The sequence below is a fragment of the Nicotiana tabacum genome, chromosome 19 (genome assembly GCF_000715075.1).
Source record: "Nicotiana tabacum cultivar K326 chromosome 19, ASM71507v2, whole genome shotgun sequence".
NCBI classification, from domain to species: Eukaryota; Viridiplantae; Streptophyta; class Magnoliopsida; order Solanales; family Solanaceae; genus Nicotiana; species Nicotiana tabacum.
The window spans coordinates 8,565,908-8,637,996 of NC_134098.1; the positions used below are offsets into that span (position 1 = coordinate 8,565,908).

The 72,089-nt window shown below is 38.1% G+C and overlaps 1 protein-coding gene across 2 annotated transcripts; it reads left to right on the top strand.

The window, feature by feature from the left end:
- The first annotated feature begins 26,851 nt into the window (after positions 1–26,851).
- Positions 26,852–38,606, top strand: LOC107787491 (putative NAD kinase 1). 2 transcript variants are annotated; one of them, XM_016609073.2, is made up of 11 exons: positions 26,852–27,252; positions 28,571–28,718; positions 28,811–28,930; positions 30,050–30,240; positions 30,337–30,450; positions 30,682–30,776; positions 33,924–34,030; positions 35,057–35,130; positions 35,249–35,327; positions 35,570–35,877; positions 37,866–38,606. In XM_016609073.2, the coding sequence occupies exons 1-11, from the start codon at positions 27,211–27,213 to the stop codon at positions 38,172–38,174; spliced, it is 1,587 nt and encodes a 528-aa protein (XP_016464559.1). In that variant the 5' UTR covers positions 26,852–27,210; the 3' UTR covers positions 38,175–38,606. The 2 variants fall into 2 exon arrangements, with proteins under 2 accessions (XP_016464559.1, XP_075095730.1); XM_075239629.1 differs by having other exon boundaries at positions 27,073–27,252; positions 30,034–30,240.
- The last annotated feature ends 33,483 nt before the right edge of the window (positions 38,607–72,089 follow it).

A 72,089-nucleotide genomic window follows, 5' to 3' on the forward strand; every position in this document is an offset into this window, starting at 1 on the left:
AAATTAACTTTATGGAATTTCTTATGGAGATTTCGTTACTGCCGATCTTTATGGACTTTCCATAAAGTCCAATACCAAATTAGATTATAAGTCTTATTAGTATTTTAGTACAAAACAATACAAATCCCATTCTTAATGGGTTTAAGTAGCCGACTCGTCCTGTTACGACATAATTTCCTATAGGTCATGATGGCGCCCAATATCACAGCTAGGCAAGCCAACTAGTGATTTAAACATATATTTAATTCTTTTAAAAAAATTATCCGAGTAATAAAATTCTTCGTACTTGCAAAAATTAAGAAGATATGAAAGATCTGATAAATTATAAACCAAGAAAAATAATTAAGTCCAAAATTCTACTAGTGTATATGTCAAGACCTGGTGTCACAAGTGTAAGAGCATCTAGTAGATTATACAAAAATTTCTAAATACTGTCTGAAATAAAATAGACAGAGTACAAATACAAAAAGAGGCACTAGTTGCTGCAGAACGGCTCAGAAAGGCAGCTCACCACTAAGCCTCTGGGTAACGTGGGTACGCGCTGGTAAGTCCTCCTATAGCACATGTCTCAGGTCCTGCACAAAAAGTGCAGCAAGCGTAGCATGAGCACGTACACAACGTATACCCAGTAAGTATCAAGCCTAATCTCGAAGAAGTAGTGACGAGAGGTCGACTTTGACACTCACTATGGGTTAATAGATTTTAAAAATAAGAAAAAACATTTAATTAAACATGATTTATATGAACAACAATAATTTCCTTAACAAACAGAATCAAATAAATTCTCAAATTTCAATAATTTCCAAATTTATCAATTAGCTTCACAAGTTGTAATAAAATATCAAGGTATCATGTAATTTTTATTATTAGGCATGATTTCATGCCGAGGTCGTTCGGCCCGATCCAGAATGTCATGTACACTGCCGAGGGACGTGCGACATGATCCATAGATGCATCTATATTGCCGAGGCATTCGGCCCGCTCTACAAGAAAGGAAAAAATTTTCTTATGATCCTTCGGAATGAGAAGCTATTATAATATTAACACATAGGATGTTCAATTTCTATTAAAAATTAAATAATTTACACACAATTCAAGCATATGAAGTTTCGATCTTTTACTAATTCCTCTAACAATTTACAATATAATTCCAGTAATTTAATTAAATAAAATATGCAATTATAGCAAGTAATTCATGATTTGAGTCCTAAACTACCCGGACATAGCAAAATTAGTAGCTACGCACAGACACTCGTCACCTCGTGTGTACGTAGCCCCCCACAATTAGCAACAATTATTAATTTAGATCACTTATGGGGTAAATTCCCTCTTACAAGGTTAGACAAGAGACTTACCTTGTCTCAAGCCCACTTCCGATCATGATGTTGCATAAAAATCACAATTCGGTGCCGAAAAATCTGAAACTAACCAAATGTTATATAAAATAATTAATACATGCTCAATCTTTCGAAATTAGACTATTAAATTAATTACCCAACCCAAAATGGTAAAATTCTTAAAATTCACCCCGGGCCCACATGCCGGATTCCAGAAAATTTCGGAGGAAATCGTTACCCATAATCTCAAGAACTCAAATATACAATTTCCATCCAATTCCATAACCATTTTCGTGGTTAAAATCTCATTTTTATACAAATCTAGGTTTTTCCTCTAACCCTTGATTTCCACAATTTACAGGTTATAATCTACCAATAATCTATGTATTTAACTCAAAGTGTGTAGAATTAACTTACCTTCAAGTTGCTAGTTGAAATTCCCTCTTAAAAAGCTCCAAAATCACCCAAGATGGAGAGAAATGAGCAAAAATTGTTGTTTTCCCATTCTTTAAGGGTTCTGCCAAACAACCCTTTCGCATCTGCGGGTCGCAAGCCGCTTCTGCGGCTCCGCATCTGCGGAAAATGCATCGCAAATGCGGCTTCCCTCTAAGCCGGCCCCGTCCACTTCTGTGGCTTGTAAATCGAATCTGCGATGCGCTTCTGTAGTTTGTACCTGCGCATCTACGCCCAGTCCGCTTCTGCGGTATTTTTCACACACCAGCGGGCTCGCACCTGCGGCTGGCCAAGTACAGGAGCGGTTGCAGCAGAAGCTGGAAGCTTCAGCTGCTGCTCCAAGGTCCAAAAATTGATCTGAGCCTCGTCCGGTTAACACCCGAGGCCCCCGGGGACCCGCCTAAACATACCAACAAGTTTGAAATCAGAAAACGGACTCGCTCGAATCCTCGGAACGTGAAAAACAACATCAAAACTAAGAATCATACCTCAAACCAAATTGATTCAACTTAGAAATTTCAAATTCTTCAAATTTACTCTAAACACGCCGAAATATACTTATACTACTCGGAATGACACCAATTTTTTGCGTGCAAGTCTTAAATCACCATACGGATCTATTCTCGGGCTCGGAATTCCAAACCTACTCCAAACCAAATTTAAAGAACATTAAATCTTCAAATAGTTGATTTTCACTATTAAGCGCAGAAACGCTCCCAGGTTGTCCTAAACTCGATTCGAACATACGTGACACGACCCAATTTCTCTTCCGTATGACGTCGTGACGGCACGACTAGGTAAGCCTAACATTTGCGTAATAATGAAATGAAAATATAAATTTAACAACTAACTATAGCAATAGCAACATAACAGGGCACCATGCCGTTTGGCATATACAATAACCAACTATTCAAAAATACACAGAAAAATTCCAAAACCCGGATCATCGTGAATCACAAACTCCAGAAGGAAAATCTAGTGTCTCTATACATCCGAGTCTAACAAAAGAAACATACATAAGATAATAGACATGGGAAAGAGTAGAAGGGGACTCCGAGGTTTACGGACGCGGCAGATATACCTTAAAGTCTCCAAACCTGTCCCGGCTCACTGATAGTACGGCTGATAAGGAGCACCTGGATCTGCACATGAAAACATGTGCAGAAGAGTAGCATGAGTACACCACAATTGGTACCCAGTAAGTGACAAGCCTAACCTCGGTCGAGTAGTGACGAGGTCAGGTCAGGACCCTACTGGTATAAATAATAATAAAGCAAGGCAAGAATGAAATATCGCAGTAAAATAAAGACTGAAATTTAACAAGAAAGAATTCATAGAAGGTAACAGCTCAATACACAGAAATACAACAGAGGATCTCCCAAGATACCGTCTCATAGTCCCAAACATAAATGTACAGGGGGATCTCCCGGAATACCGTTCCGTAGTCCCAAAGTAAATATGCAAGACAGGGGGATCTCCCGGAATACCGTTCCGTAGTCCCAAAGTAAATATGTAAGACAGAGGGATCTCCCAGAATACCGTTCCGTAGTCCCAAATTAAATATGCAAGACTGGGGGATCTCCCGGAATATCGTTCCATAGTCCCTAAATAAATATGCAACTCAAACAATAAAACTCGACAACTACAACACGAAATCTTACAATTAGACTAAGTACAAGTCAAGGAAAAATAGGAAAATCCAATAAACATGTTGCACGGAATTCAGATAAACAATTAAGGCAAGTAGGCATGCGATTTTAGTCTAGCGGGATACTACACATGTTGATAAGACTAAATTAAGAAGGAAAAACAGGTTATTACTTAGTAGAAATCTGGTTTTTACAAAAATTAGCCCATGTACGTACTTGTCACCTCACGTACACGGCGCTCACATATCAAAGAGTACCAAATCCTAAGGGAATTTTCCCCCATACAAGGTTAGGCAAGCCACTTACCTCGAACCAAGCTCAAATCAATCCGTAACAATGCTTTTTCCACGAATATCCGACTCTGAATGTCCCAAATCTAGCCAAAATCAATTACATATCATAAATATAACTATAAGAAACTAATCTAATTAATGAAATTAAAGTTAAGGCAAGAAATTAGAAAATTGCCCCAAAAGGTCTCCCCGGGCCCATGTCTCGGAATCGGGTAAAAGTCATAAAATATAAACACCCGTTCACTCACGAGTCTAACCATACCAAAATTAGTCAATTTTGATCACAACTCGACCTTCAAATCTCCAATTTATAGTTTATGAAGTTTCTACAATTGTTTTCCCAAATTTCCATCTCAAAGTACTAATTGAATGATAAAATCAGTGGTATATTCATGTATATTAACCAAATCCGAGTTAGAATCACTTACCCCGATGAATTTCTTGAAAAACCCACGAAACATCATCTCAAACCGAGCTCCTAATGTCAAAAAATGAAATAACACCCTAAACCTCGGTTATATAGTACCCAATCTTACCTCACCATGTGCGGTGCGCACAATTCCAAGTGCGGTCGCACATTCTAGCTTCTGCAATCGTACAAAAATTGTGCGGCCGCACTTCACAGCCTCTCCACTACTAGGTTTTAGTAAATCGGCTGTAACTTTTGTTTTTGAATCATCTCCAAATTCCTTGTAGATCAAAAGATATAAGCTTCCGAAGTTGGACAAGCGAACCTGCGGAAATCACCAGAAGAGCGGCCGCAGACAAAATTGTGGTCCGCACTTTTCCTTTGCGGTCCGCACATTTTTGTCTGCTATAGAACTTTTTCATCTACTACAGTACTCAAAAATGTGCCTCAGCACATGGAATTGTGCGGTCCGCACTTCCAACGTTATAGAACAACATCAGAGTGCCGAAATGACCGGACTCGCTCAAAACTAACCCCGAAACACACCCGAGGCCCTAAAGATCTCAACCAAACATACCAGCAAGTCCTACAACACCATAAAAACTTAGTCGAGCCTTCAAACCATACCAAACAACGCTAAAAACACGAATCACCCTCCAATCAAACTTTAATGAGCTTGAAACTTCAAATTTCTACAACCGATGCCGAAACCTATCAAACCACGTCCGATTGACCTCAAATTTTGCACACAAGTCATAATTGACATTACAGACCTACGCCAACTCCCGGAATTGTAATCCGACCCCGATATCAAAAAGTCCACTACCGGTCAAAATCTCCAAAAATTTAACTTTCGTCATTTCAAGCCTAAATCACCTACATACCTCAAATGCACAGTCCGGACACGCTCCTAAGTCCAAAATCACCTAACGGAGCTAATGCAACCGACGGAATTCCATTCCGGAGTCGTCTTCATGCAGTTCTGACTACGGTCAAAATCCTAAGACTCAAGCATCCATTTTAGGGACTAAGTGTCCCAAATCACTCCGAAACCAAAAACACGACCTCCCGGCAAGTCACATAAGCAGAGAAAAATACGGGGGAAACAGTAAATAGGGGATCGGGGTTAATACCTTAAAAATGACCGGCCAGGTCATTATATCCTTCACCTCTTAAAGCAATCATTCGTCCTCGAACGAGTATAGAGCCATACCTGAAGTGGTGAAAAGATAAGGATAACGGTTACGCATATCCTGCTCGGTCTCCCAAGTCGCCTCCTCGACCGGCTGTCCCCTCCGCTGAACCTTCATGGAAGCAATGTTCTTCGACCTTAGCTTTCTGACATGCCTGTCTAAAATAGCCACTGGCTACTCAACATAAGATAGATCCTTGTCCAATTGGATTGAGCAGAAATCCAACATATGACACGGATCTCCATGATACTTCCGGAGCATCAAAACATGAAATACTGGATGAACTCTTGCTTGGCTGGGAGGTAAGGCAAGCTCGTAAGCAACTTCCCCAACTCGTCGCAACACTTCAAAGGGACCAATAAACCTTGGGCTCAACTTGCCCCTTTTTTCGAACCCCATAACTCCCTTCATAGGCGAAACCCGGAGCAAGACCCGTCCTCCAACCATGAATGCAACATCGCGAACCTTCCGATCCGCATAACTCTTCTGTCTGGATTGGGCTGTGCGAAGTCTATCCCGAATCACCTTAGCCCTCTCCAAGGCATCCTGAACCAAGTCCGTACCCAATAATCTGGCCTCGCCCAGCTCGAACCAACCCACTGGGGACCGATACCGCCTACCATACAGAGTCTCATACAGTGCCATCTGAATGTTGGACTGATAATTATTGTTGTAAGCAAACTCCGCAAGTGGCAAAAACTGGTCCCAAGAACCCCCAACATCTATCACACAAGTGTGGAACATATCCTCCAGTATCTGAGTAGTGCTTTCAGACTATCCGTCCGTCTGAGGGTGAACTGTTGTGCTCAGCTCCACTCTAGTACCCAACTCCTGTTGTACGGCTCTCCAGAATCGTGATGTAAACTGCATACCCCGGTCAAAGATAATAGATACTGGTATGCCATGAAGCCTTATGATCTCACGGATGTAGATTCGAGCTAGCTGGTCGGAAGAATAGGTAGTCATCACAGGAATGAAATGAGCCGACTTGGTCAGCCTATCCACAATCACCCAAACTGCATCAAACCTCCGCTGAGTCTATGGGAGTCCAACAACGAAATCCATAGTGATCCTCTCCCATTTCCACTCCAGAATATCCAACTTCTGAAGCAACCTACCTGGCCGCTGATACTCATACTTCACCTGCTGGCAATTTAGACATCGGTCCACATACTCTACTATGTCCTTCTTCATCCTCCTCCACCGGTAATGTTGTCTCAAGTCCTGATACATCTTTGCGGCACCCGGATGAATAGAGTACCGCGAACTGTGAGCCTCCTGTAGAATCAACTCACGCAAACCATCTATATTGGGCACACATAGCTTGCCTTGCATCCTCAATGCACTATCTTTAATAGTAACCTCCTTAGCATCACCGTTCTGGACCGTGTCCTTAAGGACAAACAGATGGGGGTCATCATACTGACGCTCCCTGATACAATCATAAAGAGAAGACCGAGAGACCACACAAGCCAATACTCGGCTCGGCTCAGAAATATCCAATCTCACAAACTGACTGGCTAAGGCCTGAACATCCAATGTCATGGGCCTCTCTGCTGCTGGTAAATATGCTAAGCTCCCCAAACTCTCTGCCCGGCGACTCAAAGTATCGGCCACCATATTGGCCTTCCCAGGGTGGTACAAAATAATGATATCATAATCCTTAAGCAGCTACAACCACCTCCTCTGACGCAAATTAAGATCCTTCTGCTTGAACAGATGGTGCAAACTCCGATGATCGGTGTAATGCCGCCAAATCTTCAAGGCATGAACAATTGCTGCTAACTCAAGGTCGTGGACATGATAGTTCGTTTCATGCACTTTCAGCTATCTGGACGCGTAGGCAATCACCCTACTGTCCTGCATCAACACCACGCCGAGACCAATCTGTGATGCATCATAATATACAGTATAAGGCCTTGAACCTATAGGCAATACCAATACTAGAGCTGTAGTCAAAACTGTCTTGAGCTTCTGAAGGCTCTCCTCATATTCCTCTGTCCACCTGAATGGAGCATCCTTCTAGGTCAGCCTGGTCATAGGTGCTGCAATAGATGAGAAACCCTCTACAAATCGACGGTAATACCCTGCCAAATCAAGAAAACTCTGGATCTCTGTAGCTGAGGACAGTCTGGGCCAACTCTAAACTGCTTCAATCTTCTTTGGATCCACCTGGATCCCATCACTCGATACTATATGACCCAAGAATGCCACTGAGTCTAGCCTAAACTCACACTTAGAAAATTTTGCATATAACTTCTTTTCTCTCAAGGTCTGAAGCGTAGTCCTCAGGTGTTGCTCATGATCCTTCCGACTCTGGGAGTATACCAGAATGTCGTCAATAAATACAATGACGAATGAGCCAAGATAAGGCCGGAACACACTGTGCATCAAGTGCATAAAAGTTGATGGGGCATTGGTCAGCCCAAAAGACATAACAAAAAACTCATAGTGACCATATTTGGTCCAGAAAGCAGTCTTCGGGACATCTAGCTCCCAAATCTTCAACTGATGATATCCTGAATGTAAGTCAATCTTGGAAAACACTCTAGCACCCTGTAACTGATCAAATAAGTCATCAATACGAGGAAATGGATACCTGTTCTTCACTGTGACTTTGTTCAACTGGCGATAATGAATACACATCCGCATAGAACCATCCTTCTTCTTCACAAATAAGACAGGAGCACCCCAAGGTGACACACTGGGCCAAATGAAGCCCTTCTTATCAAGAAACTCCTGTAACTGCTCCTTCAACTCCTTCAATTCAGGAGGAGCCATACGGTACGAAGGAATAGAGATGGGCTAAGCGCCTGGCAACAAATCAATGCCAAAATCAATATCTCTATCGGGCGGCATGCCCGGAAGATCAGCTGCAAACACATCTGGAAAGTCCCTCACTACTAGAAATGACTCAACTGTAGGGGTATCAATACTGACATCTCTCACATAAGCTAGATACGCGTCACACCCTTTCTCAACCATTTATTGAGCTTTAAGAAATGAAATAACTATGTTGGGTGTATACTCTAAGGTACCTCTCCATTCTAATCGCGGAAATCCTGGCATAGCGAGCGTCATAGTCTTAGCGTGACAATCAAGAATAGCATAATGGGGCGACAACCAGTCCATGCCCAAGATAACATCAAAATCTACCATGCTGAGTAATAATAAATCGGCTCTGGTCTCAAAACCACTAAGAGCAATCAAACACGACCGATACACGCGGTCCACAACAAGAGAATCTCCCACATGAGTAGACACATAAACAGGGGAACTCAAAGAATCCCGAGATACGCCCAAATACGGGGCAAAATAAGAGGACACATAGAAATATGTAGAGCCTGGGTCAAATAATACCGACGCATCTCTATGACAGACCAGGACAATACCTGTAATGACAGAATCAGAAGCAATTTTCTCTGTACGAGCGATAAAGGCATAATATTTGGCTTGGCCTCCCCCTCTAGGGCGACCTCTACCTCCCTGACCTCCACCTCGAGCTGTTGAGCAGGTGGGGTAGTAGCTGGTGTTGTAATCATAGCCTGAGGACCCGGTGGAGCACGCTGTGCCTGATAAGTCTGTGGAGGTGCACCCCTCATAAATTTGGGGCAATCCCTCACCATATGGTGAGTGTTGCCACACTCAAAACAAGCTTTGGGAGGGCGTGGCTGTTGTGGCTGGCTCGGGCCAAATCTGCTGGACTGGCCACTAGGAACACCCAGTGCAGGAGGCACACTAGATACTGGCGGTGCATAATAAGACTTCTGGGGCCTAGAAGGGGCTGGAACACCACTGGCAGCTGGAAGAGCTGAATGAACGGGGCGACTCATATAACCCCCACCATGGTGAGCTGCTGGGGCACGAGCACCAGAATAAAAACCAGTCTCTCGAGACCTCTTGGCCTCTCTCTGCTCTCTATCCCACGCAAGCATGCCCTCCAATCTCCTAGCAATACTCATAACCTACTGATAAGAAATATCCATCTCCAACTCTCTGGCCATACTAATTCGGATGCTGGGGTGGAGTCCCTCAATAAACCGTCGAACCCTCTCTTGAACTGTGGCAACCAAGGTCGATGCATGACGGGCCAAATCACTGAAGTGGACTGCATACTCTGACACAGTCATAGCACTCTGGCGCAGCTGCTCAAACTCTGCGCGCCATGCATCCCTGAGGCTCTGAGGGACATACTCTATCAAAAACATATCCGAGAACTGAGTTCATGTAAGTGAAACTACCTCATCCGGACTACTCAGCTCATAAGCATGCCACCACTGATAGGCTGATCCTCTAATCTGGAAGGTGGTAAAAGAAACCCCACTCGTCTCCGCTACGCCTATAGTACGGAGAATATGATGACACTCCTCCAGAAAAACCTGAGCATCATCTGTAGCCAATTCGCTGAAGGTAGGTGGGTGGTAATTCTTGTACCTCTCAAGTCTGGGCTGCTCCACCTCAGAAGCTGCTGCCCTAACCTTGGGCTGAGCTGGAGCTACCAGTTTCATTGGTAAAATCTCTGGAACCTGGTCTACCTGGGCCCGCTGCTCTGGAGTACCTGCGACGGGAGCCTGTGCTCCTTCCCCTGCCTGAGATGTGGCAGGGGTAAGTGGAATCAATCCAGCCTTAGCTAAGGTATTGAACATGCTCAGAAACTGGGCTAGAATCTCCTGGAGGGCTGGCGCAGAAACAGGTACCTCAGGTGTCTGCCCTCCAGCTGAAGCTACTGGGGGCTCCTCTGTAGCAGCTCGTGCGGGTGCTCTGGCTACACCACGTGGACATCCTCGACCTCTACCCCAGCTCCGGCCTCTCGCGGCTCTAGCAGGGGGCGCAGGTGCCTGGTCATCAGATACGCCTGTACGGGTCCTCACCATCTGTGAGAAAGAATAGAATACAAAAGTTTAGAATTTTTTGATGTCAACAAATTTTGCACGACAAGAAATGAAAGAAGTATAATTTTTCCTAACAGTTCCATAGCCTCCTGAAGATAAGTACAGACGTCTCCGTACCAATCCGCGAGACTCTAATAAACCGGCTTGTGACTCACGACACCTATGAACCTAGAGCTCTGATACCAACTTGTCACGACCTAATCTCCCTCCATATGATGTCGTGACGGCACCTAGTCTCTACGACTACGTAAGCCTAACATTTGCGGAATAATAAAATAAAAACATAAATTTAACAACTAACTGTAACAATAGCAACATAACTGGGTACCATGCCGCTTGGAATGTACAATAATCAACTATACAAAAACACACAGAAAAATCCCAAAACCCGGAACATCGTGAATCACAAACTCCAGAAGGAAAATCTAGTGTCTCTATACATCAGAGTCTAACAAAAGAAAAATACAGAAGATAATGGACATGGGAAAGAGTAGAAGGGGACTCTGAGGTCTGCGGACGCGGCAGATATATCTTGAAGTCTCCACACCTGTCCCAGCTCACTAATAGTGCGGCTGATAAGGAGCGCCTGGATCTGCACACGAAAACATGTGCAGAAGAGTAGCATGAATACACCATAATCGGTACCCAGTTAGTGCCAAGCCTAACCTCGGTCGAGTAGTGATGAGGTCAGGTCAGGACCCTACTGGTATAAATAATAATAAAGCAAGGCAAGAATGACATATCACAATAAAATAAGACTGAAATTTAACAAGGAAGAATTCATAGAAGGTAACAGCTCAGTACACAGAAATACAACAGGGGATCTCCTGAGATACCGTCTCGTAGTCCTAAACGTAAATGTACGGGGGGATCTCCCGGAATACCATTCCATAGTCCCAAAGTAAATATGCAAGACAGGGGGATCTCCCAGAATACAAGACAGGGGGATCTCTCGGAATACCGTTCCGTAGTCCCAAAATAAATATGCAGCTCAAACAATAGAACTCGACAGCTACAACACAAAATCTTACAATTAGACTAAGTACAAGTCAAGGAAATATAGGAAAATCCACTAAACATGCTGCAAGGAATTCAGATAAACAATTAAGGCAAGTAAGGATGCTATTTTAGTCTAGCAGGATACTACATATGTTGATAAGACTAAATTAAGAAGGAAAAACAGGTTACTACTTAGTAGAAATCGGGTTTTTACAAAAATTAGCCCGTGTACGTACTCGTCACCTCACGTACACGGTGCTCACATATCAAACAGTACCAAATCCTAAGGGGATTTCACCTACACAAGCTTAGGCAAGCCATTTACCTCGAACCAAGCTCAAATCAATCTGTAACAATGCTTTTTCTACGAATATCCGACTCTGAATGGCCCAAATCTAGCCAAAATCAATTATATATCATAAATATAACTATAAGGAACTAATCTAATTAATGAAATCAAAGTTAAGGCAAGAAATTAGAAAATTTCCCCAAAAGGTCTCCCCGGGCTCACGTCTCGGAATCGGGTAAAAGTCACAAAATATGAACACTCATTCACTCACGAGTTTAACCATACCAAAATTAGTCAATTTTGATCACAACTCGACCTTCAAATCCCCAATTTATAGTTTATGAAGTTTCTACAATTATTTTGCCAAATTTCCATCTCAAAGTACTAATTAAATGTTGAAATCAGTGGTATATTCATGTATATTAACCAAATCCGAGTTAGAATCACTTACCCCGATGAATTTCTTGAAAACCCCACGAACAATCGTCTCAAACCGAGCTCCCAAAGTTAGAAAATGAAATAATACCCTAAACCTCGGTTATATAGTACCCAATCTGACCTCACCATGTACGGCCTGCACAATTCCAAGTGCGGTCGCACATCCTAGCTTCTGCAGTCGCACAAAAATTGTGCGGCCGCACTTCACAGCCTCTCCACTACTAGGATTCAGTAAATTGGCCATAGCTTTCTCTACAGAAGTTTGAATTATAATTTCTTTCCCTTTCTGGAAACTAGACACGAAGAGCTACAACTTTTGATTTTGAATCATCTCCAAATTCTTTGTAGATCAAAAGATATAAGCTTCCGAATTCGGACAAGCGAACCTGCGGAAATCACCAGAAGTGCGGCCGTAGACAAAATTGTGCGGTCCGCACTTTTCCTCTGCCGTCCGCACATTTTCATCTGCTACAGCACTTTTTCATCTGCTACAGCACTCAAAAATGTGCCTCAGCACATGGAATTGTGCGGTCCGCACTTCCTACGTTCCAGAACAACATCAGAGTGCTTAAATGCCCGGACTCGCTCAAAACTCACTCTGAAACACACTCGAGGCTCCCGGGACCTCAACCAAACATACCAACAAGTCCTAAAACATCATACAAACTTAGTCGAGCCTTCAAATCACACCAAACAACGCTAAAAATACGAATCACCCTCCAATCTAAACTTAATGAACTTGAAACTTCAAATTTCTACAACCGATGTCGAAACCTATCAAACCACGTCCGATTGACCTCAAATTTTGCACACAAATCATAATTGACATTACATACCTATTCCAACTTCTGGAATCGAAATCCGACCCCGATATCAAAAAGTCAACTATCGGTCAAAATCTCCAAAATATCGACTTTCGTCATTCCAAGCCTAAATCAGCTACATACCTCAAATTCACAGTCCGAACACGCTCCTAAGTCCAAAATCATCTAACGAAGCTAACGGAACCGACGAAACTCCATTCCGGAGTCGTCTTCACACAATTCCGACTACAGTCAAAATCCTAAGACTCAAGCTTCCGTTTTAGGGACTAAGTGTCCCAAATCACTCCGAAATGAAAAACAAGACCTCCCGGCAAGTCACATAAGCAGAGAAAGATACGGAAGAGATAATAAATAGGGGATCGGGGCTATTACTTTTAAAATGACCGACCAGGTCGTTACAATACGCCCAAGTCCAAAATCATCATACGAACCTATTGGAACTGTCAAATCTCGATTCCAGGGTCGTTTTCTTAAAATGTTGACCGAAGTCAAACTTGGGCCTTTAAAGCCAAACTAAGGAACCAAGTGTTCCGATTTCAACCCGAACACTTCCAAATCCCGAACCAACCATCCTCGCAAGTCATAAATTAATAAAAGCACATACGAGGAGTTTTATTTAGGGGAACAGGATTCCAAAAGTCAAAATGACCGGGTGGGTCATTACACGTCCAATTATGGACTTTAACGTAATGTCCTTACGGACTTTCAGTTAATCCAATTTCAAAGACAAATCTTTATGAATATTTTATATAACATATTTTTTTATAAAATAAGTGTTAATTATATATATTACATATATATTTTAACTAAGAGATATAATTTAATTTTCTATTCAAAATAAAAAAATTAAATTTGTTTCAATATTAATTATATCCTCTGTGCTAGGAAAGAATATAATAATATTTTATTTGGACTAATAACTAAGTTTATTTGACTAATTAAATTTTTTAATTTAATTATCAAATAATAAAGTAATTAATATTTTAGTAAAGATCAGAATACTCGTTAGTGTGCGACCCCATAGGTTCAATATCACATCAATATACTAATCAAGGGTGGCGTCTAGCAACACTCCTTAACGATCGGATAGAATAAAGTATACAATTTACTCTCAAGAACCAGTAAAATATTAATGCAGTATTTCTTTCTGTCCTTATAGCTCTAGGTCACCCTAGGATATGGTTCAACTGTCAAATCCTAATAGGCGACCAACTATGTGTCCATGTCAAATATATTCGACCATTGAATGACCTAAGAAACTCTTTTCTTCTTTCATTCAATTGCCCTGGCCAAGGTCTTAGTTTGGTCGTTTATAATTCATGACAACATGGAGCTTAAACTCATTACCAAGAGTTGACAGATTCCATCTTGATCAATCACTAATTCTATAAGCATTTAATCATACCCAATATCCTTTCAACTATCGCCCTGGGGCCATAGGTGTCTAGTATCAAAGCACAATAAATAACTTGTCAATTACTATGACGATCTCAGGTCAAAGAAAATTCTTACATCACATTCTTCAAGAGAATATCCTATTGACAGTTTATGGTAATTCTAACCATTAGGAATTATCCAATGAGTCAGTTCAATGATCATATCTCTATATGCATCATCTATCTATGTGATTTAGTTAATGAGATCAACTAATCTTTATCCCATAAAGACGATCACATAAATATTGATCTAACCGGATTACTAATGTCCAAATTAATAATCCTACGATCAAGAACAAATTTAGATTAAATTGTAAGAGACTTTGCTCTCATTATCATGATCTCCATCACGATGACAAATCTCAAAATTTAATCAAGGACTTTATTAAATTAATCAAGCAATTAATAATAAATATGATAAAAGAATATCAAATACCATATATTTTTATATCAAGTAACATTCACAAAATATGTTCAAATCATCAAATATGAGATTGGATCTAGGGCATATCCATTATATCCCTAACAGAAGCAGCTGCAGTTCCCAACAACTTTTTGTAAAACCAGTCACCTCTCTCTTTTAATGTATGATTGCACTGCATTTCCCATCAAATTCTTATCGTTTAGAGAAATCTACTTCTTAAATAATTTGATTTTATAATAATTTTTATCATCAATGCATATAACATATACTATATTTCTTGAGTTTGAAACAATATGCAATTAGAAACAATGGAAAATGAAATAGCATATTATATTAAACATAATTTAGATCCAAAAAAAAGTTACTCAATTCTGTTATTTGCACCAAACCAAACAACTTAAAGAGTAACAATTTAAAAAGAATAATACATGTCATTGTGGTTTTTAGTGGTGTAAATGTCAGATGTGAATAAGTGAAAATATCAAATCAAATCATGCCATGTTGAGTTTCATGTGAGAGGAGCATGGTCGATTTGATCTAAAGGATATTATTATTTATTGGTCTAACTGTGAATACTAATGAAATTAAGAGCCCGTTTGGCCATGAAATGTTTTTTATTTTTTTTCAAAATCAGTGTTTGGCCATAAAATTTTTAATTTTCACTTGAAGATGCATTTTGAGATTTTTTAAAATTTGAAAAACTTCAAAAACCTATTTTTCAAAATTTTCATTCAGATCACTCACAAAAATTCAAAAACAACCCAAAATTATATTTATATCCAAATACAACTCTAATTTTCAAATATCATTTTCACTTAAAAAATAAAATTAATTTTTTTCGACATTTTACAATTCTTATGTCCAAACGCCCACTAAATTTGCAATTCGAGACTCGGGCTTTTGTTTTTTGCTTATCTCTTTTCTTTTTGGGGCTATTAATTGATAGCAAAATAACCATAACTCCAAATTCAGTATTTTATGTATGTTTTTTGAAAAAGAAGTCACTGTAATCAAGCCAAAAACGAAAAGGTCCAAAGTTTAAAAGTAGACCTTGAAAGTCAACAAAAGAGACGGTACACGAAATCAATTTATATCAAGTAAGAGAATAATTCATATTTGAATTATTCAACTTACAATTATTTTTATATTTTCTTGGTGGCAATAATATTTTTATTTATTTATTATAGAGGGTGTTTGGTCATTGATATTATTAATTGGCATTGTTAAAGCAGCATAGTGTACAATTATGTTGTTAATTTATAATTTTAGAAAGACTTGCAATTAAGTCATTTTATTTTGGTAGTTATTTATTCATTTGCTTGATATTTAAGTAGATTATACTCTCGTCATAATCTTCTTTGTTTATGTCAAATATTAGAAGAAGGGAGATATGATTATATGAACTATGGATCTTCCATTTAGTTAATGTTGAGGGATACCACTAAGCCACAAGTTTAAGGTGAAAGCACACCCCCTCCCCCTCTTCCCTTCTCTCTCCATTTTTTGTTAACTGTAATATTCGGGCTCGCTTGCATGCACTTTAACTATTCCATAAATACTTACTATCTCCTATTAGTAAAGGTATTGAGTAACTTTGTCAACCAAAATTTGAGCAGATGAGAAAAATCACCTAATAGTTTTTCGTCTCGACTAAAATTTGAACACGCACTCTTTCTCTTGTCCTTGTTCTACTTCCTTGGATTTTCCTTTAAATGTTCCTACAACATGATTTCACATTTTATTCAGTGTATTTTGCAAAAACATTACAATTTGATATTTACCAACTTTTGTGCCTAATACCAATAAACGGATTTGGATAATCCGGTGCACAAGATATTTCACGTTTACGAAGGATCCGGGGAAGAGGTCGCACCCCAAGAGCTGTGATGTAGACAGTCTACCTTAATGCAAGCATTAGTAGCTGCTTCCACGGCTCAAACCCGTAACATACAGGTCACACGAAGATAATTTTACCATTACTCTAGGGCTCCTCTTTGCGAAAAAAAAAAACGGATTTATTTGAGAAAAAAACTATGCCCTTTAAAGTTGTTAAGTGTTTTTAAACACCCAATACAAAACTCTCTATTTCTTATAAATGATTCAAGATTTGGGAATCTTTGAATTGGATACAAAAATAAGTAGAAAGGATCCCAATTTAAGTGGGATCCTTCCTCTACAGATCTTCAATTTCACGTGGAGACAATTTTTTTAATGTGAAAGGATTTCAAAAGTAAAGATTAAATTTCAAAGGCCATTAATTGCATGGTGCAGCTACACTAAATAGGGAGACCAAAGGTAACCTTCAATCAAGTGGCAAAAATCAAAATCCAAAATAGAAGGAAGAACATGACAAAACTAAATCCACGGTCAAGTTTGAAGGCCATATTTATAAACTGTTAGTTAGAACTTATTAATTTTCCCGAATTTTCACCTTGACTTATATTTTTGTATAATTGATTTTGCTCTACCTTCTCAGCATGAATAATGGTGCCTAATCATTCATCCTACTCCAATTAAAGTGATGTTTGGACTTGTAATACGAAGAAATTTTGTGAACATGTTAATATGGTTAGAGGTAGATCAGAATTTAAATTTTATGAGTTTAGAATTCTAATCATTTTAAGTTATTAAGTTTTATATTAATAATTATATATATTAAATAAATTTTTTAAGACAAAAATGAAATTTGAAGCAAAGTTACGAAAGCAGACAGAACCCCTACCTTAGTCTCTGGCTTCGCCCATAAATATGGCTATCTTTATTATTAAAACTTCGGAAAAGAAACCTTTCTCACAAGTCACAACTATAATATTTTCAACAGTTTACATCATTATCTTTTGGTCCTTTCGTGATACTATTAATCTTAGTCAAGTATATGACACTTTTGATTATAGCAAGTGAATCAACCTCCCACACTTAATAAAGCCGTCAAAATGGACTTGACTTATAAGGTCAATCCAGTCCAGTTTATACTATAATAAAAATTTATTTATCATTTTTATTTAGGTTCGTACTTAATTATATTTTATATTTATATTTATTATTTATGTACAAAATCATAAAATAAATAAAAAAATAGAAGATTTCTTAAATTTAGCATCTCATTCTCTCTCCTTCACCAACCCCCTCCTAAAAATTAGAATTTCATCTATTTTCAAAAAAATTCACATCTCATTCTCCCCCTCTCATACTTATCATCCAAAATCGATACGTAAACGAAAATGGCGAAAATTTTGTCTCTAAAATTCAACAGCAGAGGGTTCTCTATCAATATCCATTAAAAAGTTTTTGACACTTTGAATTCAATATTCGAATTTTACGAATTTGTGATTTGTTTGGATTGGGTGTTTTTGCAAATGATAGAGAATATACCTTATAGTTTATATCTCAACTTTGAGTGAAATTGGTTAAGTTTAGAGTTGATTTTGCGTAAATTTCAGATTGAAACTCGAAGAACACGAAGTTGCAGGAATTGTATGATAATTGTTCACAATTATTTTAGAATTGTGTCACAATTGTATTAAAATTGTATGTTACTTGTATCCGATACATTAATACTTAAAATAATATCTTATATAATACTAATATAATTATAATACAATATTATATCAGATTTTAAGTTTAGAGTTGTGATTGAAACTTGAAGAAGATGAAAGTCACAATTATATCATAATTTTTCAGAAATGTGCCACAGTTTGTATCACAAATGTATGAGAATTGTGTTAGTATTGTCTCAAATATTATTTTAGGTATTAATGTATCAAATACAAGTTAGATACAATTGTGATACAAGTATGATACATTTATGATACAATTAAATTTTAGGTAATAATGCATCACATACAATTACGATATAATTATTATACAATTATCATACAATTCCTACAACTTCCTCTTCTTCTAGTTTCAATCTGAATTTTTACCTAAAACCAACTCTATACGTAACCAATATCCCTCAAAATTGAGATATAAACTCCAAAGGATATTTTCAATCACTTGCAAGAACATCCAATTCACACAAATCACAAAATTTTAAAACCCGAAATTGTGTATATGTATGCTCGAGAATCATATATATTTTTGATCTTCGAATGGACCAATTTGTGGATGTGTGTGTTAGGCAAACAAGCTGAAAAAATTAGGGAAAGGAAAAAAATGGAGAGAGGAGGGGGGGGGGGGGAATGAAAGAGAATTGATTGAATGTCATAATTGAAGGCACTAATAATAGGGTGAGAGCCTTTTAAGGGAGGGAATACATAAAATTTGTAAAAATATCTAGATACTTATTGAAAATTATAAAAGATCAATTTTAACTTAGTCTATTATATATATATATATATATATATATATATATATATATATATATATATATAGAAAAACTTTCATTTAAAATTGAGGCTTATAGGCTCGGCTCAAGTCAATCTGCCGGTCCTTAAGGCTCGACCGAGGCTAGCTGAAGCCGGCCCATGGGCCAAAAGGAATTTAATTTAAACTAGAAATCAAAATAATTAATAAAGAGTAAAAAAAAGACAAGTCTTATGCAAAGATAACAGCTAACCCAATAAGTCGTTTGAGTTGAGTTGTTGGGACATGGTTTCTTGAAATGAATCTGCTTGATTTTTATATTTTTTTTATCTCGTAGTTCAAATTAGTTATTGCATTGATGCAACGAAACTTACTTCAATAAAATAGAGAATTTCATTCATGTTGGTTTATTGGAAACCCTTTAGTTTACATTTTTTATTTTATTTTAACCATATTCTATATGTATGTGACTATTGGGTAGGTATATTTGATTTGTATCTGTCCATAATTTGGCTTAAGACTTTTCTTTTTGCGATGTGTCTTTTTCTTTATTTCGATTATTATTGGTAATTCCTTTAAATTTAGCTGATAGCTTTGAAGTTCTATTAACAACTAAACCCTTATATTTGCAAATAAAATTGACTTATCTCAATACTATGAGTTTTTATGAAATATTGACATATTATCTTATAAAAAATTAGGTTTTTATAATTTTTACTTACTTACACATCATCATATATTAAAAATGTTATCCAGCATTTGAAAAGCTCGATTTAATTTCTATAATTTCTTTTTAGGTGAAACCGTCCCAAACTCGAACCTTGAACACTACAACTACCATTGATTTATTTATAATTATTTGTTGTCGTGTGTGAAGTGCACCAGTAGCCACTTTTAAGCTTTCTATTTAAAATATATCCATAATTTATAATGTATTTAAAGATTAGTCAATTCGTCCAAACTTCAGGACTAAATATCCTAAATTTTTGAGCTTTTAATTTGAAATTCAGGACTTATGTGATACATTTCTGAATTGCTGATTTGGAAATTCAAGACTAAGTATCCTGAATTTTTAAATTGCTAATATTAATAATAAGAAACTGTAATAGTCTGAAATAGATATGATAAATACCATATAGCGTAGTCTAAACATATCCCTGAAATCTGGAATCACGAATACATGAGCATTCTAGAATTCAACAGATAAAGACTGAACGAAATACAACTGTTTGAAATAAGGAAAACAATAAAGATGGGATAGAAGGGGACTTCAGGAATTGCGAACGCCAGCAGCTCTACCTCAAGTCTCCAAAAGCAGTTGAATCCGAGCAGTCTCCGCTATGTGCCGCTGGGACCAACACCAGTATTTGCACAAGAAGTGCAGAAGTATAGCATGAGTACAACCGACCCCATGTACTCTATAAGTGTCAAGCCTAACCTCGAGAAAGTAGTGACGAGGCTATGACAAGTCACTCACAAATAACCTGTAAGAAATAATAATAACAGAAACAGAAATAGAAATAAAACAGTAAACTCAAATAAACGGACCTGAAGATCAACTACTAAAGGACCCCAGAATGACATTGCGGCATGCAACCCGATCCCAAGTTTTAACATAATATCTTTTATAACGTACATCTCATTTCCAATATCAATATCATTTCATTTCCTGTTCCGTTGCGGCGTGCAACCCGGTCCCCCATATCAATTCCTTTCAATTGCGGCGCGCAACTCGATCCCCAATATTAATTTATCAACATAAACAACTCAACACCAACATTTTTATAATATCAATACAAAGAGAAATGAGTCATGCGGAACAATAAGAAACTACCAAAACAAACGGAGAATAACCAATACTTCGAAATCCCAATCCTTGGCAAAATAATAATACAAAAATAGCTAGATGACTCACATATATAGAATAATATAATAAAGTACTTCAAGTAATATAAGAACAGTAAAAGCAAGTAGAAGATGAGACAACGAAAAAATATAATTTATACAATTAAAAGCATGTAGCTGGTAAGTAGATATTGGGTGAGAAATGTACAAATCAAAATAAGTAATAATTAAACAACAATAACATATAAGACATGGATAACAAGTAAGAACATGTAGCAACTAAAGCATGTAACAAGAGATAACATAGAATAAAAGAAGACATGGAAGTAAATAGCCCAATCCCGCATGCTTTAACCACACGATGGCATATATACACTAGTCACCTCGCATATACGTCGTTTTCCCACATAATTCACATAACAAGTAGACCAACAAGTCCTAATTCCCTCTAGTCAAAATTAAGCACAACACTTACCTTTTTCCGCTATCAAATCAACACTCAACCACTGCCTTTCCTTTAGAATTAGCCTTCAAACCAGTCAAATCTAGCCAAATATAGTTCAAATAATTTCAATCGCGTTCGCAAAGCACCTGACGCGTTCGCGAAGAGCACTTGCCCAAAGGCCATCGCATTCGCGAAGGCTAAATTCCCAGCCTGCCTTCACGTTCGCGCACACTGGTTCACGTTTGCGAAGAGAAACCACCCGCCTCCCCCCAAGGCATCGCGTTCGCGAGATGCTTGTCGCGTTCACGAAGGGTAAGCCCCTCATTGTTTTGTGTTCGCGACTGACCCTCGCGTTTGCGAAGAACAACCAGCCCCCATGTCACGACCCAAAATTTCACCACAGGTGTCGTGATGTCACCTAATCTCTAAGGCTAGGTCAGCCGATTTCCATTACATTTCGAAGCCCCCCTTTTCTTTTTTAACTTTATTTAAATAAGCAACCAAAACTAACAGCGGAACGAATAAGAACATACAACCTACCAAGACTGGTAGTACTGAGTCACGAACTCTAACTGAATACATAAAATAATTTCAAGGATCAAATACTCAATACTGTTTGAATAATAAATAACAATACAATAAAATGGAAAGACTCCAAGGAACTTCGACGACCAAGCAACTCTACCTTGAATCCTTGAGATCCCACTCTAACTCTGTCTGAGTTCGATATCTCCAATACCTGGTTCTGCACAAAAATATGCAGAAGTGTAGTATGAGTACACCACGGTCGGTACCCAGTAAGTATTAAGACTAACCTCAGTAGAGTAGAGATGAAGTACAGTTAAGACACTCACTAATCTAATAACCTGTGCAATATGATATACAAAATAATAGAAAATAAATAGCGGTGATAGCAACACAAATCAACTAATGATTTAAACAGCAAGGCAACAGGAATACCGTAAATATTACTCAAACGAATAATAAACACAGGTACAACCAATTAATCAAGTCCTTTCAATATACATCTTTATCTATAAGTTTTTTTCAATAAAATTCTCTAGAATATATTCCCTTTCAATAAATATATTTCGAATATACTTCCTTCAAATAAATATCCTTCCATTATAATCCTTTCAAATAAATATATTTTGAATATAATTCTTTCAAGTAAATATCTTTCAAATATAATTATTTCAAGTAAATATCTTTCAAATATACTTCTTCCAAGTAATTATCTTTCTAATATAATTCTTTCAAATAAATATCTTTCTAATATAATTTTTTCAAGTAAATATCCTTCCAATATAATTCTTTAAGTAAATATCTTTCAAATATATTTCTTTCAAGTAAATATCTTTCCAATATAATTCTTTCAAGTAAATATCCTTCCAATATAATTCTTTAAGTAAATATCTTTCAAATATACTTCTTTCAAGTAAATATCTTTCCAATATAATTCTTTCAAATAAAAGTCACCTTGTGACACCTCATTTAACTTTCCTAGCGTGAGAAATATATTCAACATATCATATCAAATGGCACGGTAATGCCCTTCGTGCATTTATATCTTTCTCACCGTGCATACATATAACAGTACCAACTAGGTGGGAGAAATGCCAAAAACAATAAAAGAAATAACATGGAGGCACACAGGAAGCAACAACGACTACAAGTCACATAGAAAACATAGGTGCACAATAACATCTCAAGATAAAGGCATGAATGTATACACAACAAAACAATATCACAATATAATGTATGTCTCTCGTCCTCGCCTTCACGGAAACACCCTTCGTTCCATGAATATATTATAATATAAAAATAATTAAACGGCATCACCCTTCGTGCTTTTACTCTCGTCCTCACCTGATAATATAAATGGAATAGCACGGCATCACTCTTCGTGCTTTACACTCTTAATGGCACGGCATCACCCTTCGTGTTTTATACTCTCAAATGGAACGGCATCACCCTTCGTGTTTTATACTCTCAAATGGAACGGCATCACCCTTCGTGCTTTACACTTTCAAATGGCACGGCATAACCCTTCGTGCTTTACACTCTCCCTCACATGATAATATAATTCAAATGGCACGGCATCACCCTTCGTGCTTTTACTCTCAAATGGCACGGCATCACCCTTTGTGCTTTACACTCTTCCTTACCAAGCACATGTATATCATTAACAAGCAAGGTAGAAAGCATAAATAACATCAAGGAGAGTGTTTAAACCACAACACAATACAACAATTCATATCACAATTTGTCACTGACCAAAACCAAATTCCAAATATGTAGCAGAATCAATAAATTCTTCAACAAATAGCCCAAGGCTCCACACGACGTATATAAAACCTCAAAACAATCAATAGAGGTGAAAAATACTCAGTATAGGGCAACACCTTCATCAATCCAAATTCTTGATAATTATATTAACTCCTCAATTTAAACTTATTTAATAATATTTGCAGATAAGGATTTCATCATGAATTTAATTCCAAGAAAAATATCAAATCAACAAACACACGTAATTCACATAAAATCCAAATGACAATAACACCAAATTATTATATAAAATACAAATTTGACAAATAAGGAATGAGGCGTGATAATTCAAGAATTTACTAATGCAAGCAATTATCCAATTTAATATATAAAAAAGCCTAAAACTTTAAACCAATAAAATTTATACATATAAGCCCGAGTACGTACTCGTCACCTCGCGTACACGGCTTCCAATCACACAATTGTCACATAAGACTTAATGCCTAAGGGGTAATTCCCCCACTCGAGGTTAGGCAAGATACTTACCTTATTGAAGTTATGCCGATATTCCAAAATCGCCTTCTTGCTTGAATTGACCTCCGGACAGCTCAAATCTATCCAAATTAATTGTACCACTTCATTAAATTCATCGAAAACCATTCCGAATAATAAAATACCAACTTAAAATTTTATTCTAAAAAAATTAGCGCGGGGCCCGCCCCTCGGAACCCCACAAATGTTTTGCGAAATCCTAACACCTATTCCTATACGAGTTCAACCATACCAAAATTATCAAATACGGATCGCCCTTCAAATCTTAAATTAAATTCTAGAAGATTTCTACCATTTTCAACCCAATTCACTAATTTAGTGATAAAAACAACAATAGATTCATGTAATTTAACCAAAATCAAGTTAGGAATTCTTACCCCAATGTTTTCCTTAAAAAACTCTCGAAACATCGCCTCACCCGAGCTCCCTTGCTCCAAAAATAGAAGAATGAGACGAATTTGGACTTTATTCTGCTACCTAGGGATTTGTTCTTCGCGTTCGCGACCCTTCCCTCGCGTTCGTGATGAACAAATTCTCCAACAACCATTTTCAAACTCTTCTTTGATAGCTTCTAGTATAATGGTCATAACGTTTTGTACAAAACTCCAAATGATAAATGGTTTACCTTTCTGAAAACTAGACTCAAAGGTCTATAACTTTCATTTGTTAATCATCTCCTCATTCCTTATATATTGCGAGATATAAGCTTCCAAAGTCAGCCCTATGCAACAGAGATTTCCAAACTCTTCCCAGACAGCCTGTAGTATATCTACTATAACTTTTGGTACACAATACCAAATAATAAATGGTTTATCTTTCTAAAAACTAGACACAAAGTTCTACAACTTTCATTTTTGGATCATCTCCAAATTCCTTATAGATTGCGAGATATGACCCTCCGAAATTAGACTATTGCAACAGAGATTTCCTTCTTCGCGAACGCGAAAAACAAAATCCCAACAACAAAATCCTTCTTCGCGAACGCGAGAGGCTCCTCGCGAACGCGAAGAACAACACCAGAACCAGCAACCAGCAGCATCAAAACACCCAAACTTGGTACGGAACCACCCCGAATCAAACCCGAGGCCCCCGGAACCCAGTCCAATCGTACCAACCAGTCCCAATACATAACACGAACCTGCTCGAGGCCTCAAATCACATCAAACAACATCAAAACCACGAATCATACTCCAATTCAAGCCTAATGAACTTTGAAATTTCAAATTCTATATCTTTTGCCGAAACACATCAAATCAATTTGGAGTGACTTCAAATTTTGCACACAAGTCGTAATTGACATAACGAAGCTATTCCAATTTTCAGAATCGAATTCCGGCCCCGATATCAAAAAGTCACCCCCGGTCAAACATCCCAAAAATTCATCTTTCGCCATTTCAAGCCAAATTCCTCTACAAACCTCCAAATAATTTTCCGAATCCGCTCCTAAGTCCATAATCACCATACGGAGCTATTGACATCATCAAAATTCTATTCTGGAGTCGTCTTCACACAGTTCCAACTACGGTAAAAATCCTAAGACTTAAGCTTCCGTTTTGGGGACCATGTGTCCCAAATCACTCAAAATCATCCGGTAACTGAATTCAACCACGCACGCAAGTCAATACACATAATAAGAAGATGCTCAGGGCCTTATGCCGTCAGACGAGGCTTAAATTCTTAAAACGACAAGTCGGGTCGTTGCACCCCAGCCCAAGTTTTCCCTTCGCGATCGTGAAGCACAATGCACCAGACACTAGAAACAACAGTTTTACAAGTTCAAAATGGTCCGAAACCTATCCGAAATTTATTCGAGCCCTCGGGGCTCCAAATCAAATATCCACACAAGTCTAAAAATATCATACGAACTCGCTCGCGCGATCACAACACCAAAATAACATCTAGAACTACGAATCAGACATCAAAACGCATGAAATTCAAAAGAAAACTCAAGAACCTCTAGAATCACAACCAAGCGTCCGAATCCTATCAAACCAACTCCGAATTGCATCAAATTTTGCAGACAAATTTCAAATAGCAAAATGGACTTATTCCAAGTTTCAACACCAAAATTCGAACCCGATAATCATAAAGTCAACCTACGATCAAACCTAGGAAATTTCCAAATATTTAAATTGCAAACTTTCGGCAAAACAAGTCAAATCAACCTAGGGACCTCCGAATTCAATTCCGGGCATACGTTCAAGTCCAAAATTACAATACGAACCTACCGGAATCGTCAAAATACTGATTCGGGGTCGTTTACCCAAAATATTGACCATAGTTCACTCAAGTTGTTTTTAAAGCTAAAAAATCACAATTTCTTCAAATTTTACGTAAAATTTTTTCGAAAAACAATACGAACTGCGCACACAAATCATGAAACATCACGTCAAGCTAACTGAGGTTTCGAAACATGAAAATAAGGGCGAGTACTCAAAACGATCTATTGGATTGTTACAATTAAGTATTTTGAATTTTTGTATCCTGAATTTTTAAGCTGTTAATTTGAAATTGAGGATTAATTGTCCTAAATTTCTGAATTGATAATTTAAAACTTTGGACGTAAGATTTGAATTTCTGAATATAATTTTCGAACTTTACATTCGTCTCGAAGTTTGAACACGATATCCTTAAGAGCCCTAGTCAAGATGAGTGAGCTCAATCTTGCTAATCCCAAAAAGTAACAATCAAAAAAGGTGTAAAATAATTCCCAATTAATAGGACTAGTAGAGCATCATGTATTAGTAAAGGTTAGTTGACCAAGCATGTGATTATAAGGACTGACAAACACATAAAATTTACAAATACAAAGGCAATAGTAAAATCTACTTGTCTCCCTTGACTTCCCACGCGTCTATATAGGTAGGTCCCACCATCTCTTCACCTGCTATTCCTTCTTGCCCAATTCCTCCCTAAACCCCACCCACCCCAAACTAACCCCCCACACCCCCAATCCTCACCAATACATTCTGATTTTCTCTCTACTATATATATGTGTGTTTTTCAACCTCCTTTCTTAACTGTTAAATCAAATTCCTCACCTGCTCTTCTTTTGAACCAGTAGAGAGAGAAAGTGATTTAGAGATAGAGATAGAGAGAGAGAGAGCTGTTTGGTGAAGTGTTGAGTTTTCATTTTTGCAACACACACACACACACACTATGAAACAGAGTCCTATGTCTTCAAGCAATCACACATCTAATGTAAGCTTCTTTTTTTTTTTTTTTTTTTTTAATATCATAAGCTATTAATTCACTTCAATTTTGTTTCTTTTTGTTGAATTTAACTGAATTTCTAGTTCTATTGACTGGGAAATTGTTTCAGTTTAGCTCAATTGCTGATTAAATATAGAAAATAGTTGATCATTTTTGGTCAATTAGTTCGTAACTGTGTTTAGAGTGGACTTGAAATTCTTTTTGGATCATTTTAGCAGTTTAATTTCCCTTATTGATCATTTTTCTTATATATATGTTTTTTGGAAAATGGGCTGTTTGATTATAATGCCTTTGAGTCGGCTAATGCACTGGGGAATACACGTGAATATTTTGAAGTCAATAGCATATAGAACTGATTTCTAGTTGTCTCTTTTGAGTGAATTAGATTTTTTTTCTTTTGATGACGGTGGCGTTCAGCCAGCTTGCATGCATCTTGACTATTCCACCAGCCTGCTATCTCACACCATCACACGTACCAGGTGACTTTGCCTACCGAGGCTTAGGCAGATGCGAAGAAATGACCAGAGACCTCATGATTTTACTCCTACTTCATTGACCACTAAGCTGTACCGTTCGGTGTTTTTTTTTCCTTTCTTTTATATGGTGGGAGGGGGATGATTGACTCTTTTTTCCTTAAATTTGAATGGGTAGTTTAGGCATTTTCAAGCAATTTTAGTTGTTGCATCAAGCATTTGGATGATCAATTGAACTTTTGGCTCCTCCTAATTTTGGCTACTAAAGAATTGAGTAGTGTTAAAATGCATTCTAGAAAATTTCCGGTGAAAGTATTAGAGACCAAAGAGCCTTCCTATGCCATTTTTTACTTCAAAAGAACCTAATTTTTTTTTACTATCAAGTTTGAGAAATACAATATCCACATTGATTGTATACGGATTTGCAAAGGGTTTTTTTAGTAGTAATGGGAAGATATCCATTGTCTAACACTTTGGGTTGAATGCACTGGTATCATAGCCAAACTATAGTAATCCTGTAGTTTCATCCGCCAGTCCTTTCTCACCGTCTCAATGGCATTTTCTCGTGCTTCGTGCTTAATTTTTAGTTTGTTGAACCACTTTAATTTCCTTAAAGATTAAGCTCGTTGAGCCCCAAAAGAAAAAACATCTTTAGTATCTGTGTCGACCATAAAACTTGGTTACATGTGCAAAAGAGTGTTAGAGATGTATATTATTTTTTATTAAAGTTCTCAAATGGTTTGTGATGGCCGTGTTCAACTCCATTTACTACATATCTTTAATGTCTTTGGTTCTCTAACCATCCTGCAATACCTATGGCCACTTCTAAATAGGGAAATGCTAGCGTTTTACCACTGGAGAACGGCTTCAGCGATTCACTCTCTCTGTTGAATTCTGAGAAGGCTGTAGAAGAACTTAGTCAACAACCTCTTCTTCACGGGATTGATGATCATCTGATTGAGTTTGCCGAGGCTTTGAGAAGTATGATATGTTGTTACAATGATTAATTATTTGGCAATGTTTGGAAATTGCTACACTATATGATACAGATGTTTTACTCTTCAATTTATTAGCTGTTGCAAAAGCACTAAGACAAGCTGCCGAAGGAAAGGCTTCTGCACAAGCTGAAGCTGCTGAGTGGAAGCGTAAATATGAACTGGAGAGGTCACGTAATCTGCACTTGGAGAGAAAAGGTACTCTCCCAAAGAGGATTTTACATTACTATTTAGTACACTGTTTGCTGCAGCTGAAATTTATTTATGAGTTGTGCACTAGATCCATGTCTACTTAGTTTCTGTCGTCTCAGGTGCCCAGACCTATCCTTTTTGAGTTAAGATCCACTAGTAATTGTTACCACATTTTGATGCCATTTCTCCACTCTCTGGTTTGTTTTCAAACAAACTCTGTTACTCTTATCCCTCTAGTTGAGGGATGACCAGCAATGGTTATAGTTAATAGCAAACGAGCCATGAATTATATTCTATAGTCCACTTTCAGAAATAAGATAAGTGGCATCATGAGGTATATAGTATCACATGTTTCAATTTGTAGGCGTAATGATTCCTCAATAGTTTGTTAAGGAATTGATTTTGCAATCCAGCTTTTACAAACACAGCCTACTTTATTTACTTAATTAGTTTAATGTCAAAATTTTCCCTGTCCTCTCTGCCTCACGTTTTCTCATTCTTGGACTTTTTTGCATCCCGATTTATCCATTTTTTTACTAGTCTATGTATTTTCATGATTTTTTTTGTTAAATTACATGAGTCGAGCAATCTTTATGTATATCTTCATTTTTCCAAAAAACTTTTGAAGATGTATGTATAACAGAGAGAGATAGTACCCCAAACACATGCTAAAAGATAGAGAAAGTTGCTTTCTTGCAAAATTAATACAATCTTAGGTATGCAATGATGATAGACAAAATCTTCCTAGTGCTGATTACTGAAATGCTTGTTTAGGCGTTCTAGCTGAATCCTCTATTTCTTAGTAAAAATAGAAGATCACAAGCATATATGGATGGGTTGGGAGCGACTTTAGGAGAGACATAGAGAATCAAAAGAGAGATGAATTTTAGAATAGAAGGGTAATTAGGTCATCTAATTAGTCACAACATCGAAACAAAGTGTGGTTGCAATAAGCTGGAGTGCAAAAATCAGTCCTCTCTATACAGTCATAAAGAATGTGGAAAACCATGCGGTTATAGTACATTCCTCTTTTTATCGTCCTTGAAGCACTAAACGCTTGTTATCTTTCATAGATTTTTAACAAAAAACTTTCTTTTTGGTAAAATAAGTTGGCTTCCACTGCAGTTTCATCAGAGGAGCATTTGATTGAGGATGGGCGAGTTGTACCCTTGACAAACCAAACTGTACTATCAGATGGCACACCAGAGCAATCTGAAAGGTGTTGTGGGGAGCACGGGATTTGCTCTCATGAAGTTCTTCGTGATGGAGAACGTGATTGTGATGCCAGAGTTGTTCCAAACAAGATGATCAGAAAGGTAAACCTATGCTGTTTCCACTGTAATAGTCCTTGTTGCTCATTTTATAATTTGTTCTCAAAATAATGCCTATTAATAAATCTTTTAATGAAACAGGCGTCATTCAAGTTGTCATGGTGCTGCAAAGGTGAGAAAAGTGATCAGAAAAAACATGATGTTGTCTCTTTTGAAAAGGGAAATATAACAACCGCAGAACGCAGCAGTAAACAGGTCTGCCCTATTTTCGGCCTTCAAGCTCCTGTCTTCTCAGTCTGACGTTTTCAGTCACGTCTCTTATAGTTTTCTTGTGTTGTTTGCCCATGATAACAGAACTTCAAATGAATACCACTGAGTCTTCTCTTTCCTGTTGCTTTAAAATTTAATTTCCGCTAAACAAACTTATCAATAGAGGGAAAAAACTTCATCTGAACAGACAATCATTTTTTTCCCTCTCTTTTCCAGATTTCTTTGAAGTGGGAATCTCCCCCACAGACGGTGCTTATATTGACAAAGCCAAATTCAACTGCTGTTAGAATGCTTTGTTCAGAAATGGTCAGGTAGAATATTAGAGTGCAGACATACTTTTTTTTTTTGTGTTTTTGGTCTTATTGAGAAAACTGTGCTAGAATTCAATGGTAATGCATGTCTTTTTTGCTTCATTTTTATATGGTTTCTCCTTAGAGCTGGTCAAATGACTTCTTAATTGCTTCGATTTAATTTTGCAACTCAAGTATGTTCAAATCATGATTAGATTAATTGATCTTTAACAGCTTAAGTTTCAACTGAAGGTAGTTACATTAGTTAACATGTTAACAGCTGCCGGGTTTGAGTTTCCTCATCGTTGATCACCTACCTTCCCAATAGATTACATGATGGGCCACACAAAAAACAAATAAAAATTGTCGTCCTCTCTCGGGTAACTTATGCCTTTAAATCAGGTGAAACTACGTTATTTAAGATCTTGTGGTTCGTTAAGCTTTCTTTTCTGGGAATTCCCAAAGTAGTATCCTCATTTCATTCAATCAATCAATCGACGATGAATCCTAACTAGTTAGGGTTGGTTATATGAATCCTCTACCTCCATTGCACTTTATTTGGACATATTTCATTCCAATACTAGTTCTTTCCTGATTTAAGAGAAAGTTCTCAAAGTGATATCCTCATTTCCAAAACTAAAAATTTATTTCCAGATTTTACTGTCTCTTTTTTTTCTTTTTCGAAAGATGATTTTACTCCTTCCTTGGCAAGGCTGATTTTGTGCAGCTTAGTAGTTGATTCAGAATAGGCTTTGCAAAATTGCAAGATTGTCAGGTGACCCACTTTCTTAAATAGACTCCCCCCATGGGAAGGAATTTGCTTATATTTGTGCTAAGCATGGTGATGTGCAATGAAGCGAAAGAAAAAGAAGAAATATTTTCCTTTATATGGTAAAGCAGAAGCAAACCTTAATGGTTTTAGATTAGTTTTCTTGCATTATGTAAAATTTTGCAAGCTGCTTCTACATTTCAGGATATTTGGAATAGATTAGGTTCTGAGTCAAGGATAATTTGGTAATTTTCCTTTTGCAATAAGTCTTAAAAATTTAAGTAATATATCTTTAGGAAAGTCACCCCAAGAGCAAGGTGGGGAGTTCTTGGAGGGAGGGAGTCGAGGGTCTATCGGAAACAGCCTCTCTACCCCAGGGTAGGGGTAAGGTCTGCGTACACACTACCCTCCCCAGACCTCACTAGTGGAATTATACTGGGTTGTTGTTGTTGTTTTGTTGTATCTTTAGGAAAGTAATCCAGCATTTTTCTAATTGTGTATGGATCCTTTTTGCCTTAAACATCAAGGTCTTGAACTGCTAATGATTTAGTAGAAATCCTATAGGGTGTAATGGTTTCAGTTTAAAACAAAAGTAGAAATCCCAGTAGAGAAGGACTGCATGCAGCGTATAACTTACCTGTCTATTCTTTCAATCAAATGGTGGAGAATTATGATTTGTGTTGAAACTTTTGTTGCTTTTGTTGCTTTATGCAACCTTATTTTTTTTATCAGTGCTTAATGTAACCTTATTAAAGGAGCTTAACTAATTCTAGGTGGATTTCCTAGAACTACTCTTATTGTTCTCTCCTAAATCCTACTTACAGTTACCATTTATCAGACCTCAAAAGCATTGTGTTTGCTTCTTTTCTCCCTTCATATGCTTCAAATCATTATCCATACTTTGCCTATACCACAACCCTCCCAAGTCCCAAGTACTCTTCTACTGTTTTTTATCCACAAAGCCCTTCCACTCACTCCCCAATACTAGGTTAGAGACCCCCTCTCTTCCCATAACTTCTTTATCTTCTGCAAATATCAGGACATCTGTAGGATGATTTGGCTTCCTGAGATCCCTTTACATGTTTTGTTTCAAACCATGATATTCAGTGTTGGAAATATATGGTCATTGTCAGTAAACTTTATCATGATAGACCTTGACTAAAGGCATCATCTCCCATAGTTTTGTTTTTGGTAAATACATACAATCTTAGCGCTGGATATCATTCTCACTTTTTAGTGCTCATATTTTCCTTTCCTGGCCTTAGCAACATAGATAATGTTTGAAATATGGAAAAGAGCCATGGAGTTTCATCTTTTGGTTTGACATTTGGACATTGTACGCATTGCATTCCTTCCTGTGTCATCTTCATTATTCAGAATTACCTGACAATTAAAAGCAAACCTCAATTAGCAAGTACTTGCACTCTCAAAGCCAAAAAAGAACATTATGTAGTGACTATGTACAGTTGCATATTCAGAGAATGTCCGACTGATGCTGGATGGAGGGAGCACGTTAATGTAGTCATAGGGAACAATGCGCTGACCTGACGTTCTGCTAAGTTTAAGTCTTAAGAACCTCTAGAGTAGTTTCTTGAACAGGTCAGATTTATCATATTCTGTTTAGGGTATAGCTTACTGTTCTAGCTACTACATTTATATATTTCTTTCTTGTTCTACATTTTTCCTATTGTCACCTACTCACCTTAGAACAGTGATGTCTTGTACTTATCTTCCTTTATGAGCATATTTTTCTGTAACAAATCGGTGATAATTTCTTAAAATGCTTATGGGAATTGTCTCAATCAATGTGCTATGATTCAAGTTGGGTCAGAATCCTCTGTATCTATTCCATTCAGGTCCATTTCGCTTCAATACTAAATAACAATTGCATTGTCTGATATTAGATTTTTTTCATAGTTGAGCCGAATCCGCGTGAGCAGCTCATCTACAGACAGAGGCGGAGCTAGGAATTGAAGTGTGTGGGTTCTAAATTTTAAAATAAAACACTGCTTTCAGCGGGAATCGAACCCCCATCTTTCCCAACGAACCCACAACTCTTACCGTTGAACCAAGACACCTTTTGTTACTGGGTTTGGCAGTATATATTTATATAGATTTAGTAAATATTTCAATACAAATACAGGGTTCCGAAAAAAGTTACTGGGTTCGCCCGAACCCGCACCCACTACTGTAGCTCCGCCCCTGTCTTTAGAGCAATCTCAATGCGGTGTATAACTTTAGTTGCTTTTTATATTATATATCCTACGTGCATATTCTCTTTGGTCCTGGTTGGTTAGAAGTGATTGTTTGTGTTCCTTTGAATTCTTTTTTCAATCATTTAATCACTTGCATTGTGTTTGAAATTAATAGATGTTTTATCTATCCCTTCTCTTCTCCAGATGGCTAAAAGAGCAGAAAAGCTTAAATATTTTCGTTGAACCACGGGTGCGAACTGAACTTCTAACAGATTCATCATATTACCAGTTTGTACAAACTTGGGAAAATGGTGAGTGGTAAAACTTTTTCACTTCTACAAAGTAAGCTGAAAAGAAAAATATTTCTTTGATCATCACATTAACTTCTGTCATATGGACATATCTTTGATTCTTTGTTCATTAGATTTTGACCTCAGTTTATGCTCTAATAGTATGGATGACTTTACGTAAGGAAATTTTTGCTGATGATCTGATATCTTTTCGATAAACAGTGCAGCACTTGCATCCATTTTATTGTCTTTTTTTTTTTAATCTTACTGTACTATTATGCTATGTTATGTTTGTTCTCCCGCTGCTTTTTGGTGTACTCCTTGTATACGGGGCATGCTTTGCCCTTTTAATAAATTTATTACCTTATCTAACAAAAAGGTTGTTCTCCAGCAGAATGAGAAGCAACTATTTCCTAGTAAACCTCTTGTGCTTGTATTTGAAAGTTTTCAAGTTTTATCTGCAATAAAAAGTAAATTTTGGAGCATGTCATTTCAATATAACATCTCCATATATGTAAGGACTAATTTTAGTGTTGAAAAGATAGGATATCACTTTTTCATAACCAAGAAAATTAACTCTTGCATTTTGAGAGATATGCTTCAACCTGCATGACTACTGTACTGTTTCTTGCACTGGTTGATCCCATATCATCTCTAACTTGTAGTGAGCCAGGGATAGTCAAATTATAATTTTATCTTATCCTAGCATTTGAAGCTCAAATTGGTATCCATTGATAGTGTCAAACAACCAATTGATATGACCAGTATTTGAGGAAGAATGCTACAGCTTCTGTGTCTTACTTTGTGCAAGTGTTTGATTAAATGTTCTGCCTAGTATTATGATAGGACCTTGATACAAATGCTTTTTAGATATATGTCAGCAATTTAGAGAATGTCTTTTCATTTCCCCCTCTGAAGCAACTTGAGTACAAACGAGCACATGTAATCTCCATACTTGTTGTAGATGAGAAACTTAAAATAGTGATGCTGTTTATCTGTTATCAGTATGAACAATGTAATGCTAAAGCAATTTTTTGTTTGTCGCAGACAATGAAGTTCTGCGCCTCCACACAAAAGTTGATGTTGTTGTAACTCTTGGTGGGGATGGAACCGTCCTTTGGGTATGCATGTTAATTTTGTCTTTTTGGACTAGAAGTTTGTGGTTTATCTTCTACCATGTGGTCTGATCAATGCTTCATATGTACACGTTTATTAATTGCAACATGTTTCATATTGTAGGCAGCGAATATGTTCAAAGGGCCAGTTCCTCCTGTTGTTCCATTTTCTTTAGGCTCTCTTGGCTTCATGACCCCTTTTTGTATCCTTTTCTTTTGACGAAACCTTCTTTTTCATACATGTGGTATACTATTTCTTTTTTAATGAAGTTCAGTGAAAAGGTATAATTTGGCCACTCTAATTACTTCATTACATGGCAATTGAAAGAAATGACAGTACACCTTCTATCAATATAGACCGGACTATAAAATATATAACACATAATACGGTAGCTTTGCATTGGCGTGATTATTACTTTTCTCTGGTTACCTTTAACATTTCCAGATAGTGAGCATTACAAGGAATATCTTGATTCAATTCTTCGTGGTCCCATAAGCATCACACTAAGGCATCGTCTCCAGTGCCACGTCATAAGAGATGCAGCTAAAAGTGATCTGGAGACTGAAGAGCCCATACTTGTTCTCAACGAAGTCACAATTGACCGTGGGATTTCATCGTTTCTGTCAAATCTTGAGTGCTATTGCGATAATTCTTTTGTTACCTGCGTACAAGGGGATGGTTTGATTCTATCGACAACATCTGGAAGCACTGCATATTCTCTTGCAGCTGGAGGGTCAATGGTCCATCCTCAGGTACATCCTATCATAGTCATCACTTGTGTATTGTTCTATACTATTATCTCATGCTGGCATGGTTTGGTTTAATGAAATACTTCTGGTGAGCATTTATTATAGATGTTATAAGTTATTGAGGGTCTGGCAGTTATTCTACTGCAACTTAAAACTTCAGGACAAATTACAGCACTTGCTGATTTATGTTCTTCCTCAACTTGCAGATGTAGCTATTTGTAGTAATGCAAAATTATACGTTATGATTGTGGGTTGAATTTTTGAAGCTCTTGAATGAGCACAAAGCCTTTTCCAAAATATAGTTAGCCATAAATCTGTCTATTTATTAGATTTTAAGAATTTGCCGGATTACTATAAACCAGAAGGCTAAGCGGCAAAAGACACATATTTAACCATTTCTAGTGTCTTCCTTTTAGAGTTCCACAGAAAATTTGCATTCAAAAGTGAGCAACTTACCTCAATGTGCAACTTTCCTTAAAAGAATACTTTTATAAAAAATTCATCCAATGCAGGATCGTACTTATATGGTTTAGTCAAAGAGGACAAAATATGGGCGGTAACTGATGGTGTACTTCCCTTACAATGTTAGACTTGATTCTAATTTTTCTTGATGTTTCTTTTAGTAATCTATTTGTAATTTCATAGCCTCTCTTTTCTCTCTGTTTTCAGTAATCAACTTTTAAGCAATTCAAATATTCTTTAATATGGTGAGTAATAGATCTATGCATCTCATTGACAGAGTACTGGATATGCCTCTGTACTAGCTATTCGTCGTCATTTAAAACAGAAGTTTTTGACATGAATGCTGGGAGGTATCCTTAAGCTGTTTTTAACATATTTGTATATTTATAATAAAGTACACAAAGGGTGTGTAGTCCCGCATAATTACTAGAGAAATAAAGAGACAACAAACGCCGAATCCCTTGTCTTCTCACAAGGATTCTAAAACATCAAAAACAAATTCAGGATCTTCTAAAAATTCTTGTTTACACCAAAAATAGAACAAGACTAGGCATTTCATTTTCAGCTTCTGGATGTTACTGGACTTGTTTTCAAAAATAGATTAAGGTATTCGTAAGCTTTCCTTTTCATCACTTGGCGAAATGGGCTTAACTCGGGTCTCAGCAGTTTAGGTTTCTTCCAATATGCCTTTAAGTTGCTCCATTATCCCGACACCTATGACGGAATGTGCTTGTAACGACCATCTTATTATAGCTAGGAAATCTGGCTCGCTGTAGTATTGGAAAGACCAAAATCCCCCACAAAATTTGTAAGAAGAAATAGAGTGGCCTTAGCAAGAGCAAAATTTTGAATTCTATGACCTTTTGAGCTAAAGATGTGTGCTCTGTGTTGTTGTTGCCAAGCCCAAGGAGATAGCTTCGTTAAAATACTTCAGCTCTAGTATGATCACTTCAAATACAAAGCCCTAGAAGTAAACCTCTTATAGTATTTAGATTAACCTTTAGTTTAGAATGATTGTCACTTTTTCTAGTTCCTGACCATTGTTCCTAAAGAAAGAAAGGTGCCTCCTTTCCAGTTTTTATTTACTCCTTACCCCCCACCGAACAAAAAACTGCAGCACTGCATTTTTGTTTTGAAGAAAAGACGGAAAGAATATTTTCTGTTAACGGTTTCCCAAGTCAGAGAATTTCAAGAGTACAATGAAGCCAAAGCCATGCTTCTTCATCAACAGCTTTGTTTTTTAACTACGACTGTAAGTTCAATATTGGAAACCAGTTGGCATATTAACATGTTGCGAACTATTAATTCATGCTTTGGGATTTGAATATTTGATGGATGTCGATAGAGTTCTGCTTCCGTATATAGTATTTCATTTCAAAATTATTTCCACCCACCTGTTACTAACTGGAATCGGAATTGCAATTATCGCAATCATGTTGCAATACGCTCTGCAATTGCTGTCTCATCCATTTGATGTCTTTGAGTTTATCATAAACTTAGCAACTTTAGTGTTCTTAATCAAATTGCAGGTACCTGGCATCCTCTTTACACCTATCTGCCCACATTCTTTATCATTTCGTCCTCTTATTTTGCCTGAGCATGTGACAATCCGAGTACAAGTACCTTTCAATAGCAGAGGTCATGCATGGGCTTCATTTGATGGGAAGGACCGGAAAAAGTTGGCACCAGGAGATGCACTTGTTTGTAGTATGGCTCCTTGGCCAGTGCCAACTGCATGTCAATCTGATTCGACAAGTGACTTTCTACGTAGCATTCATGAAGGTCTTCACTGGAATTTAAGGAAGACACAGTCTTTCGATGGCCCTCGGGAGACATGATCTTTACTAACAATTTAATCTGGCAAGGAAATGACAAGTTTCCAAAATCCACCTCGTGCTGAAGTGAGCATCAAGATATCCTTGTCAGCTATCGCAGAGGGATTCGCGATCTGTATACGCTTATACATGCAACATAGAATTTAACTTTGAGAATCATGAGTCTCAACATTAGGTGGTTTATATATTTATTGTTGTTTGTAACTTAGACATAACAATAAGAATAGAGAAGGAAGTTTGTATCATTTTGTACAGTTCTACTTATATCATACCTCTTGCCCTGGTTTACAAGGGAAGCCAAGCTTTGGGTTCTTGCTTCAAAAGTATTGAAACACTGCTTGAAGCAATTGAGAGGAACTGAGGAAGTGGGAAAATGTATATTTGGAGTTCTGTGCTTTTGGTTCATCTAATAATGTAACCTTTTTTGGTTCTAAATATCCAATTCATATTATAACTGTTGGCTTGTGTGTGGCAAATCAAAATGTTCATAAGCAAATGAGCAACTAAAACTTACAAAAAGTAGAAAGAAAGGCTTTCTGGTGTCTCTCTCTCTACCTGTTGTTCTGTAGAGATATTTGGAGAGAAGATTACAAAATGTAAAGAATAAGTAAAGCAAACTACATAGCTCCTATTATCAAAGTTGAGCATAATACTCAACAATGATAGTACATAATGAATTATGACATGACTAAGCATTATATCTATGAAAACTAGCCAAATAATACTCTCAAAGCTGCCTTCAAAGTGAATTATCCACGCATTGCATTCTTGTCCATCTTGTGTATGCAGATCCAGTAATAACCAACCAAGACTTCCTCTAGATACATAATATACGAGAGAATACCAGGATATCCGTAAAGCAAAGTCAAACCACACGCAAATGTTGTTGTCTTTACTGTCCAGCCTAGTTGTGCATATTTGAGTTTGTACTTTTTGCTCCTTATTCCGTGTGTCTTCCAGCTGAAATTTGCTTGTATTTTAGCATGAAACCATTCCTCTGAAGTTGTGTTAATAGAAATCAATTGGCATCTACTCCGAAATGGCTCCTTTGCATCCAAGTTGCCTTTCTCCAAACGTCCACCCATTGAGTGCCCATTTTTATCAGAATTCTAGGCAATGTTTCCTTGATATATGCCTTCACATGTAATGAATCTTTCAATGCTATGGCATCTCTAATATACAGATTAGGGACTGAAGTGCTAGGGTGTTGGATGTCAATGAATTGCCTTCTGCAATTGAAGGCCAATATAGCACTGTCCAACCCTAGCATCTTCAGCAAACTCCATGCTTCCATGCTCGTACTTACCCTTGATACACCTTCAAGAAATGAGCACTAAGTGCTAATACCACCCATTGAATTTGTATGAAGGGATAAGGCACGAATACAATAACTTTTTCCTGCAAAAACGAACACATTGTTAGTGAAAAAATTAACCACCAAGCTCTCCGCCATATGGATTTGAGAATGGTGATCGTGTTTGCTACCCAAAGCCTTCTCCAGCACCATTGCACTTTGTTCCTCCTCATCTCCTAACTCCATGTATTTTAACTCCTGGCAACCTTTATCCGAAGATATGGACATTGTAATTTATCACTATTCATGATCCTTCTACCTTGTGCCTCCAATTGATCAAAACAGTGTGCGTCAATGTAGCCATTATCAAGGGAATAATTAGCTAAGTAATCAGCCAACCTATTACCCTCTCTCATGATATATATGTGAGACCCTAACATTACACCTCTCCATGATGCCCTTGATATCCTCAATATACTCAGCCACTGACCAAAGCGTAATCCATGTACCATCCACCACATTCTTCAATAACATGGAGTCATTTTGCACCAAGACCTGTGTGTATCCATTACACAATGCCTTAATGCCTCTAGTATAGCAAATGCTTCAGCCTCAGTATTAGTAGCCTCCTGTATTTCCTTACCCGGTGCAAACCTGACATCTCCTCTCCATCCCTTACTACAAACCCTATTGAGCTCCTACTTGGGTTAACCATTGATGCCTCATCTGTATTGACTTTTATCCAACATTGAGCAGGAAATTCCCACACCACTTTAGTCACCTTCAATCGTGGAGTATAACCCTCCAGCAATTGCAATAAATCTGGCCATTTGTGTAGCATATTTTGTAACCTTGGCTTTCTTACTTTGACCAATGCTTGCAGTGTAGATGATACCTGATAGATCACTCTGCTAATTGAATCAATTTCCCCATGTTTATAGTTATTTCTTCTCTTCCAAAGCTCCCACAAAATTATAGTAGGTAGTGCCTAAAAAATAGGTTTAAGTCTTGGCACAACCTGGGCAGTCCAACATTTAGTTATTGCCTGATGCAATGATAAGCCCTCCATTGATATCCCTGCATTTGAGAGAAAGTAATACCATACAATATGAGCTGCATAGGATCTATAGAACACACGAACCAAGGTTTCCTTATCTGGATTGAGACAACACCAACACCTAGATGGCATAAACTAACCCAGCCTCCTAAAGTGATCATCAAGTGGCAACCTGGCTTTTCAAACCTTCTACTTGAAGAAAGCAATCTTAAAAGGCAATCCTTTCACCCCACATATTTTTATATGCAATACGAAGGCCTCTTCTCCTCCTAATGTATTCCCAAGCAGATTTAACAGTGAAATTACCCCTAGCATCCAACATCCAGAAAGGTCTATCAAGGTATTCATTCAAAATTGGAGGTTTAACATTCTCAATAACATGTAGTGCTAGATCATGAGGAAGAATGTCCATCATTCTATCTTCATCCCAAGTTCCCTCATCTACTATATCATACACATTATGGATAGATTCATCACTATAGAAATTCTGTGGAGTAATGAAATACAAAGCTCCCAAACCTGTCCAATTGTCAAACCAGAAGAGTGAAGATCCCATTCTTGGTTACCATACTATTTGATGCTCAATATGATCTCTACATTCCAATATCTTCTTCCAAACGTGTGATCCACCTCTCCATGGCACCACCATAGCATTTAATTTCTTGCAATATTTATGGCTCATAAAAGAACTCCATAAGGTAGGTTTAGTTCTAAAGTTCTGCCAAAGTTTACAAAATAAAGGTTTGGAGACATCAAGTAATGATCTATACCCTACCCATCCTTCTGCATATGGTAAGTTTAATATGTCCCGGGAAGCCCATTATTTACCCTTACCTCCAACTGAATTACTCCAGAAAAATTGTGCAAACATCTTGTGCAACTTGTTAATAACAAATGAGGGAGGGTTCGCAGCTGATAACAAATGTATTGGCATACTTTGAAGGACATGTGATATCAAAACAGCTCGACCACCAATCGATAGTCATTTGCCTTTCCACGATTGAAGTTTGTCCAGTACCTTCTTGATGAGTTCCTGATAGTAGTCCATTCTCCTCCTTGCATAGAAAATGGGACAGCCTAGATAGGTGAAAAGAAACTCCGGCTTGCCTATTCCTGTAATCCTTTGCACATTGTTCACCACTTCAATATTCGTAGAATGATGCATGTATACAGCTGATTTGACCTTATTAATTAGTTGTCTAGAAGCTACTTCATAAGCACTCAAAACCTCCATGATCAACTGTAATGAAATTGCATCTGATGATGAAAAAATAATAGTATTATTAACATAAGCTAGATGATTAATCTTTGGACTGCATTTTGAAAAACCAAATCCACAAAAGTATAGGTTTAAGTGAAGAACATTCAATCCCCTTGACATAACTTCAGTAGCTAAAATGAATAATGTAGGTGACAATGGATCACCTTGCTTGACTCCTCTAGTGGATTTAAAAAATCCATATGGCTGTCCATTGATCAACATAGAGAACCAATTGTTTGATACTATGCCAAAAATTACACCAATAAACCTTTCAGAGAAGCCCATCTTTCTCAGCACCTTAGTCATGAAAAGCCATGAAAGTCTGTCATATGCTTTGGTCATGTCTAATTTCATCACAACATTAGGTCCTGCCTTTGTTCTCAGCATGATATTAGTAATTATTTCTTGTGTTAGCAATACATTTTCAACAATACTCCTTCCTTTAACAAACCCAACTTATTCATCAGAGATAAGAGTAGGCAACAGATTGACAAGTCTTTCATATATAACTCTTCGTAACACCTTGTTGATAAAGTTGCTAAGGCTTATAGGCCTCATGTCTGAGAAAGTATTCACCTGTTTTTTCTTAGGAAAAGCACCAAGTTTGTGTGAGTCACAAACTTAGGTAACTCCTGTCCATTAAAAAAATCCCTAACCATAGCAAATAAATCATATCCTATGATTTCCCAGCAGCAATGAAAGAACTTACCAGTAAAGCCATCAGGTCCTCCAGTACTATCCCCATTTAAACCAAAAATAGCCAGCTTGACCTCTTCTTTAGTAGGTTGTTTCACAAGATCTTGGATTTGTTCCATAGTAACTATGTTAGGAACATGATAATGATCCCAAATGCAGTAGGGACAATAGCATCATGAAACTGATCTTGAAAGAATCTTACAGCCTCTTCTGCCATTTTTTCATTGCCTTAAATCCAGTTGCCCTCACTATTTTGGATCCTTTTTAACTGCAGTCTTCTTCTCCTCCCATTAACCTGAGCATGAAAGAATCTGGTAGTTCGATCTCCATCCTTAAACCATATCATGTCTGATTTCTTCCTCAATTATCAAGTACCTAATAAGTTCTGCTTGTACTTTGTGTGGTCTTTCTCTGTTGAGCTGAGTAGGATTGATTTTGAATTGTGCATCATGCACCAATACTACCTTCTCTAAGCTAGCAATCTTCTGAAAAATATCCCCATAAGTAGCTTTACTCCACACTGAAAGAGCTCTCTTCAACTTCTTCAATTTGTGATTGAAGATAATGAACAGATTAGCACTAAAGTCCACACACCAATTCTCTTTCACCACATCTTGAAAATAAGCATGTTCAGTCCAATAATTAAGAAATCTGAACTGCTTCTTAATAGGTGTAAAGTTTGGATCACATCTGATTAGCAAGGGGTTGTGATCAGATCTAATTTTGGACAGATCAGTGATCTCCACACCTGGGAACTCCTGATGGAAGTCCATGTTTGCTAGTACTCTATCAAGCCTCTTAAGGATGTGGTCCTCATCAGTTCTACCATTCCACCAAGTATAAATACTCCCCTTAAAGTCAATGTCGTGTAAATTACAAGAGTGATACAATGCCTAAAGTCATCCACTTCATTCAATGAAACTGGAAGACCTCCAAATTTCTCCTCCTCACCCCATATCACATTGAAATACCCACCTATAATCCATGGAATAGTCATATCACTAGCCAAAGCATACAGTGAATCCCACAGTTCTATTTTCTCAATGGCATCACATTTGGCATAAACTAAGGTGAGAATGAGTTCCTTCTATGAATTGGATTCAAATAGCTATAGAGTAAGTTGTTGTGCCATATCAAACAATACATTAAATTCATATCCATCATCTACAAAGGCCCAGATTTTGTTATAAACATTCATAAAAGCTTGAGCAAATCCGGTCATCCTTCTATATCTTTCCAGCTTCCTCGGTTGTTACATTGGTACCATCAGCCCCATAAATCTAAATTAATATTGTCTATGCTTTGTAATAAGCCTTTCAAAGGCTTTATTGGTATTTACGGATCTAATATTCTAAATGATAGCATTCATAGCTAAACATTGGATTTAGAAACTATCCTTCATGTTTGCACTCCAGTGCCAGGGACACTAGTGTTTCTTTTTGCTGCTTCTTCCTACCCTTGCCAACTGACTTAACCTTGTCAATTTATCTGGGAGAGATATCACCTTTCCCTGTCACATTCATAAAATTCTGAGCAGTGGACTCGTCATCCATATATTTTCCAGTCCTTTCATCATTGTCTTATTGTTGAACAATCTGTTGTTTCTTTTCTATCTGATTCTTCAAAGGTTTAGGAACTAAAGTTTTAGTTCCTTTTTGATCCATATTGGCCGTGTGCATACCTGTTACTTTCTTTCCAGCTGCATTGGTGTCTTTGGTCATCATTTGAATGTTAGGGTTTACTGTAACTAAGGTTGCTTCAGGTTGATTAGGGTTAGGGTTATTTTCTTGAGTTTATGCTGGTGTTTTAGGGCTTATAGGATTATCAGGAGGTTTAGGACTTAGCTAAGAACTCTGTTATCAACCAAATTACCTGCTTCTACACTTGTATTGGCTTTGTCAACTGTAGGATGATCTTTTGTAGGTACCATGTCTTCAGCATTATCATCTTCTTCTAAGAACTAGACCACATCATCCAAGTCTTCTCCACACGATTGATTATCATCTTCTGCATCCTTATGATCATTCTCAGAGTGAAATTCACCTTCCTCTTCAGATTCTTCTTCGACTGATCACTCCATAAACTAGTTGTACATTGCCAGTAACTTGTGCTTGTGAAGGTATATATTGACAGGACTGATTAGTAGTAACAAGTTGAGGCAAGTATGCTCCTTTTTGTTCCTTATTTACACTAGCAATATTACCATTATTGCCTTGAGGTGCCCTATTCCTACTAGAATTAGGATTAAAAACTGGATCTGCTGCATTCAACGATTTCCCATTCTTAGTAGGAGTAAGGTTAGGGCTGCGCATTGTGTTTTTCTTGTCCGCCAAAGCCAGTTGATTATTAGCCACATTCTCCACTTCCTCTACCTCCAACGCTGCAAATTTATTTGTAGTTTGCGCTTGCTGAACACCATTCCCAACTGGCACCAGCTCTTTGCCAGTTTTAGCTGGAGATGCACCTACATTACCCTTTGCTTTTGCTCGATTATCCTTAACCTCTTTCCACTATTCAGTTGGGTTCCCTACTATTTTCCACTAGTAAGGATCTTCAAAGGGGCTTTTTGTTTGCCTTGTGTCTCTACATTATCCTGCTCAACCTGCTTCCCTTTGCCATTATCCTCTACTAACTCCGGATGCAGTCTTCTACATTCTTCCTCATTATGTCCCTGCAACTTACATTCCCTGCAATACTTAGGGATGTAATCATACTGTATTTTAACACATTTAGTCCTTATCATTCCATTAACTTCATTCTCAATGTTCATACGCATTCTCTTTGGAAGATCAGCCAATAAGTCTACTTGCACCTTAACTCTAGCACAACTTGGCCTGGTCTTGTTTATTGTGGCCATATAAAGATGCAGTGGTGTGCCAACAGCAGAAGCCAAAGAAAACAGATATTCATTCACAAAATAAATTGGCAATAAATTTGGAAAAGAGATCAACGTCAATGACATTGGAGTTCTTCATTAACTTGTAACTTAGTATCATAAATTAAAGGTCGCATCTGATAATCATACCGATCTTTTGCCTTTAGGTAATAAAATCCTTTTGAAATCAAATTAATAAAATCCTCCAACAAAGTTAAACGAATCAATACATGCATGTCTCTAAAGAAACCTACATTACATTCTCCCTTAACACCACATTGAGGAGGGATGATTCTGTGTAATTCTTGAAGTTCAGGCCATCCATAGGAAAACTTACCAACTACATCATATTGGAAACCTTCAATGATATTCATACAACTTACTTCAGCTTCTATAAATTTAACCAACGGCTGTCCATGAAGAAAAGTAACTGCCTTGATCGGGATCGGGATAGGTGGATAGCTGACCTATTGTTTCACCACTTGAGAAATGTTTTTCAAGGAAAATGGTAGGAAATTAAACTGAGTTTCCTTTTGCTTTACTATATATAACTTTTAAAAGATCAAATTTGACTTTATACTATTCAAAATTGAGCGATTTTGTCTTTTGTTAAACGCTTGCTCTAATATTATTTTTCTATAACCGTGGTATGATCAGGGCCAACTTGCATGTACCTCAGTTAGTAGTACATCTGTTGCTAGGATAAAGTCTCATTTTCACCCTTGACCCCTAATGGAACTTCAATTTGAGGGTAATTTTTAATATAGTAAAACGTTGAGAGGTAAATTTTGGATCTCTTTTCTCAAAAGAATTTGGACATTTGGAATTGAGCCATTTCACGTTAGAGCATAATGACAATGGTATGAATAGACCAAAAATATAACAAAGAACAAACAGAATAATTTCGAATAGTACAAGAGCAAACTTGGACATTTTCCTTATTTCCAATAACTATTAGGGGTGATGTAAAAGAAAATACTTCTAACTTTGAAAAGAGAAAGAAATTTTCTATGTTTGTTGAAAATGCAAAACATGTTAAGAGACCTAGTGAATATGATAATGATATCAAGAGAGAAGAGGGGTAAGGACTTATAACTAGCCAAATGCATTAAGGATAATAGCAAACGAGTTTCTACAAGGGAGAGCAAGGTCAAGAAATTTTATTCATAAGCTATCAGCAAACTTTAGTGAAATGTTTGAATTCTTTTGGACAAAAGTCTAGTATTTAAGTGGAGAACGGTAGCGGGGTATTGCCCATTATCCATAGAGTTTCGAGCTATGCGTGGTTTGTAGGGAGATTTCTCGGCTATTAAAAAATAAAAATAACAACATGTTGTTATATGTGCATTTGGACGGTCATTAAATTTTGCGCAAAAATCATATCAAGATAGTTTCCATGTATTTCTTGGTGTCCGTGCCGGTTCGTGTGCATCTCAGCTATTTACTCGATACTTGCTAGCTCCACTAGCCTAAGTACCACTACTGAGTTTTTCTTTTTAATTTTTTTGAGATTGGTTTACTTTGTTCTAAAGTGCTTCTTTGAGTTTTTTGAATTAGGTCTCAATCTCTGCATAGTGTCTTTTCTTAGAAGCATCTTTAGCTATTCATTTGTTTCTAAATTTTTACTTTACTAGTTTCACGGCATGTGCGTTGCATAGGTAAGAGTTATATAGTATACGGTTTACAAAATATAATCAAATTATTAAATCAAAGATTTGAATAAATGATTATACATGAAAGAATAAAATATAAGTTTCTGTGAATGATCAATGTGCATCGTCGTATGATGACTTATTTTCTGATGTCAAGATGATATATTATATAAATCTACGAAAGATGAACAATCAAACTTTAATTAAATATATGTGATTGTTTTTACTTATTTTGAGTTTATGATGTACAAACATGTAATTAAGAGTATTATATCTAATACTTCCTTATAGACGATATTCCTGGTATGAACTTATTTCATTCATCCATTTCAGTTGATTTATCATGTTCAAGACTCATTATCGATATTGATTAGTGCAACATAAAGTTGGTCATGTAAAAATATATATTTTGCTAGATACGATCTCGACTACGGTAGCATCCATATAGATAATTAGTTGTACCATAGGTCACAAAGGTATGTAACAATCTTTAATTTTGTTATTGTCGGGCATCTTAAAATCCTATCCTCCATGTCGATATGTATCTAGCAGTAGAGAAATGATGCAGTTTTATTATGTCGAAAAACAAAGAGCTTTTGCAGCAAAGAATGACAAGAGAAATGTTAACAATGAGGTTCAATATCAAGATAAGAATTAATAGAGATGACAGGTCGGGTTTAATCCCGTAAACAAAAAATCAGGTTTAAAGTTTTTAATAATTCAAAGTGTCACGATCCAAAATCCACAAGTCGTGATGGAACATAACCCAACCCGCTAGGTAAGCCAAAAATCACATGATTAACAATAAAAATGAGATAACTTGGTCTAATAACTCAACAACGGAAGAATGTCATAAAATAACTGAGAAATTAGTCAAAATGCTACTACAACCCAGCCCAAATTTTGGTGTCAACAAGTACACGAGCACTACCGAATAGCAAAGTACGAACTAAATACTCTGATAGAACTGTCTGAACATAAGAAACAGTAAGGATAAAGATAACAGGAAGAGAGCTTCAGGGACTGCGGATAGAATGGAAGCTACCTCGTAGACTCCCAAGCAAGCTGACACAAATCAAGCCGAAAAATCACCTCGACCGGATGTACCTAGATCTGCACATGAAGTGCAGAGTGTAGTATGAGTACAACCGACCAAATGTACTTAATAAGTAACAACACTAACTTTGGCTTGAAAACTGTGACGAGCTCAGAACAACAGTCAAATGCCAGTACCAATAACTGATAACCGTTTAAAAAATACAGGATAAACTATGAAGACTGTAAATCAATGATATCAAGTATAGCTCATTCTCATTTCAGGAATTTAGGCATGCTTTCAAGCAATGTTTTAAAAGGTGTTTTCGGGGCGAACCTTGGGGAGAGGCGCACCAAAAACGCCCCGGGGCAATGGTGTGGGGCGAAAGTCTCAAGAGGCATATACCCAACAATTCGGGGCGTATGCCCGGGCGTTCGGGGTGCATTTTTTTAGTGAGGCATAAGTCCCAGAGAAGTTTTCAAGATAAAATAAAATTTGTTGAATAAGTCCTTCATATAATATCCAAATTCTCAAAATTCAGCTTGGTAATTACTCAAAAGTTTTAAAAAGGAACTTAAATATATTAAATTTAAAAGTCAAGACCTTTTTTATTGATTGAAGCCCCAATTCATGGTCTTTTTCAATTCTTTATCTTGTCCGCTAGTCTGCTAATATCTCCTAGAAGCAACAAATATCTAATTTTTTTTTTTTTACATATACAAAGAGAACTCCATTCTCCTTAATAGCAACAAGCTCAAAGTTCAAATTGCAGGTTAGTCATCCTTTTTGTTCTTCCATGTAGAAAATTTTATTCTTTTCGACTCAAGTTACTTGAGCTTCTAAGTAGCGTATAATAGATTGTTTTGACTAGTTTTTTATGGGGATGAAGCACACACACATATATATATTCACATATTTATAGTTTTCTTTATTTTTTATGCAATTTTACCTGCATAAAAATATTTACTGTAATTATATTATTTTATAAAATATTAAAAATTAAATACCTATGGGGCTTACGCACCGTGCCTCGGGGCTTACGCCTTACTGAGGCATTTGTAAAATATCTCGCCTTATGCCCACGCCTTTTAAAACACTGCTTTCAAGTATAATACTTTAAAACCCAGCACGAATATAGCAGTTCAATTGCCCGTTAGCATGAGAAAGGTACATCTCTATGCATATATGTCAGGTATACATGTAAATCAATAGTATCACAGTGGATCCATCAAGAATATTTACACTTAGCACTATACGGGTGCCTGGCATAACTGCCCATCATCAAGCATGTATATAAAATACTGTACTTACTCCCACTGCTGGTATGTCAGACTCGGAGGGGCGGATCCTGCCCAAGCGCTAATTATAATCACTTAGCCCAATAATGAGGCCTGATGCACGCGCCGCCTCAAAACAATAACACTCAACCCAATATGGGTCTGGCGTATGCGTCACCTTAAAATTAGTACCAAACCGGCCCTACGGCTCAAACTTAGTCATTTACCGTTCCAGTGTCAAATGAGCACATCTCAAATATTCAATTAAACAATTTTTACCCTTAAGCGATATCGGCAACATGTGAGTAATCAGATAAGAAGTACTGAGACAGAGATAGCATACACGGATATAGTATCATGACTGAGAACATCTATGCAAATAAGGTATATAACTTAGAAACAGCAAGAATACCCCTATCAAGTCTCAAACAATTAGCACGTAACCTAGACATGATGTCTAAATATTTCACAATTCAAATAATCAAACAAGTAGAGGGGACGTGGGGGTAACATGGTATGATAGCAAAACAAATCCGGTATTAGCCTAAAGGCCTCCCCAAACTATGAACAAATCGGTGTACGCACACACACCCATCACCAAGCGCGTACGTCACCCTAATATCTTTCACATAACGTAGTCCTTAGGGTTAAATACCCTTAAATCCAAGTTTAGAGGTATTACTTACCTCAAACCGCACAAATCACAACTCCAACAAGCCTTTCCCACGCGTATCGGCCTCCGAACGACTTGAATCTAGTCACAAACAACTCAATATCAACAAATAATGTCGTAGGAAACAACTTCAAACAATAAAGTTTCAATCTTTATCAAAATCAAACGGTCAACCCCAAGCCCACGCCTGGGAACCCGACAAAATTCACAAAATCCGAACACCCAATCAATTACGACCTCAAATCGACCTTCAAACCTTCATTTTTCATTTTTGAAAAGTTTCCACAAAATCCCCCATTTCTTCACTTTAATCCACTAATTTAAATGCTAAAACAAATATGGAATCATGATATAACAACAAATCCGAGTCAAGAACACTTACCCCGATCCAAGACATGAAAATCCTCTCCAAGATCGCCCAAAGCCGATCTCTACAACTCAAAATATGAAAATGGTACTCTAACCCTCGATTTGGAATTAAATATCTGCTGCCTAGTGGTTCCTCTTCACGATCGCGGAAAGTCCCTTGCAATCACGAAGAACAAATGATGTTGCCTCAAAAATACACTTCGCGAATGCAAAGATTCAATTGCGAACGTGATGCTTACCAGATCCAACTCTTCGTGAACGCGTCTCCAGTTGTGCGATCGCATAGGCTGGAAGCCTTACATCCCAGCTGACCACTCCTCTTGCGCGAATGCATAATACTACTCGCATTCGCGGTGAACTGAGACCACAAAGCTTCGCGAATGCATGCCCATGATCGTGAACGTGTAGAATAACTCACCAAAAAACCCTTCTCGATTGCAGACCTTCCCTCACGATCGCGTATAAGGAAACCAGAACCAGACATAACAACATTCCTACAAGTCCAAATATGAGCCGAACATGATCTGAATCACACCCGAAGCCCCCGAGACCGCATTCAAACATACCAACAAGTCCTAAAACACGATACACACTTAGTTGAAGCCTCCAATCACAACAAACAACAACAAAATCACGAATCGTACCCTAATTCAAGCCTAATGAATTTATGAATTCCAACTTCTAAAACTAATGTTGAAACCTGTCAAATCAACTCTGATTGACCTCAAATTTTGTACACAAGTTATAAATGACACAACGGGACTATTTCAACTCCCAGAACCAAAATCTGAACCTGTTATCAACAAACTCAACTCTCAGTCAAACTTCCCAACAAGTACGTACTCCTGTCAGAATTCACTTCTCACCTCTCATGTATTTCTAGAGACTGGTGGAATTCGCTTGGGTTGCAGGATAAAAATATTTTCCTTACTTCCCAAGATTTTGCTTTTAATATTAGAATCTTGCATGAAGTTTTCTGTGGCGATGTTGGCCAAAGGTATGAAAAACTTCGTAGACAACTCTTTAAAATGAAGTGTCTGTCTTTGGATAGAGATATCATTGACAAGCATTTCCAGAAAATGCAAAAACTATTTTTTTTTCCCTATCATCTAGGTGGATTTCCATTTGCCAAAAGCTTGATTTGAGATCAAACTTAGAAAAATATTTTGCCTTGGCAAGTTGGGAGAAAAAGGGTAAGCTTATTCGGGATAGGAAACTTGTCATCCAAAATAAAATGATTGAGTGATTGGTAATTAATTACCAATCTCAATTTACCTCTTATTTGATCGGCTGTTTTGTTGATGTAAACTGCTTCACACGCCCATTGTGAATTTGATGGCTCAATGAGATCAAAATTCACTAGCTCCTGATACTCTTTTTTTGCAAGCTGAAGTTGGTCGGGGTTCATACCAGAGTAACTTGCCTTTGTAGGATTGGTATTCTCATTTTCTTGAAAGGCAACTTGATGAAGAACTCTTCATTTTTCCATAAAGGACTGTCACATTTGGTTAAGAATTTAGTGTGAGATTCTGCACATGAGTGTTGTGTTATTTGTGCTTCACTTTTCCTGACTTGATCTTCTTCTGTGAGTTGGAACAATCTCGGCACTGCATAATATGACTTGAATTATTTCTTGAATGTTATCCCACTGGCTTTGATTTGGAGTTTTGACGAGTGCAAAACACAACACAAAACTATTGCTTGCTAGTCAAAGATAGTATAGATTACTTATCGTCTCCACAGAGATTGGATTTAAACAGTGTTCGAATAATCTCCAGTTGATTACTATTCAGGAAAATTAACACTTGATTTGATGACTGTTACTACGATCAACTACTAAAAATTAAGCAAATAACAATTGATCACAAAAGATAACAGATGAGCAACAAAGAAATATCAATGAGAGGGATAACGGTATTTGACTAGATAGGTGAAAGATAACTGATTCGCGATCCAATTCTTGAGTTAATTCACTCTATAATACGGTTGATTCTCACGAATTTAACCGATAATCAGATTGCACTTGAAGTTAATGTTCCTCTTTCGATCAAACATTAATTCAATAATTAATCCAATTAAAGCACAGTAAATAATTGCAACAATCAAATGATGGTTATGATCTTAAGGGTAACTTCTCACAAATATTTCCCTATTTTTTAGTTCGATTAACAATTCAAGAGGCTCTTTCGATTACCTATATGAATCACGAATTTAAACTAGCGCATAAGATGTGAAGAAATTCAATATCAAACTCCTCTCTCGATTAAGCAAAAATAATAAATAACTCCCAATACAAATTAAAGCTCCATCAATTAATTCTAACAATTATCAAGAATTGAATCCCTAATCAAGTTATCGAAACACCGTATCTGTCAACACCCTCATGAAAATTACTCCATAACAATGGAGTAATATATCTCAAATAAGTTTAAGAACAAAGAAAATATCAATTCTAATGGTTCGAAACAAACTCACGTATTGCACCGATTGCAGGTTGTAATATTGATGAATTCTTGAGTCTTCTTGCCTTGGTTGGTTCTTCAATCTCCCGTAGGTCAAAATTCCCTAAAACAACGTGTTTCCAATGTATTTATACCAAGTAGGAATGAACCCAGATGAAACTACCCTCTTTGAGCCGAAGTGGGAAAACCTGCAAACTTATTACTCTTCATGCGTCGCACACCGCATCGCAGCCTGCGTCACATCAGTGCTTTTTCACTCAGTTGCAAACTCTCTGAACTTCGCATGTCTGACAGAATTTTCCCTTAGTGCGTCTCACCATGCATCGCAGGCCGCGTCGCAGCAATGCCTTCTCTTATCAGACCAAAGAAACCCAGTCTCTAAACTTAGCAAACTTCTGACGCATTTGTACAATAATGCGTCGCACTCTGCTATGCTTAGCGTGTCGCATTAGTGCATTTATTTTGTCCCTTCCAGTTTCTTCCCGTTGTCATATGCAACGCCTTTCCAAGAGCCCCAGATGCGATTCCAGTTTAATTCTTTGGCTTTTACTCATACTTCAAAGCTCCAATTATTTGATTTATCTCCAAATTATCCTTTTAACTCGGAATCATTTTCTGCAAGGCATAAAACACATAATAAGTACAAATCACCATTGTTTAAGGCTAAAGACACATAAAATGCTGTAATTTAGAGTGTAAACTACAGTATTTGTTTTGTACTTCAGTCCTGGAAAGAATTCAATAGTGATTGGGTGCTTGGTAATGACAATTGTGGTCAGAATTCCATTTTAGGCTGTGTTGAAATTCTTAAAGTACGATACCCAATACTCAGCTGGAAAGACCGCAGGATTAATGAGTGAGGAGGTTTCTCCCGTGTCAAAGAAAGTTATGACATGTGTTGGTTTGTCCCACTTGGATGCATAGACCTTGATTTATGTTTGCGGGATCACCGTGATGCTGTGGATCTCCTCTTTTACCTTTGGATTTGGTTCTGAAATTTGGTAATGATCATCACCATATTCCTCATATACATCCAAGGATAAGAGTCTCTTCTGTGGGCTCATCTTCAAGTGATAAAACTGATTCAAGGTCGTCATCCTCACTGAAATAAATCCCTGTGTAATCTACAGTTTCAAAGAGAAGTCTAATAGACTGTTTGGACTGCGGACAGTTTCTCGCAAAATGTCCTATTTTATTACAAATAAAACAGTCTCTATTTCTCCTTGCATTTCCCGGCCTTCTCCTTCTGAAGTATTTTATTTTCCTTCTGAACCTCGACCTGTCACCTGAGAATTTTAGAAACCTGAACCTTTTGAACTTCTTCCTTGGCGCCTGGCATGAGCAATCTTTTCTTTCTGTAATTAAATCTAACCTGCGGCAAGCTGTATCTAGTGCTGAATCATTCTTCATTATCTGTTTCAAAGTAGATACTTTTGCACAGATATCATCATGAGCAGAAAAAATGACTTGGCTAATAAAACCAATATTAGGAGTCGTTATCGACTGGTATTTATCTTCTATGATGGTCATGGTTCGACTAGCCAAAATCTTTGGTAGGGATGAAATAATTCTTTGTTTTAGATTGATATCCCCACCCAGCTCGCAAAAGATTTTTGCCATTTTCTGGAAATGCTCATCAATGATATCTCAATCCAAAGACAAACACTTCATTTCAAAAGGTTATCTTTGGAGTTTTCATGCCTTTGGCCAGCATCACCACAGAAAACTTCATGCAAGATTCTAATGTTAAAAGAAAAATTTTGGGAAGTAAGGAAAACATTTTTGTCTTTCAATCCAAGTGAATTCCACCAATCTCGAAGAATACCTACGAGGCGAGAAGTGAATTCTGATAGGATTACGTACTTTTCTCTCTCTACCAAATTCTTGGTCACCATCCAAGTGCAGAAATCTTGGATTCCTTGAGGCCATCTTGAGACGTCTATATCATCTAAGGTAAAGGTATGGAAACCAGTACCTACCTGTTTGGCCGTGGCAAAATCATATCTTCCTTCTAGAATGGGCTCATTAGTCATCCCATCTTGATCATCATCAACTTTGGAGACCTCTTGGTCCCTGGGCTGATTCATTGAAACGGGAGGAAGTTCTTCTTCTAAAGAATCTTGGGAGGAAGCAGTACTTACCTCGGAACTATCCTCTATTGGAAATTCTTGGGTAGAATCATCAGTAAGCTCTTCAGTTTTTTGGGTATCTGACCCGTGAGATGTTACCTCTTCTGAATCACTCTGTGGTTGGGCAACATAGAGGCTAGGGGTGTGGAGGGTAGAGATCATGAGGTTCTCATGGTTTGCATTTTTTTAGTGTATTCCTACCTCTCTCTTCTTTTTTGAGCGTCTCTGGGCTGCAAGTGCGTCTTTTCTTTCACAAACTAACTTTGTAATATCAAATTTGGGTTCTTCAATAGTTTGAGCAAATGGGTTATGAGCAGCTATATGGCTTTTTCTTTGGGGAGAGGAAAATATATTAAAAGGATAATCTAGTTGAGGAGGGGAATAGTTTTGGGATGAGAATGTACTTGTGGGAGGAAGAGAAGTGACCTGAGGACTTATGGGTTTCTGGGGCACAATGTGATCACCTTTCAAGAGGAGTATTTGTTCTCTTAGGAAAACTATCTCTTTCTACTGTTGCTAGAAGAATTGGAAAAGAGATGTACCCGGTGGACAAATATCATACTGCAAGCTTTCTAACCTGTGCTCCAAAGCTATGATGAGTCCTACATGTTGGGAAGACTTCTCTACAACCTGTTCTACCTTCTTCTCAATATTTTCTACCCTACTAAGCAATTTGTTCTGAGTGTGTGCAACATTTTTAACAGTGCTATCAATGTTGTTCAAGATTCTATTTTTAGAAATAGAATTTTTGGACTGCCAATTGATTGTTGCTTCAATGTCACTTGATGGTGATTTTTTTCCTGAGGGCAAAATAACATTCTTTTTGGGGATCTTGGGGGCATGATCAACACCATCTTTACTAAAATGTTCAAGAGGTGAAAAATCATCGGTATATCCAGTGCTAAAGGGGCTATACATTAGTATTCCAGGATTTTTGGGCAAAGGAGTTGCCTCATCATCTTCCCAACTAGGGGTGATTGACGTGACATCTTTTTCTAGAAGTTTTGGCCATTCCTGAGGGTTATAAATGACAAGGTATTCATACTTACCTGGGAGGCTGAGCGAGCCAACTGATGGGTCGCCTCTTTTATACTTTTCTCGAAGGAATTCTGCAGATGATTTGCACTTTTTCTTTTCGGGCACCCGGTAGTATTCTGCTGGTTCCTCAAAGCATTCTCGGCAGGAACATTCAATATCTCATAGGCAGTGGTCTGTGAAAGGATCCTTGAACCACCACACATTTTTACCTTCGATGTCAAAGTGCACAGTCCAATCACGATCGGACATTATTCCATCTATCCGTTCACAGAAATAGTCTGGATCATAACCATAGGGAGAGTGGTGTATAGGTTGTATCATATAGAAAGAAAAGGTAGTCTTGTTTGGCTTTTTAAGATGAGAGTTGTCAAAACTAATCAAGACACTTTGATCATTTTTTCTCACAATAGTTGACTCAGTGGATGTAAGGGGTTTTGGGGGCTCTCTCAATTTTTCATAATTTGTTGCGCATGAATCTGAAAGAATTTTTACAAGTTCTTCTTTTGAAATTTGTCTGGGGATCTGGGTGCATTGGGTAGTACCTTTTGTGGCATCAACATTGATGAGAAAAGCATTACTATCACCTGGGGGAGAGAGATGTATGGCATAATTCTGAACTCTCCAAGCAATCTGATAGTGAAGAGTTACTTGAATGGCATCCTTGGTGAGTAGGGCTCCTAGGATCTGGACTTGAATTTTCAATGCCTCTGTGAGATATGGATCATATAGAGACATATTAAAATTCGGGAACACCGTCACAAAGATTGTTCCTACATTTAGAGTAACTTCAGTTGTGCCAAAATTAGCATGTTGGTTTTCAAGATACCTGGTATTAAGGATAGCAATCTTTGCAACAATTTGTTGTCCCTTTCGTATATGATAAGTTAATGCTATCCGGACATCTCCAAAGTCTATGTGAGTGAAACCGTGGTCATTCCATTGCTTTGGAAACTCTTCAGGGATCTGTAAAGTGATGAATTATTCTCCTTATGTTGCATAAATAGGATGTTGGTCAAGTTTACAAGCAACAACATATTCTCTAACACCTTTGGGCCTTTGTTGGACCAAAGAGCGGAATTGAGACCATGGAGACAATTATTATTTTAGCAAACACAGAGTAAGGATTTATGAGTGGAAAATAAGTAGATGAATTTTTTTGATTTTCGTCTAAGAATTCTACTTCATACTAATAATCATATTTTTTTGCAAGGGTTTTTGAAAGAGTAGGAGATATATTAACACATGTACTAGAATGTACAAGACTAGAAGATGAAGATACGTTAGAGATAATTTGAGAAAGTCGCTCCCTCCTAAAAAATGATGGGTTTGGCTCTGATATCACAGGGGGTGAGTGCAGTATCAGGAATCATAGAGATCGGTAAAATACTATAGTAGAGATTGGATTACTAGAATAAAGATTGTATTACCTTCGCAGAGATTGGATTACCTCAGTAGAGATTGGATCACCTTAGCAGCGATTGAATTATTCGCACAAAAATCTTCCTACAAGGAGGGGGGTGCTGGAGGCTCACAAAAGGCGTCTCTCACCACAACTAGGCTGTCAACAATGAACTCGGAAAACTCTTGCACTCCTAATGCAACAACTACTAAAGCAATCTTTCTCAACTACTAAAGCAATCTTCCTCAACTACTAGAGCAATCTTCTTCAACTACTAAAGTATTTTGAGACTCTACACTCAAATATAAACCAGCCATAAACCCATTTTTTGGAGGAAGAAACTATAAGAGACTTAGCTAGAAGAAGACATTTTATTACACAAGAGTTTTTACAAGAGAATTAGGTTGGATCTAAGATGATCTCCAACTACTACAAAGGCTCCTATTCATAGGATATGGAAAGCTAGTACATGTACTACCCTTATTTAATTACATAGTACAATTGGCATAAAACAAGTACAACAAACATAAAAGTCTTACAATATAAGATACTTATTTGGCTAATAGACAAAGCATAAAGGCATGATCATGAACTAGAAAATAAATTGCATGGCCTTGAGTTTGGTTTTTTGTTTGGACAAGGCATGAATGATGGTAAAGGGACCCATGAATAGTATTTGTATGTCATTGGGTTTTGATGAGTGGGGATTTTGCTACTTATTAGCACCTTTTTACTTTCGTTTTAGTCCAAAAGTATTTAATTATGTTCCCAAAAACTGATGAAATATGTTTAATTGCAGGAATAGAGGAAAATGAGCCCAAAGATGAAATCCAACTCAAGAAGGAGTGATCTGAACTCAAGGAAGAAAACAGGTGCAGAAGCTCAAAAGTGCAGCCCGCAGATTATCATCTGCGACTGTAGATTGTGAAGAAAATCCCATCAGAGACAAGTGCAAAGTGCGGTCCGCACATGAAATGTGCGAACACAGAATCTGGGCAAGAGCAAAAGTTCAGAGAACCTGCATTCAAGTTTAACAAAAGTGCAGACCGCACAATTATTGTGCGGCCGCAGAAGATCAGCTACGCGACCGCAGTCATATTTGTGCAGTCCGCAGAAAAGCAATGTGCGGCCGCACTATGAAATGCGCGGACTGTAGAAAGAGTGAAGTGCGACCGCAGTTCAGAATTATGTGGCCACAGGTTTCCATTCCTTCCAGGCTGAAGCAAAGTACGGACCGCATATGGAATTGTACGGCTGCAGAACCTCCGAAAGGGCATTTTTTGTCCAAAAATTCCAGCGCTGTATATATAGAAGATATTCACTTTTTTTAGGTCAACTTTTGACATCAGCAGCCACTCTAGACGTTTTACTTTGCTCATTTTAGTAGTTTTTGCTATTTTGAGCTTTTTGAATATTACTTTTATCATCTTAATTATTATTATGGGTTTAATTATCACTTCTTATTCTTCTTTTTCTTCTAATTTAAGCATGAGTAGCTAGATTTTTACTAGGGTTGTGTAAACTTAATGGGTGTTTGATTTATTGCTTGTTTATGGTTGGGTGTTGATTATCTAGCCTTGTACTTGCTTTTATTTAAAAAATTAATGGTTGCAAATATTATTTCATGCCTATTTGACTTGGTCTCTACTTGAGAAAGAGAGACTTAATATAGGAAAACTTGGCTAGCAAGAAATTGGGTCAATTGAGAGATTGATAATCCCGATTAAATGGTTGAACCTAGAGGTAGTAAAACCCGACTTGAGCTTATTATCAACTACTTTGTTCAATACCCATTTGGACTTGAGAAAGCCAAATTGGGCAAAATCACTCTCTGACCGAGAGGTACTGAGTGGGTACTTGAGTGTTGATAGCTATAATACACCCCGATCAATAAAATAAGCTTTAAGTCTTACAACCCATTAAGCGAACACCTAGGTGAAGGTCATATCCCTAGGCCTTTTATCTTTTGAAAAACAACCAAAAACAATTTCCTAGTTTCGTTCTTAAAATCTCAATAGTAGTTTAAGTTAGATTTGCAAACAAAACCCAATATTCCGGAAGTGCAAATCAAACTATACAATTTCACGCACTAAGATATATACTACTAGCACCCATTCGCATAGCTCCTAGTGGAATTCGACCCCGACTTTGTTGGGTATTATTATTGCATCGATCGTTTTCATATCCTCAAATAGAGGAGTGAAATTGAACGAGACCAATTTTTGACACCGTTGCCGGGGAGCTAAAACTCGGTGTTAGCTATATATTTAGGTCTGTTTTTAGAATATCTTCTTTTCCTTCCTTGTTACTAACGTGTGAGTATTGTAGGTGTAATCATGGCAAACAATAAGCTCGAAAACATATCCGTGGGGGATGTGGACGTTGATGATGATTCAATGGATGAGGTCCCTCTTGAACCTCAAGCCAATAGACGAGGCTGACCGCCTCACGACAATGTTCCCGTTCCACCCCCACCTCCACCACGAACGGCTCTACACCGGGTGTTGTCGAATGAAGGGTATTCAAGTGCTATAGTCCCACCCTGTTTTAGGGCGGGCAACTTTCAAATAACCAACGTGATGCTCACTTTACTCGAGCAATGAGGGTTCTTCACTAGTGCACCGGGTCAAAATACATATAAACATTTGAAGGGGTTCGTTGATACGTGTTGGGGAAGCAAACAAACAAATGTCTCCGAGGATGCTTTGAGGAAAAGGATTTTTCCATTCTCTCTACGGGGAAAAGCTTTAGATTGGTTGGATTGTTTGCCAAATCATTCCATTCGTACTTGGGATGAACTTGCGGAGAAATTTATTTCAAAGTACTTCTCTCCCGGGCACATGGCTATTCTTCGAGGTGAAATTCTAGCATTCAAGCAAGAGCCTAATGAACCACTACCTAAATATGGGAAAGATATAGGATAATGATGAAATAGTGCCCCAACAATGATATGACGGAGAACATGATTCAATAAACTTTCTATCGGGGGATCAATACCACCAACCAATGTGTATTGAATCAACTTGCCGGTGGGAACTTCATGACTACACCTTATGCGGAGGCATGTGATATTTTAGATGAGATGGCGGATACTTCATAGGCGTGGAAATCTAGGGCCAATGTTCCACAAGGTGATCCAAATGTGATTCTTCTTCATAAAGAGTTACATGACCATGGGCAATCCATAGCCGAGTTGACAACCACCATGAACCCATTGGCAAAGGTTCAACTTCAACAAGTGCAAAACCTGAGGCAAGACAATGTTATGGAGGGAGTTAATATGATGGTAAACAAGAGAAGAACAAGAAGTCCACAAGTGCAACAAAGAGTGGACAATTTCGTGCAAGATGATAGTGGGTTTGATCAAGGAGATTCTTACAATGATGAAGATGAAGAGGTCCAATATGTGAACAACTTTCAAGGGCAAAGAAACAACTACCAAGGCCCTAGTCAGCAACAATGGAGACCTTCGAATAATCAAGTCAATTGGAATTCTAGCAACCAAGGTAACTGGAATGCTGGAAACAATCAAGGCAATTGGAGTGGAAGCAATAACCAAGGGAATTGGAATAATAATAATAATCAAGGCAATTGTGTAGGAAACAACCAAGGCGGGTGGAACAACAACCAAGGAAATCTGGGGTTGGGTTTTCAAAGGCCCTCGATGTACCAACAACCGAGCAACCCACCTCCTTATCATTCTCATGGTCCTAGTTCCTCCAACAATGAAATGGGTCGTATTGAGAACATGTTCAAGCAAATGATGGAGAATAATGCTGATTTCGATGCCAAACTTGCTTCACACAACACATCAATCCGTAACTTAGAAGTGAAAATGGGTCAAATCTCTCAAGCTTTAAATGCTCGTCCTTAGGAGGCACTACCAAGTGATACGGTGGTGAACCCGAAGGGTGGGAACACTACGGGGCATGCCATGGCCGTTACTACAAGAAGTGAAAAATGTGGGAAAGTACCTACCTCAAGTCAAAGGCAACTTGTGGATGATGAGCAAGTGGTAGAAGAAGAGGAGATCCCCGAACAATGTTGTGCAAGCAAATGATGAAGTGCGGATTGATATTGATGACACGGTAGAAGAGACTCAAGAGGATGTGAACCAAACTAGGGATCATGTGATTGACATACCGGAACCGATTACCATTGCCTAAGCCACCTCCTCCCTATCCTCAAAGGCTTGCCAAGAAAAATGGCGAGAATCAATTCAAGAAGTTCATTGATATGATGAAGAGCCTCTCTATAAATGTGTCATTAGTTGAAGCTTTTGATCAAATGCCCGGATATGCTAATTTTATGAAGGACTTGGTGACAAAGAAGAGATCGATAAATTTTGAAACTATCAAAGTCACTCACCAAGGGAATGCAATTGTGCATTCGATGGATCCAAAGTTGGAAGATCCCGGTGCTTTTACAATTCCTTGTACCATTGGAAGTGCCGAATTTGCAAAAGCTCTCTGTGACCTTGGGGCGAGTATCAACTTGATGCCCTATTCGGTTTTTAAAACATTGGGAATTGGGCAACCAAGACCCACATCTATGAGATTACAAATGGTCGATCGTACAATGAAGAGGACATTGGGGATGATTGAGGATGTATTGGTTTGAGTTGACAAGTTCATTCTCCCGGCGGATTTTGTGATTCTTGATTGTGAAGTGGACTATGAGGTGCCGATTATTCTGGGTAGACCTTTCCATGCTACGGGGAAGGCTCTTGTTGATGTGGAAGCCGGTGAACTCACTTTCCGGGTAGGTGATGAAAAGATTGTGTTCCACGTGTGCAAATCTATGAGGCAACCGAATAGCAATGAAGTGTGTTCGTTCGTGGACTTGGTGACCGATGTGATTATTGATGATACTAGTGCAACGATTAATGTTGGTGACATTTTGGAGGCCGTTTTGCTCAATTTTGATGATGATAAAATGGATGGTTTCATGGAATGTGTCAATTCTTTGCAAGGGACGGGGTCATACAATTATGCATCTCAGAAACTTTCCTTGGATCTCGAGAATAGGAAAACTCCTCCTACAAAGCCTTCAATTGAAGAGCCTTCTATCTTGGAATTGAAGCCATTGCCTCCACATCTCAGGTATGAATTCCTTGGCCCTTGCTCTACTTTACCGGTTATTCTTTCCTCTTGTTTGACTAACATGCAGGTTGACTCTACATTGGCGGTGCTCCACAAGAGGAAGAAAGCTATTGGGTAGACTTTGGCGGATATTCGGGGAATAAGCCCCGCATTTTGCATGCACAAGATTAATTTGGAGAAAGATGCCAAATCCTCCATTGAACATCAAAGGAGACTTAATGAAGCAATGCAAAAGGTGGTCAAAAAAGAGATCATAAAGTGGTTAGATGTCGGGGTTGTCTACCCTATTTTTGACAGTTCGTGGACTTCTCCGGTGCAATGTGTTCCGAAGAAGGGGGCATAAATGTGGTCACCAATGATAAGAATGAGTTGATTCTAACAAGAACGGTGACCGGATGGAGAGTGTGCATGGACTATATGAAGCGAAACAAAGTCACAAGGAAAGACCATTTCCCACTATCCTTTCTTGACCAAATGCTTGATCGATTGGCCGGCCAAGTGTTCTATTGCTTTCTGAATGGATATTTGGGCTACGATCAAATCCTTATTGCCCCGGAAAATCAAGAGAAAACAACTTTCACGTGTCCATATGGCACTTTCTCTTTTAAGCGAATGCCATTTGGCTTATGCAATGCACCAACAACTTTTCAACGGTGTATGATGGTGATCTTTACGGATATGGTAGATGACTACCTTGAAGTATTCATGGATGAATTTTCGGTAGTTGGGGATTCCTTTGATGATTGCTTGGCAAATTTGGATAAGGTATTGGCAAGGTGTGAAGAAACGAACTTGGCGTTGAATTGGGAGAAATGTCATTTCATGGTCTAAGAGGGTATTGTCCTTGGCCACAAGATTTCAAAGAAGGGGATAGAGGTCGACAAGGCAAAAATAGAGGTGATTTCTAAACTTCCACCTCCAACATCCATGAAGGGCGTGAGAAGTTTCTTGGGTCATGCGGGGTTCTATCGGCGTTTCATAAAAGAGTTTTCCAAAGTGGTGAACCCCTTGTGAAAGATTTTGGAGAAAGATGCTAAATTCCACTTCAATGATAATTGCATGAGAGCATTTGAATTGCTTAAGTTCAAGTTGACAACTACTCCCATTATCACCGCCCCGAATTGGAGCATTCCTTTTGAGCTCATGTGTGATGCTAGTGATGTAGCGGTTGGAGCAGTTTTGGGGCAACATATCAACAAGATCTTTTGTCCGGTCTACTATGTTAGTAAGACCATGAATGATGCCCAAATCAACTACACTGTAACAGAAAAAGAGCTCATTGCCATTGTGTTTTCAATTGAGAAGTTCCGCCCGTACTTGATGGGTATAAAAGTGATTGTCCACACAGATCATGCGGCACTTCGTTACCTTATGAGAAAGAAATATTCCAAAGCTCGGTTGATGAGATGGGTGCTTTTGTTGCAAGATTTTGATATAGACATCCAAGACCGAAAAGGAAGTGAAAACCAAGTGGCGGACCACTTGTCTCGTTTGGAGGAGGAGGGGAGGCCGCATGATGGCCTTGAAATCAATGACAACTTCCGCGATGAGCAACACTTAGCCATTTCAATGAAAGAGGTGCCATAGTTCGCGGATCTAGCAAATTTTCTTGTGAGTGGTATCATCCTGGATGAGTTCTCTTCAAACCAAAGAAAGAAACTCAAACGAGATTGTCAAGACTACTATTGGGATGAACCGTACCTTTTCCGAATTTGTACGGATGGAGTGATTAGAAGATGTGTATCGGAGGAGGAACAAGTTGAAATTCTTGGGGCTTGTCATTCTTCACCGTATGGTGGTCACCATGGTGGAGTAAGAACGATAGCCAAAGTGCTAAGTTGCGGTTTCCATTGGCCCACTCTCTAAAAGGATGCAAGTGATCTAGTCAAGCATTGTGATGAATGTCAAAGGGCCGGTGGAATCTCAAAGAAAAATGAAATGCCCCTCACCGCTATTTTGGAGATTGATATTTTTGATGTGTGGGGTATTGACTTCATGGGACCTTTTGTGAGTTCTTGCGGAAATACCTACATCTTGGTCACGTTTGATTATGTGTCAAAATGGGTTGAGGCCATTGCTCTACCCAACAATGAAGCAAGAAGTGTGGTGGAATTTTTGAAGAAGAACATCTTCACAAGGTTTGGTACTCCGCGGGATATCATAAGCGATGGGGTCGCATTTTTGCAACAAAGCTTTTGACACCTTGCTTAGCAAGTATGGTGTCACTCATAAAATTACGACTCCCTATCACCCTCAAGCAAGCGGTCAAGTGGAAGTCTCCAACCGGGAAATAAAAAGTATTTTGTCCAAAACATTGAATGCTAACCGGACGGATTGGTCAAAGAATCTTGATGATGCACTATGGGCTTATCGGACTGCTTTCAAAACTCCTATCGGGATGTCTTCATACCGTTTGGTGTTTGGAAAATTTTGTCATCTTCCGGTGGAACTTGAGCACAAGGCCATGTGGGCTTTGAAAAAAATTAAATCTTGATTGGGATGCAGCTGCTACCTTGCGGGTTGCACATTTGAATGAATTAGATGAATTCATGTACCATGCATATGCAAGTTCGTCCTTGTACAAAGAAAGAATGAAGTACCTTCATGACAAATACATCCAAAACAAGGAATTCAAGGTGGGCGATCTTGTTTTGTTGTTCAACTCACGATTGAAGATGTTTCCCGGAAAGCTGAAATCCAAATAGAGTGGTCCCTTTGAAATTGTGGGTGTGACACCTTTTGGTGTATTGAACTTGAAGAACATAAATGATGAGGTATTCCGAGTCAATGGTCACTGGGTGAAGTATTATTTGGGACAAGCTAATGATGGCCACGTGGTGGCAGTGATTCATTTGAAGTGATGGTAATCTACGTTGTGCCGCGATGTTAAATCAGGCGCTTCTTGGGGGGCAACCCATATTCTTTTTAGATAGGTCTTATTTTGTGCTAACTGAATTTGAAGTGTGTTGTTTGTGTGTGCTTTATAGGAACTGGGTTCATAAAAATTGGCTAAGTATGAAAAACAAATACGGACAGCACAATTCTTGATGCTGCAGCAGAAGGAAAATGCAGTCGCACAATTCCTGTGCGGACCGCACAACTTGAGATGAAAAATTGCAAACTCTCTAAAGTTTGTTTGTCAAAGAAACAGCCAAAGTGCGGCCGCACAATGAATTCTGTTGTCCGTACCAAAATCTTCGGCCGTACTTCTAAATCTGCAGACCGCAGATCATCATGAGAAAATGGAACATCAGGTAACAGAGTGCGTACCGCAAAAGGAATTCTGTGGCTACACTCGTCTCTTGAACCCGTAGCAAAACCCGCTTAGTATAAATAGTAGCCCTAATGCTACTATTGAAACTTTTCAATCTCTGAGCAATCAAAACAAATGGCTAAAATCTTGCACACAACTGATTCAATCATCTACCATCTAATTAAGCATCTGTGATCATTCCTTAGCATCACTTCATCACTGGTATGTTCAAATCATTTCTAGAGTTTTTCAATTTTCTAAGCTAGTTTAGAAATTGTTAGTTATTTTAGACCAATTGTCAGTTTCATATCCATGTAGGGTGTAATTTGTGTTGGGTAAACTCCCACTTGTTATTTGGGGAATGAGTATCTTGTTTATCATATTTAATTGCTACTACCATGTCCAATTTGTGCATAAAATTAAAACCCTATAGGACTCTGCCTGATTGAATTTTGAAATGTGTGGCTGCACAAGGAATTGTGCGGTCTACAGAAGTGTAGCTTAGGGCATTTAGTTAGGCAAGATTGTGCGGACCGCACTCGAAATTGTGTGGTCCGCGGAAATTCAATCGCGGCCGCAGAAAAGTGTATGCGGCCGCAGATCAGGGCATTCTCTATCTTCAGAGAGTTGCCATTTTCAGGTGCCCATTATGCGGCTGCACTCAGAAAAGTGCGGACTGCACTACAACTCTGCGGTCGCACTCAAAAATTATGTAGACCGCAGTTTCTTTGCTACGACCGTACTTTAAAATTGTGCGGTCTGCACAACCAGACCTGCGGCCACACTTGGAATTATGCGAACCGCACTTCCATACCCTGCAACCTATTTTGTTCTGTGAACTTCTGATTATCTGCCCTTGAATTATAATTGACTCCTGCTGCTATTTGTTGCAGAAAATGGTTAGATACCATGGTCGTGGTGATACATTAAAGGGGAGGGGTGAACCTTCCAGAGGCAGAGGCAAAAGCACTTTACCCCTCGCCCTCCAAAGAGTAATCAGTAAGAAAGCCACAGCAGGCTGAAGTAGACAGTTGGAACCCTCCAAATCAAGTTCATATGCCCCGTTTAGGGAAGTATCGGAGGGCGACTCAGTGCAAGAGCAGCCTGCTATGCAATCACAGCCACAACTGCCTCAGGAAAGATATCAACTTAGAAACGAGCCAACCTCTTCTGAGAGCACTTCTGAGGGTTCGGAAGGTAACAGTCAGGCTTAAGAGCCTTCATCCACACATGTCCCCAATGCACCTGCTACCACAGTAGATGTGGATAATCTCCTGGATGATGGCCGAGGGGGTGATACCAGAGTAGCCGGCCTTGAGAGGTCGAAAAAGAAAGAGATTTGGGAAGATAGATTTGTGAGTCTAGCTGCATTCACGAGCTTCCGAGAGTGGTGGTCGGCAAGATCGCTCACTCTTGAGAGTCAGTTCAATTTGAAAGACTTGGAGAAGTACAACCCAGCAGTGCTGAGACAGTTCAGAGAGAGAAAGGGGTGGATATGGTTCACCCAGAGTGTGACAGATGCCAAGGAATACCTGGTCCGAGAATTTTAAGCCAATGTGGCACATATAAAAAAAGGGACCAAGGTAACAAAAGTGAGAAACCTAAAGGTGAGATTCGACCAAAGAGCCCTGAATTCTTACTTGGGTTTTGAGGATGTGGAGCCTGTGCAATACTTGGAAAAGTTTGCAATGGGAGATGCAGCTCGCCCGTGGCTAGCTAACATTCTTGCAACTCCGGGGCCGCCTCCAGTTTGGATCACAGCAGGGGTTCCTATTCAGCGGAACACCCTAAAATTTGAGGCAAAGGGATGGCAGACATTTGTATATAGCAGACTAGATCCATGCCAAAATGAAACAAATCTTTCGATTCCGAGGGCAGTGCTAGTCGCTTCTATCATGGCCGGGTATCCAATCAATGTGGGTGTCATGATGTCGGCAAATATGTCTATGGTCGAAGGCAAGGTGATACCTCATACCCATATCCCAATACCATCACTGAGTACCTCACAGATGCGGGGGTGGAACTATGAGATTTTGACACTAAGGTGCCGGCGAAGAAGCCTTTCTCATGGTATTCTTTGATGGATGGTGGAAACCCAAAGAAAAAGGGTCAGCCCTCTACTACTGCAGGCCAGTATGATGAGCCTACCGGGGTAGCTGCTGAGACAGTCGACATACCATCTACTTCAGCAGATCCTTCTGATAGTGCAGCAGCTTTGCCTCCACCTCCTTCTTCAGGTCCTTCAGCATCAGTGCTTCCATATCGGTTTTGAAGCCAGTGCCCATGCCCACTCATCCACTATCTGCGCTACGAGTCTCCTAGACACTAACGAGCCTCAACAACTGGATGCAGACAGCCACAACAAATCTGACCGACATATCCAGTGCTGTTGCAGCACAGTTATCCACCCCGACACCCCAGATTCCTCCGACAGTCGAGGACACATTGAAGAAGATCTTAGAAAACCAAACCACCATCATGAACACCTTGGTAGCACATGGAGCAGTGATTGAGAAGCTGGGGAAGCAGGTAAAGAAAATGAGGAAATCCCAGGCGTCTAAGAAATCAGTTGACAGGTTGAGGAGAGAGGTGACCAAGATAGCAGCAGTTGGTGATCTTCCATTCGATTTGCTCATAGGGTCAGACCCACCAGCACCAGCAGCTCCAGCAGCACCATCTGTTCTAGTGGCACCAGTTGGCCAGTCTGACGAGCCAAACCTGGCTGCCGACACTACTGAGGCAGTGCGCTAGATGTTTACCAACCCAGTTACTCCCAGAGACGATGATGATGAGATCCAGCAAGAGGAGACTGAGGGAGATGACGCTGCTATAGACACAGAGATGTCCAAGGCCACGTAGGGAGTCCTTTTTCACTCTTACCCTTCTTTATTCTTATTTTGTTAAGCATTGAGGACAATGCTTATTCTTATTCTAGGGGGTGGAGTTTATTTGATATTTGGATGACTTTTAGACATTTGGTTTGTAATAACTGACAATATTTTCTTCTTTCTCTTTATTCTGTATGTATATATTCTCTCTTTTCCTCTCTCATTATGTATATTTGTTATGCTTTCAGTAGTTTGATTTTTAGCTTCTTTATTCTATTTTCTTATTAGTCTATGCTAAATCTAGTAGCTTCTTTTAATTTTGTAACTTCTTTTTATGTTTTTAGTGACCAATAAGCCTTTGGTTTTCTTAATGCCACGTCTCTTTCTAAGGGTAATTTTTGTGTGAACCAGGTGACTCTTCCCAACAATGGATGGTGTGACAACCTTCTTAAGGGATTGAGTCCGTTTTTGATGTTTAGATAAGAATAGTAGTAGTAATGAATAAAAAGACTTAATTGAGTGAAGCTCGAAGAGTCAAACATACTTCACTTGGTACCAACACACTTAACTATATGCCTATGGTTAAAAATAAGTTTTTGACCTAATTGAGTCAAGCTCGAAGAGTCAAACATGCTTCACTTGGTACCAACACACTTAACTATGTGCTTATAGTTAAAAACAAGTTTTTTGGAAAGAAATAGCTCTAGTTAGTGACCTTGTAACTCTTGTGTTGACTTAGGCAATCATCAAGTGGTTTAGTCAAGCCATAATGATTTTCAATCTTGAATATGGTCGTTGTGGGCCCTCGAGTCTATCCTTTTTAACAATCCAGCTGCGTGAGAGGTGAGATGTTTTTGTTGCAAGTCCAAGTACCCTTGCAAATGGTCTAGAACTTGCCCCGAATGTATTTCTAGGCGAAATTTTAAGTTTTGCTTGGCTTGATAAGTGATTGTAGGATCTCCTTGACCCGCTTGAAATTTTTCATGGCCCACCAATGTTGTTATCCCTAGTCAACCCATTTGAGCCTAAAACCTTTATCATTTGATCACCATGTTACAAGCCTTTACCCGTTCTGTCGAGACACTCTCTTAGCACCCGAACTTTCCTTAACATTCTTGTGAAATAATTAGCTAAAAATATAAGTTTGGGGGAGAGACGAGGAGTTTGAAAAAGGTATCAAGGCACAAAAAGAGAAAAGAAATGAAGAGAAGGAAAGGCAAGAAAAAGAAAGAAGAACAAAAAGAAAGATGCAAAAAAAAAAGTGAATAAGTTGAAGAGTTGAAGGGATTTCAAAGAATAGTACTGATGCAAAGCATGGAGAAAATAAAGAAGGAGAAAATAAATATCATGACCAAGAAAGAGTGATGTTAAGTCTCTCTAATCCCCCTATGGAAAAAAATGCCTCAAAAAGTTGGCAAAGCATGAGCCGATAAGAAAAAAAAAATAGAGTGCTTAAGGAAAAATGAACACATTCTATCATAGCATATCCAACCTTAGTCCAAAAGCCTTCATTGTATTTCAAAAAAGCCCTATGTAATTTTAAGCCGAGTGAGTTTACATTAGTGGTGATTTACATGAGGGGCAAGCCTATGGTACTTAAAGCTGTACTTATGACATTCTTTTGAGAGAGATAAGCGAACCTTTCACAAATCTTTGAATTTAGTGCTACATTCGTAAGTGAGGTATGCAAACGGAGAGTAGAGAAAGGGGTGTTTGGGATCCATAATGACCTACATGAAAGAGTGAGCTTCCTTGATGAATTAAGTCAACTCTTGATGCTCAAGTGCCACATTAGAACTATTTGTGCTTAAAAGTTAATAATTCATAAGTGTTGTGGGTAATTGTTGGTCCCAATTGATGTGTGATTGATGCATTTTTGATTAGCTGGAATAGCTCTCAATTTGTGGAGGTAGTAATTACCTTATTTGCTTGAGGACAAGCAAAAGCTTAAGTTTGGGGGAGTTGATAAGTGGGGATTTTGACTACTTATTGGCACTTTTTTGCTTTCAGTTTAGTCCAAAAGCGTTTAATTGTGTTCCCGAAAACTGATAAAATATGCTTAATTGCAGGAATAGTGGAAAATAAGCCCCAAAGATGAAATCCAACTCAAGAAGGAGTGATCTGGACTCAATGAAGAAAACAAGCACAGAAGCTCAAAAGTACGTATCGCAGATTATCATCTGCGGCCGCAGATTATGAAGCAAATCCCATTAGAGACAAGTGCAGCCTCCAGCACCCCTCTTGTAGGTAGAATTTTGTGTGAATAATTCAACCGCTGCTAAGGTAATCCAATCTCTATTGAGGTAATCCAATCTCTACGAAGGTAATCCAATCTCTATTCTAGTAATCCAATCTCTACTCTAGTATTTTATCGATCTATACAATTCCATGTACTGCACTCACCCCATGTGGTATCAGAGCCAAACCCATCATTTTGGATGAGGGAGCGACTTTCTCAAATTATATCTAACGCATCTTCATTTTCTAGTCTTGTACATTTTAGTGCAGTTGTTAATATGTCTCCTACTCTTTCAAAAACTCTTGCAAAAAATATAATTACTTGTATGAAATATAAGTCTTAGACGAAAATTAAAAAATTTCATCTACTTATTTGCCACTCATAAATCCTTACTCCACTTTTACTAAAAAAAAAATTATCTCCATGGTCTTAAATCCACTCTTTGGTCCAACAAAGGCCCAAAGGTGTTAGAGAATATGTTGCTGCTTCTAAACTTGACCAGGATCCTATTTATGCAACACAAGGAGAATAATTCATCACTTTACAGATTCCTAAAGAGTTTCCAAAGCAATGGAAGGACCACGATTTCACTCACATACACTTTGGAGCTATCGGGATAGCATTAACTTATCATGGACGAAAGGGACAACCAGTTGTTGCAAGGATTTCTATCCTTAATACCAGGTATCTTGAATACCAACATGCTAATCTTGGCACAACTGAAGTTACTCTAAATGCAGGAACAGTCATTATGACGGTGTTCCCGAATTTCAATATGTCTCTATATGATTCATATCTCATGGAGGCATTGAAGATTCAAGTCCAGATCCTAGGAGCCCCGCTCGACAAGGATGCCATTCAAGCAACTCTTCACTATCAGATTCCATGGAGAGTTCAAAATCATGCCATGTATCTCTCTCTTCCAGGTGACGGTAATTCTTTGATCATCAATGTTGATGCCACAAAAGGTACTACCCAATGCACCCAGATCCACAAATAAATTTCAACAGAAGAAATTATAAAACATCTTCTAGATTCATGGGTAACAAATTTTGAAAAATTGAGAGAGCCCCTAGAACCTCTCGCATTCACTGAGTCAACCATTATGAGAAACAATGATCAAAGTGTCTTGATTAGTTTTGACCACTCTCACCTAAAAAAGTCAAATAAGACTACCTTTTCTTTCCATATGATACAACCCATGTACCACTCTCCCTATGGATATGATCCAGACCGTTTCTTTGAATGGATAGACGGAATAATTTCTTACCATGATTG

What these genes read in the sequence shown, in the direction of transcription:
- LOC107787491 (XM_016609073.2), top strand. Translation starts at nt 27,211, where the DNA reads ATGAAACAGAGTCCTATGTCTTCAAGCAATCACACATCTAAT. An exon ending in GGGATGGAACCGTCCTTTGG is followed by an intron (nt 35,131 to 35,248) that starts GTATGCATGTTA and finishes TTCATATTGTAG; the next exon opens with GCAGCGAATATGTTCAAAGG. An exon ending in TGGCTTCATGACCCCTTTTT is followed by an intron (nt 35,328 to 35,569) that starts GTATCCTTTTCT and finishes TAACATTTCCAG; the next exon opens with ATAGTGAGCATTACAAGGAA.